The 57,500-nt window shown below is 33.0% G+C and overlaps 2 protein-coding genes across 2 annotated transcripts; both read left to right on the top strand.

The window, feature by feature from the left end:
• Nucleotides 1-4,519: 4,519 nt before the first annotated feature.
• Nucleotides 4,520-19,420, top strand: LOC137639720 (uncharacterized). The gene is given in 6 exon segments (XM_068371966.1): nucleotides 4,520-4,924; nucleotides 4,926-5,746; nucleotides 5,906-6,639; nucleotides 6,806-6,916; nucleotides 7,050-7,249; nucleotides 19,324-19,420. Coding segments are annotated over 6 exon segments (2,238 nt in total). The 5' UTR covers nucleotides 4,520-4,649.
• Nucleotides 19,421-27,082: 7,662 nt separating this feature from the next.
• LOC137639721 (uncharacterized) lies at nucleotides 27,083-27,652 on the top strand. Its single transcript, XM_068371967.1, has one exon. It carries the CDS (start codon nucleotides 27,083-27,085, stop codon nucleotides 27,650-27,652), a length of 570 nt encoding a protein of 189 aa, XP_068228068.1.
• The last annotated feature ends 29,848 nt before the right edge of the window (nucleotides 27,653-57,500 follow it).

Genomic DNA, 57,500 nt, shown 5'->3' on the forward strand with positions numbered 1-57,500 from the left:
ATATATATATATATATATATATATATATATATATATATATATATAGATATAGATATATATATATAAATATATGTGTATATATATATATATATATATATATATATATATATATATATATATATATATATATATACACACACATAATATACGTGCATTTGTATGTATATAGTTTTATTCAGCAATTCTCGCATCTGAGTCATAATATAATATTTACACTGGAGAATATACAGCATATGAGAAAAATAAGAGAAAATCTGACGGTGAGACAACGCAAAACGTCGTAAATCCTCAACTGAGTGAAAATAATTTGAGGCTCCATAAAAAAGTTACTGCCTTCAAGAACTGAAATCATTACCCATAGAATACAGATATCCCTCTCATCCAAATACTTATGACTGCATAAATTACAGACATTTTCATTCCTAATTCCCGAGAAAAAAACAAAAAATTCGCCTCAGGTAAAGATCCTCCTCCCTTGCCCTTCCAGTTTGGATACTGAGTTTCCAATCCCGTTTTATACACCCGTCTGGTTCCACCCTCTTAGGCCCGTTTATCAGCCATTATAGCTACAATCTTCTTAGCAGAAGCATCAACAGAAGAGGCAAGCGGTAATGGAAGCAACAGAGGAAATTGCAAAGCTAGTAAAATAATGGACAGAACCATGGCCTGTTACAGTGGCATGGGTTGCTCGGCTTCTCGGCTATTTCAGGGTACGTTGTACTGCTCACGCTGCTATTACTGCACTCTCATCTTCATTCTATAGGGGACAATGAGTCGATACTATGCCTAAATAAAATGCCCTTTCGGCTTATGTCTTCAGAAAGAGGGTTGTGGATTCTAGTGCAATCCGACTGCTTAGAGTAAAAGAATATGTAAAAATTTCATATTCTTGCAAATAAAAATGAAATCACTTACATAAAACCCGATTATATTCAGATAAAGTAATGACCATAATTAAGTTTTCAGTTGCCTGAAATCACTTGTTTTTCGTTAATTTTCACTAAATTCTTGTATTATAGCGTATAATTTAAATTTTCCTTAGTTTTTTTTTTAATGGGAACTAAACCAAAGAGTTTGGGTAATAATTTTGCAATTTATGTTGAACTGAAATTAACAGAACATGTTGCATTCTAACTTTGTTTAGTTTCTAGATTTTTATGTTCAATTGAGCCCATTGCATGTGGGGAAATAAGATTGGTATATTTTACATCCCAAAACCTATACTTCAACGATTTTATAAGTCAAAGTTTCAAGGAATTAAAGATGGACAGTCCTGTTTCTAACAGAAACCTTAGAATAACTGCTGGTTTATCATCAAATCAATAACAAGTTAAATAAGATTTGGCATCATTGGTATTTACCTCTTAAAAATAATGGGAATGAGTTGCCCAATGTCAACAAATATGTTATGACCAGGCAGATATAATTTTGGTATTTGATCTCGGAAATCTGGATATTATTCAGAGGATGACCATTTTAGCGACTTTTTAACAAGTAACCTATGTGGAACAACCATTTTCTTATATTTTATATAATTCCTATGGTCGAACAAACCGGAATCGTTTCCTTTTCTAAGACTACTAAATTTCATTGGTATGGTATTGTATTACTTTCATTTTGGTTGTTGTTATTTTTATTAGCCTTTTCTATGTCCTGATAATGGAAAAAAAACAATTTCTTTCGAAACGAAACTGATATTAGGCATAAAATGAAGACATAGTTTCCACAAATACTTGAGTTCGTCGTTCATTCACCAAGACCCAATATATCACGTAATTTAGAATACCTACGTTTGATACAACAAAGCATCTAGATGATGGGTACAGAGCAACATTAGCAATTGAATGTAGGAATATATCTGCTGTCTTAGAGACTTAATATGTAGAAGAGCAGACAATTAATGAAGAATGATGAGATATATAAGTCAGTTGGTAGTGAAGAACATGCAGTTAAAAAGAGAAAACCATGGATATAAAATGATATTTGGGACAGAAATAAAATGTTGAAAATTTATGAGGAAGTAATGAAAATTACACGGTAGATCAGGCTAAGTATTCCAGTACTGATAAGGTGAAAAGAACATTCAGGAATGAGTGGAGAGAATAATTAGACAGGAAAGCAGATGAGGCTGACAAAGCTATGGATTCAGGAAGTGGCTATGGTGTAAGGATTGTTCATAGAATTATCAATGAAATCTCTACGGGAGCAAAGAAGCATATACTCATCAAAAAGAGAGTTGATCTGGTATAACAACAGAAGATGAAGAAAGGCAACGTTAGATGGAACACTTTAGTGAGGTCAGGAATAGGTGATATCAAGGGAATAATTGGATTGATATACCTGAAGCTGAAGAACACCTTGATGTGCCCTGAATGAATTCAGTGTTTATAGTTAAAGCTATCATTAAAAACCTCAAGATATTGGAAGCCCCTGGATAAAGTGGAATAACTAATGAAATTATAATGACCGAAAATGAAGTGACTCCCAGATTACGTAGATTATTTTGTAGAATGTGGCGTGAAGAGACAAAGCGTGCTGAATGAGAGCTGAGCTGGGAGTATTAGTGAAAATGGACATGAATCGTGATATAACAATGAAACCATATCCAACAGATTTTGTATATTTGAGAACAAAACCCTCTCAAGAATATTGGAAGTTAAATGGTAGGACTAGATTAGAAATGAAACAATAAGAGAGATTACCCGAGGGCCATATATGGATAAAATCATGGTGAAGGGTATATGGATATATTTTGGGCATGCTCTTTACACTCATCAGGAGAGATTAGTTTGCCAAACTTTCAATTGGGCTCTACGAGGCAATTAAGCAAATAAAGCACATTACATTTTGAAAATAGCTTCATTTTGTAGACAATGGTCAGTACATTTCAATACATTTCTACGGTTGGCAGTTTTACTAATAAACCCGATGTCCAATAAGATAATGTTTGTCTAAATATATTAAGAAAAATAATTTTGCTATAGACTTTTAAAACTTTAAACTGAATATTGCTTTAGCATTCAAACCTTTTCATCATAATAACATCGTAATTTTCAAGTCGAAGATAAATGGATATCATCATCATCTCCTCCTACACCTATTAACGCAAAGGGCCTCGGTTATATTCCGCCAATCGTCTCTATCTTCAGCTCTTATTTCACTATTTCTCCATTCATCATCTACTTTGGGCTTCATAATCCTCAGCCATGTAAGTCTGGGTCTTCAAACTCTTCTAGTGCCTTGTGGAGCACAGCTGAACATTTGGTGAGCTAATCTCTCTTGGGAAGTGCAAAGAGCATGCCCAAACCATCTCGATCAACACTTCTTCATGACCTCATCCACATGGCACTCGAGTAATCTCTCTTATAGTTTCATTTCTAATTCTGTCCTGCCATTCAACTCCCAATATCCTTCTGAGGGCTTTGTTCTCGAATCTACTAAATCTAATGGAGACTGTTTCATTGTCATACCATAACTCATGTCAATAGAATAACACCGACCTCAATAAACTGATATATAGTCTGATTTTTAGGGGGGGGGGTAAGGGGCCCAATGGTGACGCAGGGCCCAATGGTGACGCAAAAAAAACAAAAAAACGATAATTTTTATACTAGTAATCGTAGGAACATTCTCTAGGTCAGAAAATAAAGGCTGGAGCATGTTCTTTTCACTCTGAAAATTGTATGAAAATATATCTACAACTTTTTTTTCGAGGACCGAAAATGTACAGTTTTGACCTTTTCTGTTGTTTTTCTTAGCTAAACGTAAGGATTTTACTTTCTACATTTGCTTGCATCAAGACCATGTGTGGTAATTTTTGTTAACATTTGTTATTTCAGGGTACTCTAAGGTGGTTGGAGATGATGTCCAGAGAATATTAAGACCAATGAGTGATTAGTCTGGGTGTGGCTGAGGGAAAACTAAGTGCGTCACCATAGGGCCACCAAATCGTGGTGGCCTAGTGGTGACGCACATTTTCAAAACAGCTGTACGAAGGTCTAATACACACCAACATGAAGAACAATATTAGACCTTTCAAACATAGGACAGAAAGCTCAGAATCACTTACCATAGATGAGCAATCAATCCTTGAACATGGGACATTTGGGGCCCTATGGTGACGCAGTGAGCTGGCCATATGGTGACGCGCGTCACCACTAGGCCATGCGCACTGCGTCACCATAGGGCACCACTTTAGAAATGATTATTTCATGTCTAGTTTTCTTTACAGATTATAAATTAAGTGTTAACAGGAACAAAAAGTAAATATTATTAAAAGGAAATTACCCAAGTTCAGTTAAAATGGATAAAAATACTGTTAAAAGTCGGCTCTTCCCAAGAAGCCAATATACTCAGAAAGACATAGATGATGCTTTGGAAGAAATTAACACGTGGGTAAAATATGAAAACTATTGTATTTTTTCCTTATAATGAAATTTGCATGTTGAAAATAATGAAAAAAATTACCTAGCATAACTCCTCTCTCTCTCTCTCTCTCTCTCTCTCTCTCTCTCTCTCTCTCTCTCTCTCCTAATCTTTACAATTGTTTCAGGTATGGGCTGTCAATAAGGGCTACTGCAAAGAAATATAATATCCCAGAGGCCACACTTCGGCACAAACATACTGGCCGGACTCCTGTCAGCAAGAAAATGGGGCCTAAATCTCTATTGACAGAAGCTGAAGAGGCAGTGCTAATGGCTTACATCAAAGGATCTTTAAGGAGAGCACAACCCGTCACTAGACAAAATGTTCTTGATCCGGTAACTAGCATTCTGGAGAATGAGGAGGAAGAAGGAACGCACAGGAGAAGGCCTTCCTCATTTGATGCTGCTCCAAAGAGGAAATGGTGGCGGCTTTTCCGGAAGAGACACCCTGAAGTTGCCATCCGCACCCCTGAAACCTTGACCACCTCTCGCCATAACATGTGAGACAGTGATCAGGCAATGGTTTGCTGAAGCAAATACTTATTTTTCTGAGGAAGAGTTATTAGAAGCATTACATGATCCTTCACGCAATTTTAATATTGATGAATCAGGGTTTTCCCTGTCACCAAAACATGGGAAAGTTTTGGCTATCAAGGGGGAAAAAAATGTTTTCGAAGTTAGTGGTCCTAATTACAAGGCCAACATATCTGTGCTAGCAACTGTAAGTGCAGATGGGAGAGTTCCGCCTCCCATGATAATTTATCCAAGAAAACGGATAAGTTATCAAATGGCGGAACAGTTTCCAGAAGACCTGCTATGTGCTGTGGGGAAGAGCGAAAAGGGGTACATAAACTTTGAAAACTTGTATGAATATCTGTGCAACACGTTCAATGATTGGCTAACTGAAAATGATGTCCAACGGCCAGTCATTGTGTGGACGGATTGGCATGAAACCCGAAACAATTTCTATTTGGCCTCTTCCCTAAAGAGTATGAACATTATCCTGTACGGACTACCACCTAATACCACCCACATCATGCAACCCTTGGATGTGGCTGTGTTTGGCCCACTTAAAAAGAACTGGACCAAAGGGGCCAAGGAGTTCGAAAGGAAAAACCCAGATGACATGATAACGCAAGTGAATTTTGCTAAAGTGTTTCTGCCCATCTACTATGACTCTGTATCAGCAGCAAATATAAAGTCAGGCTTTTCAAAGTGTGGACTAGTTCCCTTTGATGCAGATAAACCTGACTACAGCAAACTTCGTAGTGCAGCTGCTGTGCATGAGGAACCTTCAACATTATTTGAAGCCATAGACCTCGGTAAGCATATAGCCCATTAAGTATTGCACATTCAAAATTTATTGTTTTTTTTTATCACAAAATTATAGGGTATTGCTTTTACATAATATAGGCCTACTTAATTTCCCATTTTTATTGCACTGCTATTTATCTAATATAATTTTCTGTACTCAATTACAGGTGGATTCACAGAGCAGTCATGTCAGACTGATTTTCATATGACAACACATCGAGGTGCCCAAACTTCAGGTCGCATGTTTGAGACTGCATGCATCAGCTACCTCATACAGTGTGGATACTCTATTCTGCCACCTGAAAGCACTACATCACAGATGGAGAAACTAAAAGGTCCCAAGAAATCTTGGGATGATCTCGTGCTTGATCAACATCCTGCACGAGAGTTCATTGCTTCAAGATCCATACCCAGCCCAAATCCTTCTGTTTCGAGGTCATCATCTCGAGGGTCATCCAGGACAAACACACCATTGCCATTCTTGTCTTGTCCACCATCAACTTCATATGCTACACCTGAACCGCAAGTGACACCTGTGCTTCAAAGGGCCCCAACAAAAACTACCCCATCAACATTGAGTAGTGCCTTTAAGACATTTAATTTTTATCCTGAGAGGAGGCAGGGCCAAGGTCCAAAGAGACCCCGCAATGAAATGGACAGGACTTTTGCCATTACATCTGATAAAGCCATTCGAGCTCTCAAAATGCAGATGGAGGAGAGAAAAGCAAAAATTCAAAAGAAAGGCTTCAGAGGAAGGAGAACTGGTAGGATTAAGAAGGTGCCTCCTAAACCTGCATCATCCTCAGACAGTGAGAACTCGGATGTCCCTCTGCCACTACCAGTAGATTCATCAGATGATGATATTGATTTGAAACAAGACCCACACAGCCTTTGTATAAAGGTGAGCTTAAATCTATTACTGTACTTCTAAGTGCTTCTCAATAGAACTCTGTGATTATCATATATCATTACTAATAAAGAAACAAAACTAACTAGGCCAGGCAAATGTAACTTTCTTTTTTCAAATAGCCTATCACTGACAGAACCGTAACTATTTCTTTTTTCAGGTACCAATGACAGTACCGGAAGTGGATTCATGGGTTGGTGTCAAGGTGGAGAAGGTAGCTACCAGCACAAAAGGGAGGAAGCACAAGCCTTTTGAAATTTATATTGGAAAAGTAAGTAATCACATAAATTTGACCTAAGTCTTCACTTTGATTTTGAGTCTAACCTAGGTTACTTTGAAAACTAGACACATAGCCTAGCCTATTTAGGGTGAAAATAACTAAAGAATGACAAATTTATCCTTAGGTGAAAGATGTCCAGGAGCAGGGCCTTGCAGTTACGTTCCTCAAGGAGGTATCCCCAGGGTTTTATGTCTACCCTGACATAGAGGATATCTCTTTCCCTGTGCATAGAAGGGAGGTCGTGGAGCTTCAGGAGCCACAGGCAGCGACAATCCAAAGAAAATATGGGTTCAAGTTCAACAGTAGCATCAAATCGGCAATAGTGTCAGTCCTCAATAGATAGAATAGGCTAATTTTGCTCACATACACTCAGGGAAGTAGCTAATAAGCATTATTTCTTCAAGTTTAATGGTTTAACATATGTCTAATTAATTTCGATGTTAGTAGTCAATCATGTGCTTCATTTCATCGAGTAATGTATGAAAATATTCAAATTTTTTGGTTGTGTTAATGATGTAACTTAATTTTTAGTTAATTTGCTGATTTAGTAATATTTTTTGTATTTGATTTACTTATTAAATGTTATTCTTTCATTCTATGTGCCTCATTTCTTCCTTATTTAATACAGGTGCAATGTACATGCAATTGAAAAAATTGCGTCACCATTGGGCCAAGTGCGTCAGCATAGGAACATGTGCATAATAGTGACGCACCGACTTCGGCCGCCAATAACTCAAAAACTATAAATGATAAATCAAATTTGATTAAAACACATGAAAATATAATCATCTGTGAATAAAACAAGACCCAGAACTTGAAAAAATATGAAAAAGCAAGAGAGCTGTAAGCGATGGAATGAAAAAATCCAGGGAAAATGCGTCACCATTGGGCCCCTTACCTATATAATTTCAGGTGATTTGATTTCACAATTCAACTTAGCCTAGCCATTGTCTGATTTGCTTTGTTCAATCTTTCACTAAACTCCAATTTTAAAGACCCTGTATTGGAGATCAGGTGATTTGATTTCACAATTCAACTTAGCCTAGCCATTGTCTGATTTGCTTTGTTCAATCTTTCACTAAACTCCAATTTTAAAGACCCTGTATTGGAGATCATAGTTCCTAAATACTGGAATGATTCTACCTCATTAATCCTTTTTCCTTCCAATGATATTTCATCTTCCATTGCATACTCCGTTCTCATCATGTTTTCCTTCTATTTATCTTCAGCCCAACCTCGCGTGATATTTCACGCATTCTGGTAAGCAAACAATGCAAATCCTGGGGTGTTCTGCTAACAAGGACAGCATTATTAGCATATTCTAGGTCTACTGAATTCCTATCACCAAGAGAGTCTAATCCTTCTACACCATCTCTGAATGTTCTTCGCATTACAAAATCCATAAGGAGGATAAACAACATAGGTGACAACACATTACCTTGGAGTACTCCTCTGTTCACTGGAAATTCATATGATAAGACTCCATTAACATCAACTTTGCACTTGCTATGCTCATAAACAGACTTAATCAAATTTACATATTTAAGAAGAATTCCACAATAACGCAGGACTCTCCACAAAATTGGCCGGCGCACACTATCAAAGGCTTTTTCATAGTCCATAAATGCCATCAAAAGCGGATTTCTATATTCTACGCATTAGTGTACATGTCTCAAAATGAAAATTTGTTCAGTGCAACTTGTACATTTTCTAAATCCTGCTTGTTCATCTTTCAGCTTTTCATCAAACTTTCTCTACAGTCTCTTTGTAATAAGAACACTATATTTTCATAACCTCATAGTCTGTACAACAGTTTTCCACTGTCTTGGGTTAGAGTTCTCTTGCTTGAGGGTACACTTGGGAATACTCTTTCTATCTTGTTTCTCTTCTGCTTGTTTTTTTTTTGTGAAGTTTTCATAACAAAAATAAAAATAAAAATAATAATAATCCCAATAATAATAATAATAATAATAATAATACTCAAGTCTTTTACGGAACCTTAATACCTTATGTTGAAAATAGGAACATGAAAAATATACACATTTAGTTAAATTAAACGAATTTTACAAAAAAAAAAAAAAAAAAAAAAAAAAAAAAAAAAAAAAAAAAGAAGAAAAAGAAGAAGAAGAAAAAGAAGAAGAAGAAGAAGAGAGAAGTAAAAGAAGGGCGTGTGCACATCAATCAACTCATTGGCTCTAGTCCTTACTAAAAAGTAAGTAAAATTGCTCTCCCATGAAATCTATCGACGTAAATCTCTTATTTTCCAATGGAGTTACCATGCTAAAATATTCTTCACCTTTATGACCTCAGCATTGATGAATCTGATGATTATGTATGACGATCGCCCAAAACACGATGGAATAAGTTGCCGGATATCTCTCACCCCTGAGGGTGACATTTATTGTGGCTTTCCCATTAACTAATGAGTTAAAACTCGAGCAATGGCTTCTTTTCGGTGGATCCCTCACACGTGGTATCTTTTACTTACTTCTTCTTTTATATGTATCTTAGAGAGTCCTTCAATAAAACATAGTGCTTTCGGATGAATAAGCATTGCACATCATCTGCATTAATATCAAACCAAATCCATGTTCTTATTCATTTCCGTCTTTAATTATTCTCAACATGAACATCGTCATGATCTCCATCGCCGTTTCTTTTTAACAGGTATAAGTGATCTAGTTACCTCCGCCAACCAAGTTGAAAGGAGGTTATGTTTTATTCCTTGTTTGTGTGTTTGTTTGTTTGTTTGAGAACACCTTCCTAGCCAATATTTTAATCGTTAAGTTATGAAACTTGCAGGGATTAACTGTTATATAGAAAGCTGGAAGTGATTAAATTTTGGAGGGTCAAGGTCACGGTCAAGCTAAATGTCCAATTCACGTAATCAGCCATAAGTTTGGACATCGTTATCAAAAAGACTTCAAACTTGGTTCATATTTGAGTATGTAAATCCACGCTAATTAATACATGTTAAGGTCGAAGGTCAATGTCAAACAATAGTCCAAATTCCGGTCAGCAACCATACACCCAAAACTTTAATTGTAAAGTAATGAAATTTTTCAAACTATTATGTAAAGACCGGGGAATGAACAAATTTTGGAAGTTCAAAAATCAAGGTCACGAAGGAGCAAAACGAATAAAATCAGTCCAAAAGGTCGAGAAATAACCTACCCTGGTGGAGGTCTGCTCTCTACAGAGTTCCCCTCTTGTTCGCTAATGAAAACAACACGTGCTTCAGGCCAGAGTGAAAAAAAAAACGCTCATAAAACATTCACATCTCAGACACCATTACTGCATCAACATATTTCTTCAGTTGTCAGAAAGAATAAACAAAAAAAGGAAAAAAAAATCTATACTTCCATGATGTATTGATAATTCGGTATATTCTGGGCTTTAGGAATGATGTATAGGCATATACTAAAAGTATTCCTGCCTTATTCCTCTTGCGTTAAGGACTTGAATAGGACTACATTTTTACTGCAGTAATTTCAGTAATAGAATTCATTCACAATCGCTTTTATCTAAATAAAAATCAGGATAGTTAGAATTTTAAGTTGGTTAAATAAACATTTTAGCCCTTTTAAAAAGATTTAATAACAAATCTAAGCTCAAGATAATTCAATCTCCCTATTTTTCGAATGATTTTATTAACCCTGGAGAGAGCATAATGAAAATTCAGTCTTTATGAAATATTTGTGGGCACTGTTAGAGATTCATATATATATATATATATATATATATATATATATATATATATATATATATATATATATATATATATATATACATATGCAGTATATAAGTTCTCATTTTGCCCGTTGGCAGTAATTTCAGTGCCAGTTCCCCATATTTTCATGTAGAAACTGTATATACAACATACATACATTACATATATATATATATATATAAATATATATATTTATATATGTATATATATATAATATATATATTATATATATAATACTGTATATATATATAATATATATATAATATATATATATAATGTATATATATATATATATATATATATATATATGTGTGTAGCAAAAAGAAAAAAAGATAATGTTAAGTAATAGCAAAGGCAAAGGATTATGTGATCATTACAATATGGGTGGTTGTATATATCAAGAACCAAATTCATATTACAGTTGAATTAACACTGAGTAATTATACATGGAAACTTGCCATATGAATCAACACACTCTGAACTAGCGAAATCAGACTTGAAAGGCTTCAAGGGGATTAGGTTCTATTTAGGAGTTTGATGGTGTTCGTGTTGGTTGCTTAATTATTGAAAACCATTCACTTTAAAATGGCAAAAAAATTCTGTTACTAAGCTTATTCATGTAAGTATCGTTCAACGCATGGATATGAGAGAGAGAGAGAGAGAGAGAGAGAGAGAGAGAGAGAGAGAGAGAGAGAGAGAGAGAGAGTGAGAGTGTGTGTGTGTCAGCAAGGAAGATATGTACAAGGGTAAGAAGAGCGTTTTGAGAAGAACGACTGTTGGTAGAATGAAAATACAGGTTGAAAAGAATTATTCTATTTGATTTAGATGAAAGTGCATAACAAATGATGTCATACAAAGGTATACTGTGGATAAGGCAGCCAAGTGGAGAGTTAGGAGAAAAATGACAGATAACCATCAAAACTTAAAGGAAAATAAGAAACATCAATTTACTCCAAATAGAGAGTTCTTCGTTAGGAAAGTAATTGTAAAGAAATTGGACTGAGAGCAATTACGTCAAGAACAAAAATACAAGTCAGTCTAAAGAAAATGTGTTTTTGATCGATGGATCCAGATGATGAAGTTAGCGTAATCTTAAAAATGTTTGCGTGAGTGGTCATTAATGCTGTAAAAATTAACAATTTGAAAAAATGGAACAACGCCAGGGGTTGAAGGAATTAAAAACTAAAGTTCGAGGTGCATTATCAAAGGTATTATTGAGCACACGACCGGGGTTTTTAAGGAAAATACGGGAATTTTTCTTAGACATAGTAATGAGGATAATCTACACCTCTGTTTAAAGATAAGCGTGACAGACGCGTCTGTAAGAATTATGGAGGCACAATGTGACTTAGTAAGTCAGGAAAAGTTCATGGGAGGATTCTCAACGAATGGCAAGGGGTGTGATCTAATTTTTTCATTGGTCATCTATTTGAAAAGCTTTAATAAAGGAAAAAAAAAAAAAAGAGCTCTTGGGGACACAACAACCTAAGATAGGCTAATGATGAAACCAATAACAACTGGAGACAGGGGCTTAATGATGGTAATGATTGATGTTAAAAGATCTTTTATAAAAGGCAAACCTTGCTTTAGAGTATCTAAACGCGAGAGGCTAAATGGATGGAGTACGAGGAATGGTTATTTCTGAAATACGTCCATCAATGCAATATTCCATATACTCTGTGCAAACACAATTTATTTTACCTAAGCAAGCTAATATAAATTCTTCTTTGAACAATTTTCTCTTACAAAATATGAAAATATACAAATATATTTCTCCGAGATTCGTCATTCTGTCACCACAATAGAAAAGATGGGTATTTGGGTAGGGACTCCGCCATCATTACATTGGCTCATAGCCTGAATCTAAAATATTACGGAGCCTCCTAATTATATATATATATATATATATATATATATATATATATATATATATATATATATATATATGTATATATATATTTATTTATATATATACTATATATATACACTATATATATACACTATATATATATATATATATATATATATATATATATATATATACTGTATGTGTGCCTGTACACGAAAATTAGTTTATCTTGCAATGATAATGCATAAAAAACAACAAACCTGAGAAATCGTGACGGAAATCTCAAAGAATAGATTTTATCTAGAACATTCTCTTGTGATCCCTCCGGAAAGGAATGCTACTAAAAGGCAGTTTAATACAGTAAATAAATTATAAATGGTAAAAGAATTAAAACACCCTCTCAATATATAACAGCACACACAAAAGAACTAAAGATTAAAGGAGAAACATCGTAAGATCTTTATTATTTGTATGTAATCTCCTTGAAATTAAATTCTAAGAGTAAATCATAAAGAAATAAAAAAGCGTAATATTTTCTAAATATTTTGAAAGCAGACAATTCAACGGAAAAGTATTTTTCTAGCATTAGGGTTCAAAAGCATTATAAGATCAAGAAAAGAAAAACTACTGGAACTTGTATATGGTCTCTCTTAATGGCGCAGAATTTTGTCTGAATTTTATTGGGTTTCTTTACTACTTCTTCTTATATGAGATTACGGTTGTTTACCGGAAAGCATTGGGCACAACAATTACAGTAAATTGGATTTACATATTAATAAAATTTACAAGTAATGCTTACAAATATCAATATTATGTAAATTATGTCCATATATTCACGTTTTAATTGCACTACCAGGGAGAAAGAATTATTAATACCTAACTAGAAAAAATATTTTCTCTACATATAAATATCAGAAGCATGCATGTGAATTAGTTGGTATTAAAGAGTAAAAATGCTGTTCATAAATCATAAAAATCTTGCTACACCTCTTATCGTTTAAGATGATTTTCCTTTCTCGAAAGCAAATATATACAAATGTATATATGCATGAATATTCAGTATATGTATATGTACATACAGGAATATAAATGTATATATACGTACATGAATATATATGAATATATAAATATACAAGCACATTTACAGATACATATACACTGATGTGCTTGTGCATAAATAAACGCTATTGTGAGTGTTAGTTTAATTCACAGGGGAAAACCCATGATATATATGGAAATAGCAGTTTAGTGAAGGTATATGACCCATATTTGACATGTGTAATACATGTTCGTCAAAAACGCTTCCTAATTATTTTTATGGAGTCCAAATGGTTATAGGTTTGTAAATGTAATTCTCTCTCTCTCTCTCTCTCTCTCTCTCTCTCTCTCTCTCTCTCTCTCTCTCTCTCTCTCTCTCTCTCTCTCTCACAGAATGGTTGAACTTTACTATATATTCAATAAAAGTATATATGATGATGCAGTGCTTCTGCGAAACAGGGTGTTTTCTCTTTTTATTCTTTTTTCTTTGAACGAAGTTTATTCAGATAAAAAAAAGAATATTAATAATATTTTAGAGGATTTCTGATTGCGTCCAGCACTAGTATTGAGTTCTATCCTCAAGTAAGAGAATGTTATTTATCCTTACTGGCACGCAGAAAGCAACTATTATATGAACATACAAAGATAAAACCTTACAATACTAGAATGGACCCATCATTTTTGTCTAATAAACTGATATGATAATCGACTGATTGGTTAAGAAAGATATACATCTCATTCGTGTAATTATAAAATGCATCAACAGAAATATATATCACTGGACAAAAAGAAATAAAATATTTACAAAAAATTATAATCCACCCATTTAGATCTGATGACTAATTATTATGATTCTTTTTCTGCGATGCTTTGTTACTTTTACTTCAAAATAACAACTTGCTAGGTCCCAAAGATTACAAATGATTACTATCTCTTTACCGAAGCATTTATTTAACATTTTAAAAGCTGGAAAAACATATGTGCAATGAAACTCGTTTACATTAGAAACTAATACTTAAACTCCCATTGATAAGAAGAATCGGCAATCTTTCATATCCGGTATGTTTAAAAAGTGAAAAGAAATTACAATAAACTTCATAAAACCAAAGAACAAGAAACACTAGAATTCCTGTAAAGCATCAAAAGAGAAACTTGATTTGACGGTAATTTCTCGTACAAAATTTATTCTGGAGAAAAAAAAAAAAAAAAAAAACAATGTCCCTTACGCCTTTAGGTAACTTCTATCAGAGTATATTTGTGCGTGTTTCTAATAAATTTAATTCCTGAATGATTTCTATAACTAATAGAATCTTACTTCAAACAGACATCTAAATAACTATTGCAACAAATAACTACCAATAATGAACAAATATTAATACATGCTACACATATCTTACTTTCTTTTATGGAAATATGGGTGCTCTTTATCTTTAGTCCCATACTTAGTATGGCTCTCACACTAAACAGTGGCATCTTGGAGGATTAGACGTTCCCGTAGATTTTTCATTCGCCTTAGTGTGATTGATTGACCTAGAGAAGCGTAGTGGCGTCTGAAGCCTTTCCCTGACGTGTATCACAGTCATTGGGCTTTTGTTTAACCAACCCATTGTGTCTAGCCTTTAGGGGACAATATAAAGCAATAAACCATAGAATGAGGCCAGAGGCCTCCTCCGTTCTCACTAGTGCTAACACTGCCAAGGTAATAACGGAAGGGTTCTCCCACTGGATAATTATTACTTCGGTGGAAGGGGCGTCTTACGCCTTTTCTTGAGGGTGCTTTTACTTTCCTCTTCACCTTTTCTTTCTCTGCATTTTTTCCCTTATGTTGGTTCAGATTATTTAAAATCTTTCTCGGCCAAATCTTAATATTATATCATTGGTTTACACTAGGCCGTATGTGCTTTAGTATACTTTTTGAACATTGAAATTTATTCTGATTCACCATTCTATTACGAATGTTACGTGTGCACCTATTACGATATCAAAATCCTTATTTTTTCCGCATCAGTGTCATTTTAATACTTGGATGGGATAAAGGCAATTGAATAAATGTAATAAATGTACAGTAATATTTGTCATACAAAATCATAGATTACCTATGTAAAATACTTTTACCCATTTACTGATTTGTAAGTCGGGTTTTGCAAGACCTCATAAAAGAAACTACCAAGGAGCGATTTCAAGTATCTAATTGACAATAAATGGAAACCTTACTTTATGGAAACTAGCTACACAAGGATATGGGTTTCATGTGTTATTTATAGGCAAGTTCCAGCTGTACTGAAATTTTTAGTGATCGGATTAAAATGGTATATTAAGAAATTCTGATAAAAAAATACTTGATGTTACGTAATCTAATTTATTTGTGTCTATTATATGGCTGAGGACTATGAAGCGTGAAGTAGATGATGAATGGAGAAATATTGATTCAAAAGCTCATGATAGGGACGACTGGCCAAATCTAACCGAGGCTCTTTGCGTCAATAGGCGTAGGAGGAGATGATGATGAGGGTTGTAACACATAACACAACAAAAAGAAAATACTGTAAAAATTTGTAAATTAGGTTTATATGTTTTCAAGTATTATTATTATTATTATTATTATTATTATTATTATTATTATTATTATTATTTTTATTCATAATTCCTGTGATTCTTTGACTTGATTATTGGTTGTTTAACTGTTATTTCATTTTTTTTTTTTTGATAAAACTTTAAAATTGCTGGTTAGTTCTCTTAGATTCTATACTTTCTTTTGACTTGTTCTTTTGTTTTTTATTCAGTTTGTTGTCAGGCAGTTGTCCTTCAATGTAGGATATTATACACTGTAATATGTTGTTGAAAAAGCAATCATTTCTCATATCTTTAAAAATCATTCATCACTGTAAGATTGTTATCTGTTACTGGTGATCACATATTTTGCTAATGGATGTACTTATATGCGTCGAAAATCTAACTGAACAGATCTTTGTATTACCGAACGAACGGGTTGACCTTTCGTCAAAATGACTTTTAGTCGCTAGATCCATCGTCAAGTTGTTAATTCATATTATAACCAAACCCTTTTAGATCATTTAATGGTGTAATTATAATTAAATAACCTTGATAAGTAACGGCACAATTACAAGCTAATGATAAACCAACCAGTCTTCGGCTAGTTAAGAACAGGCACTATCTTCAGTTGTTAATTTATTTATAGGTAAGATAAGTGGACACGTATTTTTGGACTTTACTGAAATTTGGATTTTTTAAAATTCAGAGGCATGAATTTATATTTGCAGAGATACTGTACATGTCCATTCACTCATTCTAATCTTTTAAACTTCGAAAATCATTGCCAGGATTTCAGTGGTCTATATTGTTAGGATTACTTAATCCCCATCTATCAGTCTCTACTAAATGCATCCACTGTATTTTCTCCACTGATAAAAAACACTATAGTAATGAATTACTGAAGAGAAGTAACCAATAGAAGGTAGGTTAGAAGCTCAGCATCTCCATTTTCAATAATCACCAGTTATAAACAACAAATAAGCGACAACCAGCGTCCGTCCTATCTGTGAGCATGAAATCGGGACGTTTAATTGTTACACACTATCGCTCTTCCACCGAAGCGTAGCCGGATGATGGTCATGATATTCTCTCATAACAGAACATTCGTGTCTGCCGTCAAACGATGCACATATCTCGCGTTGATACTATTTGGTGGGTCATGCGCTAGAGTAAACTACAAGCAGACTTCAGTATTGTGAATGCTACTGTATAAGCAAAAATAAGTGGCAGAGAACATTGGAATATCATCATTTATTTTTCTTCCAATGAGTTCCAACGCTTACACGTTCATAAATACATGTTTTATGTTTGAGTCTATTTCAAATTACTTTCGAATCCTTTAAATCCTTTCGTAATAAATGTATTGAGAATTGTTTGATATCTCGGTACAATTATTTCCTTCGGTGATGAATCTTTTTCATTTGTTGGAAATACAAGAAATATATAAATTACTTCTTCACTGGAAAATGTTGATTGAAATTTATAGAAAACTATTTGGTATCATAATGTATGGTATATGATAAACAATGGCGAATACAAAATTAAAATAAAAGTACTTTATAGAACTAATTTAAACAATCCATTAAAAACAGGATGGGGTAAAATGTTTAAATGCAATAGCTAGAGAACAAATCTAATAATAGTTCGTTCGCATATAAACATTCAACAGCCATTCTACGTACAGAAAACTAAAATATAAGTAGCATGATTTACACAGACAAAATTCTAAGAAAACATTTTACAAAAAGAGATAAAAATATGAACTAAACAATGTGTCTGCTGGTTATATCTTTCCCACCAACACTTATGTAAGTTGCAAAAAGAAGAATTAGTTCTAAACATAGCGACCCAAGAGTTCTAATTAAAAATTGAGAAAACCCAATCTTGAATAAAATCACATACAGCATGGCTCTTTGGCACTAGACCCTGGTTATTACAGGAAAAAAAAAGAATTCGTTTCACACATTACCATTGGCACAAATATAATGGGGGGGGGGTGTTGATAGTGACGGACGCAAAATGCCATAAAAGAAAATTATTGACACATGAATTCTTGTGAGGAAATGAGAATTTGAGTTATATTGTTTTAATGTCATATATGGTTTGTTATAAATTCAGTCGTTGCCATATTTATCTTGCTTTCATATGATGACATTAATACGTCAACATTATGGCTGACATGCAAATTCGTGAACAATGCTACATATCATCATGCATCAAGAGAATACAGATAAATTTGGCTCATGATATACTTATGATGCATCCATAAAATATATCAAAATAATTTAAGTGGGCGGAAACGGGGAGCAGTTGGAAGAATATCCAAAACGAATGACGGACCTTATGAAACCATTACCGTAACGCTATGGGAATAATTGCGCACATTGCCAAATTTTGCATGCATAGAATGTACCTAAACCATAACTATAAGTTTAAAATATGACGTCGCATTTATGGGATTAGTATGTGTTATAATCCCACGAGTATGTATTCATATACGTAGATGTGATGAGTTATCATAGCTTTGAAAGTCATTATATTTTTTATAAACAATGGTTTAATTCTAACATGAAACTGAACGTTGTGTAATAAATGCCACAATATATCCTTATAATTTGCTTCAAAATGAAAGTACTATTTTAGGGGAAATTCATAACAATGCAAGCTTATAATTTATAGGATCTATAAAGGATCTGCATGGGACAAGGGCAGTTAAAACGTTTCTAAGTGAATTTAGTAAACATTTACTGTAATAGTATAATTTTATATTGTATAATAGTTACTGTCACAAATTGAAGACATGACTAAATTATTTTTTTGACTTCACATTTTTTCATGTTAACCCCTTCAATTGTAGTTTCCTTTCTCTTTCGTTATTTAAGAAATTTTTCTTTATCGCCTTTGATGAAAAGAAACATGCTCTCCATTTCCATTTGCCTTATGTAACCGAACAGATACTCTACTTATCTTTATTTAACGTTTGCGTCATAAAGCAATTTGCATTAAAGACATAAAACCATATTAGAAAGACTTATAACTGACTTGCCAGAAAGAATTAGGCCTTTTTGAAAACTGTACAGGCACCTTGTCTTCTGTGATTTTACTTTTGAAAAAGTCATTACCTTTATGGCCATTTCCCAAGTATTTATCTGAAAATCTTTATCAACCCCAAAACTATTTCTTGCTGGTATATAGCCATACTTGTTTGAATTCCTTATATCAATACAGTCGGTTAAACCGAGATATATTCGGAGGTAGCTTGCCAGTTATTGGATTCCAGCAGACCTCTACTTCACAAATACCTTTAAGCACTTGCACAAGATGACGGTAATAACTGCAAAATACTTGACACGTTGTCTATGCTGTTCATTAACAGATAGATGGAATGCATTAATTTTATAGGACAGCCCATATTCTGTACTAGATTTTGCCACTTTTCACGGATGCTTGTGTCAGATATGAAATCACAGCTTAAGTAAAAGCCTGAATCAATCAAGTTAGTTCCGATTAATTTTATCCAATGGGTGACGTCGGCAAAAGCGTATATCTCCCTGTCAGCACTTGTATTCTTGTATGCCTCTGTCCGACTGACCTTTTTCTATTGGCCTTGAGTATACAGGGCCCTGAACCAGATGGCAGCCATCAAACTAATATGACACTGCTTCTCAACACCCTTCCCTAGGTATTATGCAGTTTGTGGGTAAACAGAGGAAAAAGTGGCCAGGTGCAATCCCGCTTGATCTACATGCCAGAACAGAAGGTTGTTCTCAAATGCCTACACCAATTAACAGTGTCATTAGCGGCGAAATGATGGACTAAGTGGAAATAATGCTGTACCTGAAAATCAATAGTTCAAGTAACTGTGCAAAGGTCACCATGCCGATGACTCCCTCAACATATACAACGTTGCCAGAAACTATTCATTAAGAAGTCAGACATAATCAGCAGTAAATGCAACTGTGATTAAATAAATAATATCTACAAGAGGAGTGGAATGGTAAAATAGTTAACCGACTTCTTGTCTTATTGATTTCTGTAATGTTCATCAATGAACATGGAATTACAATTATTTAAATGACACTAATTTAATTCCTTACAACTGGCAATACCAGATTTAAAATCTACGTACCAGTCAGATTTATTGTATACTGCATACCTCAAAGAAATAAAAGAAATCTAAATTGTCATATCTTCAAAAATCAAAATAAATAACAAACGAATTAAATTCTCAAATTATATAGAACGGCGTTACTTTATTACATTATTGAATTGGTTTGGTCTTTTGGTAAGATAGGTAAACTTCGACGTATGCATTCCATTGTCCAGCAAAATCAGCTGTTAGGCTATCAAAGACTGTAGCAGTACTTGGAAGAAAAAAAAAATGTATTTTTACATGTGGTCAATACTGGACTGATAAAAAATCAATGTTGTAAAAATTCCCTAAAATCCAAAAAGTCCCACTTAATGTTCATTTCAGAGGACAAATTACGTAGCTTGTGAATAATAATTCTACTTCTACTATACAGATTTTATACTTTTAATATGCAAAAACCTTCACCACATAGAGGTGGTAATTTATATGCAGCTTTAATGAATATATAAATTTTCTTATCTAAAGCTACCCATAAAACCCAACGAATATTGTGTCTGTATATGTATATTTATATGTATATGTACACATATAGTATATATAATATATATATACTGTATATATATATATATATATATATATATATATATATATATATATATATATATATATATATATATATATATACTATTTGTTTTAATATCGTTACTGTTTTTAAATATTTTTTCCCTGTTGGGGCCACTGGGCTTAATCCTGCTTTTCCATCGAGGGTTGTATCTTAGCAGGTACAGATATATATATATATATATATATATATATATATATATATATATATATATATATATATATATATATATTATATATAATATATATATATATGTGTGTGTGTGTCAGAGTCTCTCAAATTGAAATTCAAAGTACGTATGCCATAGCCAATTGTGTCCGGTATCTGACGCTTATTAACTTAGCTTATTTGGTGAAATGACCAACATGATGACATACAGCTAGAACCGTTGTTATTATATTATATATTATATTATATACATATATATACATATACACACACAGACATATATACATGTTGATACATATACACATATACAGTATATACTTTCGAGTACTTCACAAGTACCCTTTAATATCGATTTCGCTCTGTCCAAGAATCACAGACCCATTCGAAAAAATAATAAGAGAAAATTATCTGGGTTTCAAATACCACCAGGGTGTTTTAAATATCCCTTGAACGAAGCAAACATTTTTCCCTAAAAATTAGTATAGATGTAGTTATTATCAAAAGTAAAATTAATTGAATTTTTTTTTTTTTTTTTTTAGTTACGAGTCGTTACCATTTCAGTATCTAATAAATTTGGGTTTGATGGCCTGGGATGCCATTCAGCACCAAGTCACAAGTCAATGAAACCCCTTCGGATAAAACCCGCTGGAAAAAAATTGTAATGAATACAGTGAGAATATAAGTGAAGGAAATGGTCAAAATATGGGTACAGCTAGGGCCCGATGGCATGCTGCTACTATCCTCTTGTAATGCTTACAATACAAGTGGCTAATAAGGATACTTAGACCACAGACTTGATCGACAAACAATGGGCTTTTACTTGTTCCACGAGAAACAATAAGATAATTTTTAAAAATCCTATTTCCGATGACATATCTATCAGCAAAGTGATAAACTTTATTTTCTTCCCCTCGACCATCAGAAAAGTTCTGGTTGTTGATATATTCACATATAACATATTTAATATGTCTATCTTTTGACACTTGAAAATTTTGGATACTGGAAAGCATAAAAAAGATGCTCTAATTTAGATGAAATTTTCCCAAACCCAAACGTGAACACAATATTCTTAAAGCTTTTCTCTATTCTATGAAGTATATTTTGATTAAATGCATTATCTAATGAATAGACTATAGGTCTTGGATGCCTAACGCCCTTAGTTATTACAGATCCTATTGAGAACTAAATATTCTTATTGTTTGTACTCTAGTATCAAGTTTCTAACTATCGCAGTATAATAAACGCTATTACAGTAACAATTTCTGAACGCGTCTCTGCTAAATTTGGTAAATTAAATGCTGGTCAAAGAAAAAAATTCACGATTAGTTAGAGCATTTCTATTTGCAATTCAGAGTTTTTACACCACACTTGTTCACTCGATATTGTGTGTCGTATATAGAATACTTATTTGGAGACATACAAAGACCGTATGGTAATATTTTTCTTCTTCCATTTCCGGATGCAATGGCATTCATTGTTTTTCCTGCTCCTAAATTCATAAAATTCTGTGAAAATATCAACAACGGAAAATGTTCCAATAATCTTTTAATTAATTCGGTTATCTAATAATAATTGAATATATACAGTACAACCAATATAAGTTATACTTAATTTTGTGCTTGAACAAAATACAATCCTAAAGAAAAACTTCAACCTTGAAAAATCTTCATATATCTACCCGTAATATATAACAAAATTTGAAGCGGCATATAGCTTTTTTTCTATTTATGATGGCCCCTATTCACCAGGCTGTAAAGCCATAATTTTTTCATGATTATCTTTCCATGCTTCATGCATGCTTTCCGCACTCCCCAAGAAAGATTAGTTTACCAAACGTTTAGCTGGGCTCCATAAGGCACTAGAAGAGTTGGTACATCCAAGACTACATGACTGAGGACTATGAAGCGCGAAGTAGGAGATGATGAACGGAGAAGTATTGAATTAAAAGCCGAGATGAGACGACTGGCGAAATCTAACCGAGGCCCTTTGCGTCAATACGCGTAGGAGATGATGATGAAGATCATCTCTCCATTTCCAGCTGGTCTATATGCAATCATCGTTGCAGTATATACTAGGAAAGATGATCACAGAATTGTTGGTGGTAAAAAAAATTATATATATATATATGTTTATATATATATATATATATATATATATATATATATATATATATATATATATATATATATATATATACACACACACACGATGGAATAACTGCCGAGATAATACTAGCCGGAAATGGAGTGACTCCTAGACTAATTACAAGATTATTTTGTAGAGCGTGGGCATGAAGAAGCAAAACCTGATAAATGGCAGTTAGAAGTGTTGGTGAAAATGGCAAAAAGAGACCTAACTGACTGCAATGATTATAGACACACCACCCTTACGTCCGTTATGAAAATATATAGTATATTTATTCTAAAGAGACTGGAGAGAAAGATTAATGCAAGATTTAGAAAAGGTATAAGTTGCACTGACCACATTTTCATTTTGAGACATGTTGTACAGGAATGCGTAAAATATAGAAATCCACTTTTGATGGCATTTGTGGACTAAAGAAAAGCCTTTGATAGAGTAAACCAGCCAATTTTGTTGGGAGTCGTTATTATGGAATTCCTCTTAAATATATAAATTTGATAAGTCTGTACATGAGCATTATAGAAAATATGTATTTCATTCTTTTAATTTTACTAGTTATTAAAAAAATATGCATTATCACTACGGCATCAGTATTAAAATACTTTACCTATGTAATTACTTAATTAGTCAATTTTAAAATTAACGTAATTTTTATAAATAGCTTTTCTCGTCTAATCCTTTTAAATGGTTATTGCCATAAACAAACCACCAATTTTAATGCAGAAAATGTTTTCTTGGTTTACTGAGTGACGAAGAACCGGGAGTACCTGTCAAGAACTTAACAACAGCAGTCTTCAGTAGAAGTTCCATTCATACTTACCGTGGATTAAACTTTGAAGTGATTTAGTGACATGGATCTTATCATTTGCATCGCGGTCATGTGTTACGCAAATATGGAATAATTCTATCAAATTACCATTGGACCCGGACCTGCCAAAGGGGAACCCACTTACCTATCTCCTAAATCACACTATAAACAAGGTAAGAGAAAAGCTATTTTTTCTTTGTTTTTTAATCCATCCAGATCTTGACTTTTATTCCTGCAGCTTTAATCGATGCTTATGTGATAAGTATTTAATTACCTATACTTACCCAAAATATACGTACCTCACCTATACTTCCCTTACATACTTATTCATACTTCTAGTTATTTTGTTTGTTTGTATTTCATTAGTCAGTTTACTATTTAATTGCATTGAATTCTGTTTGTTTTTATTATTATTTTGACGTTTTGTTTACTGGGATAGAAATATACTTAACATTTCACTTGTTTATTTTTAGGCTGTTATTTCATTGGGGTAGTTGCGTCAGATTCCGTTCATACATGAAATCTTAAGACTTCCTCTTGTTCACTATTTCAGATGTGTCTATACTTTCGGATTAATTTCATTGTTCTCCGGATGATGCAGCCCAAGTACTCACTTTCTATCCTTATGGTTCAGGTCAAGTGTTTGTTTGTCGTTCAGAAGTTTATTTTTGTGGTTCGATTATATACATTACAATAATATTCATTGTAACTTATACTTTATTATTTAATATATCCTATATTAACTTATAAATTTTAATGAGTTACCTTATCATTAAAATCTGTAAAACCCTCATTTTTATACATGGCGACCGTGACAGGATCTGGAAGTTGAGTGGGTGGCTGTTTTTCCCGGAGGTAGATTTAGGGTCCATGGTGATAATTTGCACAAAAATCACTTTTAAAGTTACTTTTTGTGATTACTGTTTATACACTTCTGCTTATATTAGTACTGCATTTTATTGTTTTACTGTGGTCTATTGTTACTTATATATTAGTCAAGATGACTGAACTGAAGAGATTAATAATTTCTCGGAAGTTTGTAATTAAGTTTGTTACGGAGTCGTTTGATCGACGTGATCAGTTCATCTTACTTGAAGCTTCAGATAAGCTAGTACTTGAGTCTTAAGTTGACTGACAACATGGCACGTTTGAAGGAATTGGGTCTACAAATACAGGGTATAAAATGGAGTTCTGAAGAAAACGAAAGTGAACTGATGAAACTGTGAAAATTAACAAGACAAATTACGTTCGTCTTTATTTAAGCTCCAATCGCCAGTACCGACTACACCATCACCCCCAACTCCAGCTCTTCCCCTTTTGAAGAGACAAACGGATCCTTTACCTCGATACTCTGGTCAAAAGAACGAAGATCTTACTAAATTTCTATCTCAGTTTGAGGCAGTTATCAACAGGTATGAACACTCTGACTACGAAAAACTTTTACTCCTAAAGCAGCAGATAACTGGAAGAGCCTTGGTTTTGATAGATTCCTTGGAGTCTCATAACCAAGGATATTTGTAAAGCAAAGGAGCTCTTAGAAAAGGCACTTGCTTCTCCAGACGTTCAGAAATTCAGCACCATCAAGCAGCTATCCGAGCTACACTTGGACAAATGTGATGACCCATTTGAATATGTATCCTAAGTTAAAGGTATAATGGAGAATGTCCGTAAGTTTAATGTTACTATTGATTATATTCTGAAATACTTTGTGTGGACAGGTTTGTATGAGAAGTTCAGGGATTTACTGATAAATATTACTAACCATACATGGCCTTCAATTAAAGAGATTGGTGATAACTTCTTCACTGCCTGCACAAGATACAATCACCATAAGAGGAAAGGGAAAATAACAGATCATTATGTGGATATGGCAATGAATGTGAACTTCGCACCAGAGGGAACTAGTGGAGTTACTGCAAAATGTTATCCATGCTCCTTGTGTAGCACAGTCCAAGAAAAGGCTAGCCATAACGTCAGAGATTGTACGAACTATTTCTCCTGTTTCCAAAGTTGAGAAATTAGAGAGTATCGATAAATGTACTAGATGTGGCCTGGAATCACATTCTACTGAAAACTGCAGATACAAATTTAGAGATCGGTGTGTAAATTGCAAAGGTTTTCATTGGAATTACTTGTGCACTCGTCCAGGGGAAAATCAATCCAATGACATTGGTCAAAAGAATCTGGACCTTAACAAGAAAAAGTTCCATGAAAAAAAACAAGGGCAAGAAAGACACAAAGGCTAAAACTCCTGCGGAAAGATCCCAGAATAACATTACTACTATTACAGAGGCTTTGAATAACTCAAGTGAGGGAGATACGATTCTTTCAACCTTCACGTGTAACATAAGTGGATTCGATGTGCGTTGTATGAAAGACAGTGGATGTCAATCCAATTTTATATCTGATGAGTTGGCAAGCAGATTGAATCTACCAGTCATACGAGTGTGTGTTAAACTTACTGTGAATGGTATCAATGTCCCTAGAAGTTATGACATCAAAATTGTTGAGGTGGAAATGAAATTTGACAGGGATTCAAGAGTCATTTATGCATTGTGCCTTCCAAATATAAATATTACTTTGAATTTTCCCAAGTTGAACAGAGTTGTGAATGGATTTCTGTCAAAAGGATATAAATTGGCAGATACAAGACTTTTGGATGGTTCAGAAGATATTTCTGATATTCAGATTACTTTAGGATCAAAATGCAGCTATTTCATACCAGAGACTGAAATTGTATTCGGAGAGAAATCTATATATTCAAGAACTCCTCATGGTGTAGTGTTAAAGGGAGCAACTGAGACTATTTTACATGATCTGCCTTATTTACCATATGCCCCTGAAGTCTCGTCGTCTTCCTACATTTCGATAACTACTAGAACCCCAGACTACCTGCCTTCAAAAGAAGCTAAGTTTTATCAAACCTCTAATATTGATTTTGGTAAAATCGAAAATAGAAATTAATCATTTGTTTTGGAAGGAGAGGATGATTAAGTCGGTGGGTTAGTTGATATTTATAAGCATGTACTTTATTCTGTTTGTGACCAAGCATTACATAGAGACTTCAATGTACTCTGAAACTGTTGAAATCCATACTCAGTTGGTCAATTAAGTTTTAGAGAAAACTACAAGGAATAGTGAAGGGAGGCTGGTGATGCCATTACTCTGGAATCCTCGAGTTTCTCACCTTTTGGGACATAACTTCAATATATCAGAAAAAATACTGTCCAGCTTGCAAAGAAAATTGCAAGGAAATTTAGACGATAAACTGAAGCAGATAAATATGGTATTCAAAGAGCAAGCAGATGCTGGTATAATTGAGAGAATTGAAAATTTTGATCAATTCAAGGAGGAGCATCCAGAGTCCAGTTTCATGCCTTTTATGGGCATTTTTAAGCCTGATCGTGAGACCACAAAATGTAGGGTTGTGTTCCTATCCAATTTGAGTGACAAAGGAAGTATGAATCACAATCAAACTATGCATGCAGGTCCAACATTAAATCAGAAACTCTCCACTTCCATTACCAATCTGAGGTTCGGAAGCAAACTATGTTGCTTTGATATAAAGAAGGCATTCAACAATATAGGTCTTGAGGAAGTCAACCAAAATCGCCTTTGTTTTTTGTGGTTTAGAAATCTTGAAGAGGGAGATTTTACAATTATTGGCTATAAGAATAGTAGACTTCCTTTTGGACTTATGTTCACCTGCATTATTAATGCTTGAATTATACAAGATATTGATACTGGATTCTACGAATTATTCTTTTCCATTGAGAACCATTTATCAGTTGTCTTATATGGACAACTGTGCATTTATGGCAGAAACGTCTGAGTGTTTGTTGTGGATGTATACAATGTTGGAGGATATTTTCAGTCCATATAAGTTTTCACTTCAGCAGTTTTTGTCACATGACATGTCAATTTAATGACAAAATTCAGGAAAGAGACTCCGACAAAAAGTAAACTGCTGGGACTTGAATGGGATCGAATGAGTGATACATTGTCTACAAAGCCCATACAACTGGATATAAATTCATCAACAAAAAGACAAGTTTTATCTAATATAGCTTCACAGTTCAATCTTCTTAATCTCAATGGACCTATATTGAAGAACGAGATTTTTTCTACACAGATTGCAGTGTAGACCAGAACTAGATTGGGATGAAAAGCTTACTGCTCCTTTGATCAATGAATGGAAGAATATCTGCAAGCAGGCCATTTCTGCACCTTCTGTAGAGTTCCCCCGGAATTTTGGTGCTCGTACTGACAAATATAAATTGGTTGGGTTTGCTAATAGTAGTAAGGTTCTGTTTGGCACTGCAGTGTATTTGTATAACATAAATACAAATAAGATCTATTTTATTTTGGCAAGAAATAAACTGGTGAGTAAACAATTGGAGTCAAAATCCATACCAAGCTTGGAATTACAAGCTCTTGCATTGCCCGTTGAAACTGTAAAAGATTTGAAAAATGAACTTTCAGGATTTGGTTGCATTGATCCTATTGAAATAGTTAGATGCGAAGTCTACTCAGACTGTTTAGTGGTACTGACCTGGCTGCAGTCTTACGCCTTGAAACTTTACAAACTATAAAAAAAGCAACCCTTTATACTCGATAGGTTAGAGTATATCAATAAGCTGTGTGAGGATTCTTGTATGAAATTTTCTTTTGTGTCTGGAGAAGATAATCCAGCAGACTGCATCACCAGACCTTTATCCTTTGGGCAGTTGATGAAAACAAACTATATAACTATATAAGTTCATTACAGAGAGCGAAAGCAAAGTGATCTGTAGTGACAGCACATTGTCTTTCATTATACCAAGATTATTTGAACCAAAACGAGTGCATTAAGTGGAGAAAAATTGTGGTAGAGTTTGTTCACCTCCGCATGTGGGCTCAGGACATCTTTTCTCTTTTAATAGGGTTTCTAGATTTGAGAAGGCTGTGAGAGTGCATGCGGTGGTGCTCAGGTATTGCAGCATTTTGAAATCTAAGTTTAAAAGTAAACATCCAGCTCTAGATCATTTTGAAGTTGAAGATGAAGGCTTTACCTTTTATAATGAAGCTTGTAGGCAGATTATAATCAGGGATCAACATATTCACTTCCCAGATGTCTTTGATTATTTTCACTCAAAACAGAAGCAGTTGAAGAATCTGCCTAACATTGTTGCACAGTTGAACTTGTTTCTTGATTCGGATGGCATGGTGAGGGTAGAGTAAATGCTGAAGATTGAAGGAATTCCAACATCTTAACAAATTCAACTATCCTTTACTAATATCGAAGGACAGTATGTTGGTTCCTCTGATTACAAGGGAATTGCACGTGAAGCTCTCGCATGCTGGTTGTTATCCTTTGTTGGCGGAACTTAGAAGAAACTTTTGGATTACCCATGTATACTCGGCTGTGAAGAAAGTTCTGTTAAACTGCATTACTTGTAAGAGAGTAAATGGGAGGGTAATTAAACTACTATGAGATTCAGGGCCTCTGTAACACGGTTTTTTCGCAATAACTTTTTTTCTATGAATTTCATAAATATAACGCTTAATCAGAATGCACATTATATCTACACATAAATTTTGACTATATTCTGCATTACGTAGGTTGAATAAATTTGGTACTTTATTAAGTAAAAGTGACGATTTTTGAAGACGGGCCAACTTACTCAGAGAAAAGGTTTCGAACGCACTGGTTACGTAACTTATGATGGCATTTCTTCTCTCTTTCTCGATCGATGATTGGCTATACGTAACGAAGGCTATACCTCTGATAACAATAACACAAAAGTGTAAATAAAAGCAAAGCAGTACACCTTTATGAACTCTGAAACCTCTCCACTGAGAATTGTCATAATAAACAAACGAACAAAATATGTTAATAAATACAAAAACACTTCGATTATAGGTCTAACTCCCAGAATAAGTTTCCTAAGAAATTACAGTTTACTTTATAGGTCACAATCAGATTGACAAGGTGTATGGATTAGTTGGTAATTTTCAAAAACGTAGTAGACCAGCTTGATTTGATAACTGCTATATCCAATGTCCAGTAATTTTTATTTATTGTCTAGCTACCTACGTATTTACTGTAAAAAAGAAAAAAATAAATAAATAACTGGTACCATATTTTGGCTTTAAACCTTCACCAGTAATTGTCGTCAGAATGATGACTTCACGAGGCTCCACCCACTTTGGCCTCGTTGTAATTCAGGATAACACTGAAGGCTATCATGGGCATTGTTGGATTAGAAAATTTAAATTCTGGCTAAAAAAATAATTTTTCGAGTAGTTGTAAGAAGTGGTAAATGATCCTCAAGGATCCCAGCAGTTGGCCTAAACGTTTAATTCATGTATAGTACTGTAACAGCACTACTGCTACAGTACAGTAGTATTACTACGCCAGCACAAATACCCCACCCACATTTATGTATCGTTCCGCCATTCATAAAGTCTTTGTCATATTCTTTCACTGTGCAATAAACCATGGCCTCCTCGGAAATTAGGTTTAACTTTAGATGATAGGTTATTTCATTAAGCTGACAAATTATGGCAACTGGGTATGTTATTGCCGATGTTGAAGCTAAATATAAAGTATGGTATCATTCCTTCATTGCATTATCATCTTTACTACTATTTGTTTTGCTACATGTAGTAATTATTTTAGAGGATAAATGAATTATGTTCACTTCACTTCTATAAATTACCATTAGATGTACAAATAAAACTCCTAAAACTATTCAGAATTTATTTATAAAATGCAGTCATGCCCAAAACATAGCTAACACGGTTAGTCTGATGGAGATTTTAGCACAAAAATCTTATTTTAACAAAAATAGTTATATAAAGACTGTTTACATACAATCCCTCTCTTTCTCTCTCTTTTGGTGGCATAGTGAATAGTTAATAGAAATGTTCAAAAGCCTGAATGACATTACAAGTATTATAATCCTGTTACGCTAAATACAAATCAGACTATAAACATTGGATTTAAACTAGAAACTGAATAATTACCTATTCAGGCTATAGTAAATATGGCCACGGGCTTTCTCTTGACTGTATAAAGTTGCAAGTCGTAAGACAAATGCAGTTTTGCAACCACGGGGGCAATTCCAAATCCTGTTAGCCATTCTTGACTGTTATGGGTTTCAGAGCCGATGGAAGAAGTTGAATGGGTGTCTGGTGGATGGGCGGGGCAAAATTTTGTCAAAAGGTGTTTACATTGCTTACGTAGTGAATGTTTTCGACTCTTGGCTCGTTATCACTGGCCATGGCGTCGGCTAGATCATTTTTACTTTATAAAAATTAAAACTATTGTGTTTAGGTTATTGATAATGCTGACAAAATTTGTGTGTGGTTGTAAAATATACATATGTCAACTTTCAGCTACATCCGATGCTTTGATAAGGAGCAAAGTCCAAAAAACCGTGTTACAGAGGCCCTGAATCTCATAGTAAATCAGTCATTACCCAGAGTTCAGGATTAATCCTGAAAACATACCGTACAGGCAGATTTTCATTGATCATATGAGTCAATTTAAAATAAAGAATGATCAAGGAAATATCGTCAAGGTGTGGTTGTTACGTATTACGTGTCTGTGGTCTCGGGCTATTAACTTGAAAATTTGTATGGATTTAACGTCAGAGGGATTTATTAGAGCATTTCTACTTCATACATATGAATTTGGCATTCCCTCCTTATGTCTGTCTGATTTGGGATCGCAATTCGTTGCTGTGGTGCAAATCAGATCTCTAGCTTCTTGAGCAATTACGAGACAAATGCATATTTACAGGAACATGGAATTAAATCCTTTAAATTTGAGCAATATTACAAAGGATGTAATCAACTTGGCTCGTTAGTAGAGTCTTGTGTGAAACTGACCAAGCGCTTATCATTTGGAGCAATACGGAATAATGTTCTTCCCTTCGGGATTTTGATTTTATTGTTAAAAAACTAAACATTTGATGAACAGAAGGCCAATTTCATTTAAAGAGTCTCTCAGGGACTCGTCAGGAGAGAGCATTCCAGAAATCATTACCCTGGAGATGTTGATTCATGGCAAAGAATTGGTTTCCATCAATATAATCCCTCAACTACAAGGCTCAACAGATGCCGATCCGGAATTCAATGCAGATCAGATTCCTTCATCAATACTGAAACTACAAAATGTACGACATAATCTCATTAAAATATACAATGAAAAATTTGTTGGGAATCTGATATATCAAGCTATGAATAAAAAAGACCGATACAAGCCCGGTCAACATAAAGAACTTTAAAGTTGGAGATATAGTACATTCGAAGGAACCCTTAGCTAAACCCTGTAATTATCCAATGGGACGCATTAAGGAAATTGTAACAAATATAAACAATGAAGTTATGGCTGCGAAAGTCTTTAAAGGGAAAACTGGAGAAATAATAAAACGGCACTCTAGTTTTATAATTCCTCTTTTGTCAATCCCAGGCGATGCCGAGAAGCAAGGTGTACCAGACACTAAAAATGTTCATATTGTATCATCACGTCCTAAAAGAAAAGCAGCTATACCGGGTGTTGCCAAATTCACCAAATTTTGGCTGAATCTGATTAGAGATTTTTCATTACTGTTAATATTGTTTTATTTGGATTCTTTTGGTTGTTTTTTTATTTTGGATAATTTTCATGTAAATACATTTAAATTATATACTTTTTATTTCATACTAAATCAAAATCTCTCCCCTGTAGTGTAGAAAAATATGTATTTCATTCTTTTAATTTTACTAGTTATTAAAAATAAAAAAAATATGCATTATCACTAGGGCATCAGTATTGAAGTACTTTACCTATGTAATTACTTAATTACTCAATTTTAATCTTATCATAATTTTTATAAATAGCTTTTCTCGTCTAATCCTTTTAAATGGTTATTGCCATAAACAAACCACCAATCTTAATACGGAAAATGTTTTCTTGGTTTACTGAGTGACTGAGAACCGGGAGTACCTGTCAAGAACTTGACAACAGCAGTCTTCAGTAGAAGTTCCAGTCATACTTACCGTGGATTAAACTTTGAAGTGATTTAGTGACATGGATATTATCATTTGCATCGCGGTCATGTGTTACGCAAATATGGAATAATTCTATCAAATTACCATTGGACCCGGACCTGCCAAAGGGGAACCCGCTTACCTATCTCCTAAATCACACTATAAACAAGGTAAGAGAAAAGCTATTCTTTCTTTGTTCTTTAATCCGTCCAATCTTTACTTTTATTCCTGCAGCTTTAAGTGATGCTTATGTGATAAGTGTGTTATTACCTATACTTACCCAAATTATATATACCTTACTTATACTTACCTTACATACTTTTTCATACTTCTAGTAACTTTGTTTATTTGTATTTCATTAGTCAATATTTAATTGTATTGAATTCTGCTTTTTATTATTATTTTGACATTTTCTTTACTGGGATAAAAATATAGTTTACATTTTACTTGTTTATTTTTGGGCTGTTATTTCATTGATGTAGTTGCGTCCAATTGTATTCATACATGAAATCTTAAGATTTCCTCTTGTTCACTATTTCAGATGTGTTTGTATACTTTCGGATTCATTTCATTGGCCTCCGGATGATGCAGCCCAAGTACTCACTTTCTATCCTTATGGTTCACGTCAAGTGTTTGTTTGTCGTTCAGAGGATTATTTTTGTGGTTCGATTATATACATTACAATAAAATTCATTGTAACTTATACTTTATTATTTAATATATCCTATACTAACTTACAAATTTAATGTTACCTTATCATTAAAATCTGTAAAACCCTCATTTTTATACCGCATAGCGAATGCAAAGTTGATGTTAATGGAGTTTTATCAAATTAATTTCTAGTGAACAGAGGAGTACTCCAAGGGAAGGTGTTGTTACCTATGATGTTTGTCCTCCTTATGGATTTGGTAATGAGTGGAACAGTCGGAGATGGTGGGGAAGGATTGGACTGAAATGGTGATGGGAACTTAGCAGACCTAGAGTATGCTGATGATGTTGTCCTTGTTAGCAGAACAACTCAGGATTTGCAATGCTTACTTACCAGAATGCATTAAATATCACAAGAGGAGGGGCTCAAGATAAATAGAAGAAAGACGGAGATGATGAAAACAGAGTAGGCAATGGAAGATGAAACATCATTAGAAGAAGAAAGGATTAATGAGTAGAATCATTTAAATATTTAGGAACTATGATCTCCAAAACAGGGTCTTTAGAATTAGAGTCTAGTGAAAGATTGAACAAAGTAAATCAGACAATGGCTAGGTTAAGTAAAATTTATAAATCAAATAGCCTGAAATTACATATAAGCATCAGGCTATATATCAGTTTAGTGAGATCAATGTTACTTTATGGTCATGATTCATGGTATGACAATGAAACAATCTCCAATAGGTTTAGTAGATTTGAGAAAAAGGCTCACAGAAGAGTATTAGAAATGAAACTATAAGAGAGATGATTCGAGTACCATTTGTATATGAGGTCTTGATTAAGGGTAGATGGAGATTGTTTGGGCATGCTCTTCGCACTTTCCAATAGAGATTAGTTCACCAAAAGTTCACAGCTGGGCTCCTAAAGGTACTAGAAGAGTTGGAAGACTCAGGCCTACTTGGCTGAGGACTATGAAGCACGAAGTAGATGAAGAATGGAGAAGTATTAAATTAAAAGCTCAAGCGAAATCTAACCAAAGCCCTTTGTGTCAATAGGCATAGGAGGAGAGGATCAAGATGATATTGGTTTTAGGTTTTACTGAAATATAACATTGACTTCAATTGTGATTGTTATCCATAATCCTTGTAGTACTTCTGTACTACAAGCTTTCCAAAAATATTTTTAAGTCTCTCTCTCTCTCTCTCTCTCTCTCTCTCTCTCTCTCTCTCTCTCTCTCTCTCTCTCTCTCTCTCTCTCTCTCTCCTACATCAACGCAACGCACAAATATATATTATTCCTCCATTTCAAAAGTTTACAATTGACATGGTAATCAATTTACACTAAGTTCCACGTTATGATATCAATGTGTATTACAAAGAAAGAGTCACTTTTCGTCGATTATTACCTCCGCCAAGGAGGTTATAAAGTAGTCTATTTATTTAATTCTCTGTGTCTTTCTGTCAGCCTGACTGTGGGCAGGATTACGTCAAAACGGCACGACAGATTTTGACAAAATTTTCGCCATTGATAGATCTTAGGCAACGGAACACCCCATAAAATTAAGGAGATCATGATCTGGATCCGGATTAGAGATCCAGATTTGAACCTTGTCGTCATTATAAACATAACGTCAAAACTAATTGACAGATTTTGACAAAATTTCCACTATAGGTAGATCTCAGGCCAAGGCCGACTCCCTTGATGTTTGGAGATTATCCAGATCCAGACTTGCATCTTTTTGGCTGCCTGTGTGTCCGTCTGTGGACAGGATCACGCCAAAATTACTAGTGTTTTTGACGAAATTTTCTCCACAGATAGATCCTAGATCTTGGACGACTCCATTAAATTTTGGAGGTGATCCGGAACCGCATTGGCATTTTTCGCCATTTTCGTCATTTTGCACAATTCTAAGGTTACATCAAAATTGAACGATGGTTGTTTAAAAATATGTCAATTCTTAATCCATGGATGACTTTTGTGAGCATATTTTCAACGTACTCTGGATCAGGAGCAAAAGCCTGAATCAGATGCTTATCGAATGTCTTTCTTTTTATGTTAACATCACCCTTTACCTGAGGTCAGAAGTCTCTGATTGTTGTTAATTTTCCTTCTGAACTTCGTAAGGGTATTATTTCCAGCTATTTGTCTCTCATTGATTATAAAGTTAAAAATATGTGGCTCCATATTATCCAGTCACCTTTTACATTAAAGGTGATGCAGCCATAAGAAGCAATGACTCAGAGTCGTATGAAGAGAAAAGGAAAAAAAAGGGTTTGTACATAACGTCTAATGATGGATAGGGAAGTAATGTAGCGTATTTGACGTGCATGATACTTATCAATTATTAAATATATAAAATATTTTACTACTCAAAATTTCCTGGCTTATTAGATTATGTGTATACACATCTATAAATGTATGTTGATATACAGTATATATACAGTATATACACACACAACTATTGCCTGCCTACTCAAAGAAATAGGGGTATATTGTAATAAAAAAAAAATTACTGGATGTTGTTTCTGTGTTTATGATGGTAATATTTAAACGGGATTTTTTACTTTCGAGCGTAAGTGCATTTATTTGTAGTAAATATGTTATAACATAGCATTCTTTTGTTATTTGCTACAATAAGTCATTTAATTCTAATTTTCAATTATCAGCATTTTCATATCTTTCAGTATCGAAAAATACATAATATGATCTGTTTATCAAATACGATAAGATTCCACAGATTAACCCCAAAATAGCAATAGCTATGAAACCTTTGTTGGTTTATCTCTCTATTATTTCCTGCTAAAAATATCTTTTTATCATAATAATTGGGTGCCTTTCGTGCCCGGATCCTACATGGATATAGTAATTATAAGTCCTAAACCCGCAAGACAGGTAGTTTTTTTGGGAATAAGAAATGCAACAAAACTTTGTTGTGGCTTCTACTGAATTGGATGCAATTCACCAAGTCGCTAAAATGGACAATAACCAAGCCAGTGGAATTTTAATTGCTCACTTTATTGGCTTTCAATTTTGAGTTTTCTATAAAATAGACCTAAGCTGTATAGGAAAAGAAAGTTCCATGCACTTAGTTTCTCATTGGCTTTTTAATCCAATTGGCATTGGCAAGATTAAAAGAGAGAGTTGATAAACTTACTTCTTACTTTTTAATTTATTGTTTGCCAAGGAGAACAGGAGGGAATCAATCACAAGACGAAATGATGTGGTAAAAACTTATAATGAACTATTTTGGTATTTAAACACAGAACAGATTTCCATTTCAGTAAACCAATGGGGATCTTCCTTTGTAATTGATTGCAGGGAAGGGGCCAAATTTGTTTAATAAAACAGCTAATTAGCCTAAACAAAAATTTTCTGTTAGTATAGCTACACTTGTAATTGCTTGTATACCAAAAGGTATAAAAGGACGTTGAACAATGTAGCCTTATAAGGTTATGATTTCTATTGCTTATAGAAGTAGGCTATGTTAATTCAGGTAGTGGAATTCAAAATTGCACTCACTTGATTACTTATCCAATTAACTCGTGTTAACTGACAATCTGACTGTTCTAGTTAGTGAGCAGAGGTGATATTGTCTTATGCAAAGCGTACAAGAAAAATGTCTTGAGCAAAGCGTAAGATAATATATAAAAAATAAAATGTATTCCATAGTATTTGTATAAAATATAACTGTATTCAAAGTTAGATTAAATAATTTCCTATTTAAAAGTTTTTCATTCAATTAAGTAAAAATATTGTTTAGTGTCTAACACAATAGGTTAAGGGATGGGCCTTATAATTCAGAGATTTGCAGTTTCAGTATAAACCCTGTCAATCGGTTTAACGATAAAAAAGAGACTTCATCCAGAATAGCGCGTTTTACACCTGCTAAAACAAGGGATCCTCTATTTTACTAAACAGTTTCTTGTCGATTAGTATGTTCGCTGGCTCTCTGCTTTCATTCAAGCAAATATAAGGTAGAATTAGAGACAGAACACCATACTTATTGTAATGTTTAGATAAGACGCAACCGATCAGTATTCATTCATACATATTGTCTCTTTTCTTTCATTGCAGGACTATCCATTGATGTGAGCTTATTTGCGTCTGTGAGAGTTCGTACGCAAGTGTAAATTTATGCAATTGAATAAGCGTGGTTTACATGTCTTTGAGATCCTTCGTATTCAATTTACATTCCAACCGATTACAGGTAATTGCCCTCCGTTCCCAAATGCTCCTCACAGACCATGATTTGTCATGCATTCGTTTATCAAAGTTTCTCTTTTGGGAAAGGCAATTATAATTTTTCATGGGAAGGCACACAGCTTTGGCTTTAATTAGATCTCAAAGTGGATCCATAAGTAATTGAAGAGAATTTGGGTGAGGAAAATTAGCCTTTCCATCTTCTCTTGGCTTGATGAGGAAAGTTTACTTCTAGTTAACCACCTGGCCACTATGAAACCAGGAAAAGTAATAATAGTCTTTGCATCAGAAATCTTGATTTTTAAGACACTAGTTTATGAGAAGTTCAATGGAAAAAAATATCAAAAACACATTTTTCGTCTTATCGCTCAAGTTTTTTCAGTATTATGATGACTTATTAGGCTCTCCGTAATATCAGATATATCATAAGTCTCTTTATTGTTATATTTGAGATATATTTATACAATAGCAATTACTCCAAAAGATAACTTTTTCCTTTATACACAACATCACTTACTTAATAAGGTATTAAACTCATTCCTATGTCCTCCAAACGCACAGACAAAAAATTATCATGGTTAAAGAATAGGTATTAAATTAAAAATAAATTACCGTATATCATGTTTAAGCTAGCTTATATAATTGAATGGTACTATCATAACATTGAAAATTTTTAGCAGAACATTAAAACAGTTATTGGCATAAGTATATATATATATATATATATATATATATATATATATATATATATATATATATATATATATATGTGTGTGTGTGTGTGTGTCTTCAAACCCATACCTTTGGTTGCAAAATTCCTTTAACATCACTGAGACAAAATCAAATAATTGATTTCAATATAAATAATAAGTTAACTGTGATAAGGCTTCTGATGAGAGCTTTTTTCTAGTTTGTCATAATTCGTAGTTAAATGGAATACATAACCACCAAAACGTTTATAAGCAGTGCTGTTATTCAAATCAAGAAAATTATGAATGAGTCAAAACCTCGATGTAAGTGTTTGTCGTCGATAATAAAGCAAAGCTGGAAATACTAGCGATAAAACAATGAGTGTACATAAAGGTTTATTTAAATATTGTTTTAAAATATTATGCAATAATGGTAAAAGAAAAGATGAAGATGATATCTCTTCAAAATATTCTGGAGATATCTCTTCAAAATATTCTGGAAAAAAAAAAGACTTCTGGATCAAACATTCGGGTGCTTGAAAAAATAGTTGAGCAAATCAACATTTAATGTATATATATATATATATATATATATATATATATATATATATATATATATATATATATATATATATATATATATTAAAAAAAATTATATCAATATTTCGTGGGCTAAATAACATGAATTTGACCATGAATAATGTATATACCCAAATTAGATATGAAAGTTAGTATGCCCACGAATATTGGCTTTAGATGCAATAAACAAGTGCTAAATATGTTTGATTACTTGTAAGCATACTGAAGTCTAGAATTCATATTGATCGATGAATTGTGTAATTGCGAATACAAAACTATGGCACATGAGAAAAAGGCCTAGGTCATAAAGTGTGTGATATGATTTTAAAATCATGTTCTAATATCTAGTAGTGTTAAATTACTATGTTGGTACAATCCATCCATGGCAAACAACGGGCATACGTTCTTATATTTCTTGGCCTTTTCGCCAAATGATCAGTATATTTTGAGTAATTCCCTTTAGGATAAAACACTTTATGCTTTAAACGATTGTATGCAGTTGTAAAACTAAACAATACGAATATTCCTATTATTTTCTATCACTCTTTACGACTCGGTAAACTTGTTCATTGCAATTTCTTTCTACATTGAAAACCACGTTGTCCACGCAAACATGTTTATTTGTTTTTTTTTTTTTCCGATGACAGGCAGCCTTCCGAAATAAAATTTGTGCAATCTACGTTTTTACTTTGTTTTCGTATTCTAATTGTTCTATTCTCCCTTATAAACATAAAATGTTATTCTTTTGAAAGTGAAATTTTGTTACATGAAAATTTAAAAAGATGTTCAAGTTAAACTTCAATAATATTTCGTGAGAAGTACTTTACAGAAGAGTAGACCGTGATGAATGTTGTAACAGAATCATTATTTTGCAGAAGAGGAGACCGTGATGAATGTTTCAACAGAATCAGTTACCATTGTTGACTATACCTATAAATCATCCAACCATTAGAAAATTAAAATACCAGAAGCCAAGCGATTATTTCTGAAACCAACTAACATGTAAGATAATTGCACTCCAAAAAGATATTTCATTACGATAATAGGGTAAATTGAATCTCGGGATGCCAATGGGAAACTAATTTTTTTTTCTTCGCTTTTTATATATTCACAAAAAAGTTTTATTGGATCTGTTATAGGCCTTGATTTATGGGCTACCTGTGAATAATGATTTCGATTTGTAAGGTATGTCGGCTACATTGCTAAATTGCAAAGTTTGTTGCATTCAATGTTTCCTTTTTTTTTGTTATTTGAGTAAAGATATCTATAATTAAAGAGCCTCATATTTCCACCTTGCATTACAGAACAAAAAAACAATACTAATAGATATGTACGGAGTAGCTAATTTTCTTATACATATGAATGTTCACTCTATCAAGAGATTTAACGATATTCACCTAATAAAACTCGTTAAAACAGAACACACGGGATATAAATGTCATTTTGAAGCCTAATTTTCCGGCATTGATTTTCTAATGCTTAGCTACTTTGTGTTTCACACACAAAAATATATGCTACACATGACGATGGTCTAAACTACTCGCAGCTAGAGCTAAGGAGAGAAAATTTCTACGTAAAGTCTATATTTTAATAAGGTTTAGTTTCGTTTCTTCAACTAATTATCACAAATATTCTCACATAAGAATTATTGCATGACTTACTATAGCATTATGCAACTCAACCCACTAGCTTTGATGTTATTAGTTTATTTGTACTAAATATATATCGGGTAAAAATGATTCATTGATAATAGCAGCCATTTACATTTTTTGCTAGTTAGCGGGTGTTAGAATATTACTTTGTCTGATTAACTCATTAGATCATTCATTGAATTAACTTCTCCATTAGAAATCTATTAAAATAATTAACGAGTAGATATAAATTTCCTAAATAGTAACCAAACAATAAAAAATAAAGGACAGATTTTCTTTTTACTTGTTACACTAAGAACTATTTTAATTAGTATGCTGAATTTTAACACACATACACACACAATATATATATATATATATATATATATATATATATATATATATATATATTATATATATATATATATATATATATATATATATATATATCTTTCAGATGTTTTTGTGTACTTTATAGACTAAGTTAGAAACTCCCAACTTGTGAAGCTGTTAAAGAGATTAAATACTGACGGCAATGACATTCCTCTAATTATCAACCTTTCTTGGAGTCAGGAAGCTACAGTTAACATCGAGAATAATTTAACACCATGGATAGAAATAAAACGAGGAGTAAGACAAGGATGCGTAATGTCACTAGACCGCTTCTCTATAGATGGAGAAATCATAACGCGATGTATATCAGGAACAGGAGGAATAAGAGTTGGAGGAAAAATTATAAATAATATTAAATTTGCAGATGAGACTCTGATAATAGCTGATTCGGAAGAGAAACTGCGAACACTTATTGGCACGATAAAAAGCGAGTGAGAAAGTGGGACTAAAAATCTACATCTACATAAAGAAAACAGAAGTAGTAGGTGGCCAGGGCACCAGCCACCCGTTGAGATACTACCACTTGAGAGTCTAGGGGTTCTTTGACTGGCCAGACAGTACTTCATTGGATCCTTCTCTAGTTACGGTTCACTTTCCCTTTGCCTACACATACACAGAATAGTCTGGTCTATTCTTTACAGATTCTCCTCTGTCCTCATACACCTGACAACACTGAGATTACCAAACAATTCTTCTTTACCCAAGAGGTTACCTCCTGCACTGTAATTGTTCAGTGGCCACTTTCCTCTAGGTAAGGGTAGAAGAGACTCTTTAGCTATGGTAAGCTGCTCTTCTAGGAGGACACTCCAAATCAAACCATTGTTCTCTAACCTTGAGTAGTGTCAGAGCCTCTGTATCATGGTCTTGCACTGTCTTGGGTTAGCGTTCCCGTGCTTGAGGGTACACTCGGGCACACTATTCTAACTAATTTCTCTTCTTGATTTGTTTAAGTTTTTATAGTTTACATAGGAGATATTTATTTAATGTTACTGTTTTTAAAATATCTAATTTTCCTTGTTTCCTTTTCTCACTAGGCTATTTTCCCTGTTGGAGCCCTTTGGCTTATAGCATACTGCTTTTCCAACTAGGGTTGTAGATTAGCAAGTAGTAAAAATAATAATAATAATATTAATAATAATAATAATAATAATGGCATAAAAAAGACCTGGAACCTCCAAATTACATCATAATGGCCTTTGTACAGTATATCTAGGCAGTATGATAACACATGATGCAATATGTAATAAAGAAATAGAAAAAAAAAAAAACTAATAGGAAGAAAGGCTTTGAACAATCTGGAAACCCTATTGACAAACAACAGGATGGAGATCTAGAAAAGAGTTAAGAGCAGTGAAAGCCAATATATGGTCCACACTTACTCATGGCTCCGAGACATGGACATTAAACAAGAACTTGAAAAATAAAACAAATGCAGTTGAATTATAGTTGAATGTTGAAGATTTCATGGAATGAGAGTGAAAATTGAGGATGCATTCAGAAAGAGTGGATTAAGTGGTATCACTTCTAAATGTGATAAGGAAGTGGCAGAGGGAATTTCTGGGATGTATTACTAAATAACATGCCACAGTTCACGTGTGTCTCATACTTCCTTAGTAGCAAAATCACTGTTATTCCTTAATCTATCAAGCTTGTCAGCCTATCAAAATCTATCCAACTACCATGGCACTTCCCCTTATTTTGGGGAGTACGACATAAAAAAAAGACAATGGGGATTTTTTTTTCTCAACGTTCCTCCAGAACTGAAGAGGGATTCAGCATAGTTTGGTTGGTAGTGCTACATTGCCACAGCCCACGCTACCCCGTTATCCGACACTATGAAGCTTAATATACGGAATCCACTACTGCCCCTACCTCAATGGTCACCAAGGCGACTGGAGGAAGCAACGGAGCTTTCATAACTGAGTCACTATGGCTCACAATTCATTCCTATTTCTAGCATGGTCTTTTGCCTCTCACATCTACTCTACTATCACACTCAGCTTTCTTCCCTCCATACATCCACGCAATCCTTGCCCTTCCTGGTATACTTCTCCTATCAACTCTTACATCCATTTTTCATTCTCTCTACAAGCCCAAACAACCTCAACACATTCATATCTATTTTAGCTGTTAATTCATTTTTTGCAACCATTCTCACCCTCGCTACTTCGTTCCTAACCTTATCTAATCATGTTACACCATCTATACTCCATAGACACCTTTATCTCGAACACATTCAATTTCTATCTCTCTGTCACTTTCATCCGCCACAACTACATTCCGTACATCACTGTTGGTACAATCACTTTCTCACACAAAACTCACTCTCCTTCATTCCTAACCGTCTTTTCTTCACCAGTTCCTTCACTGCCCTCAACATTATATATCTTTCATTCACTCTCTGATGTACGTACATCTGCTTCAACTTCCAGTCCACCATTCTCTGCAACAACAGACCCCAAGTACTTACTGAAATACTTCCGAAAATAACTCTCCATTCAACATGACATTCAATCTAGCACCACCCTCCCTTCTCGTTTATCTCATAACCTTACTCTTACCCACATTAACTCTCATTCTGTCTCACACCCTTCCAAACTCTCACTAATCGACCTAGCTTTTCCTCCGAGTCTACACCGATACAGCATCATCAACAAACAACTGATTCACCTCCCAATCACGGTAACTCTCATCTATCATTTTCAAACCTCTACCAAGCACTCAACATTCACCTCTCTCATAACTCAATTAACAAACAAATGGAATAACCATGGAAACCCCTCCAACATACCTGTCTCAGCACCATTGTCACTTCCTATCCTCACACATGCTTTACTTCCAATTCCATATAAAATCATCAAATTCCACATCGCTCCCCTATCAACTCTATTATATGCTTTCTCCAGATCCATAAATGAAACATACTTCTCTTTACCTGTTGCTAAGTCTTTCTCGCAAATCTACCTAACTGTAAAAACCTAATCCATGCATCCCCTACCTCTCCTAAGACCATCCTGCACTTCTAAGATTGCATTCTATGTTTTATCCTTAATCCTATCAATTACCACTCTACTATACTTTTCCGAACACACAAAAAAAAACTAATACTCCTAGAATTACAACACTCATGCAGGTCTCCCTTACTTTTGTATAACGGAACAATACACGCGCACACACAGTCCACTGGTAACATTGATAACATAAGACAGATATTAAACAATCTCACCAACCATTCAGGTATAGTCATACCCCCTCCCTTTCATTAGCATATCGGCCCTCACACCATTAATACCAAGTACTTTCCCTGTTCTCGTTTCTACTAGTGCTCTATTTGCTTCCTCTCTTGTAATCTCTCTCTCATTTCCATCTCCTATCACTGGCACTTCAACACCTCCCTATTTTACTCAACATTCAGCAACCTTCCAAATTTTCATCCCACCTCTTCCTTGCCTCATCTCCTTTCAATAACCTTCCATTTTCTTCTTTCACTCTCTTCACTTCTTTCCAAACCTTCTTATTCTCTTCATACAAAAGACCCAATCCCTGACCATAACTTCAAGTCAGCAGCAGTCTTTGCCTCAGCTACCTTGCATTTACTTCCATATTTTCCTCCCTATATCTTTCATACTTCTCTAGACCATTACTCTCAAGACATTCTTTAAATACCCTCTTTACCTCTTCCACCATTCACTAACCTTCTTCATGCTACCTCCAACAATACTCCTGCTACACACATCACTTGCAATCCAAACGAGATTTTCTTTTACTAATATTCACTCCTCTACATCAGCAATTTCTTTCATTTTTCACTCTGGCATAGGCCAGTTCCAGTCTTTCTTGATATTCCATTACTACCCGTTTTTTTTTTTTCTTCAAAGCTTCAACCTTCACTACTCCCTTTTACATCGACCATTTTATTTCCCCACTCTTTTGCTTCAACTAATTTTCATTCAGTCAAAAAATTATCAGACATACCGTTAGCCACACCCCTAAACACATGCATCAATTATTAAAAAAAGAACGATGAACCCTATTGTAATAAGTCATACATAATTTAGAATATTTTAGGCAGAAGTCTACCTTATAGAATAATATTAGCTTACAATAAGGAAAAGTGAGCCTTGCTATTCACAAAGCATAAAATATATATCATTTTAAATATAATAACGTTACTTTTCAACTATCAACAAATATTTTTTTTAATATAATTCAACATTTAATTCCGTTACGATCATATTACCCGAGGTCATTCAAATAAATCTCGTCGAGCATTCATTTCCAACTCCAATTAATCACTCTTTTAATTCACTTTGTTGTCGTCCGTCTATGAAGGCATTTAGGATTTTCAGCCACATATACATTGCCACTATTTTACAAAAGGACTTAGTAAATGTCGATATTGTTCAATCATAGATGAATCTCTGTAAATGTTATCGTATCGATAATAAGAAGAGAAATATTATGAGGCACATTTCTTTTTAGATCATTGATATATTTATATATATATATATATATATATATATATATATATATATATATATATATATATATATATATATATATATATATATATATACATACACTAGTGTAGGGAACCCGTCATGCATTATTATTATTATTATTATTATTATTATTATTACTAGCCAAGCTACAACCATAGTTGGAAAAGCAAGATCCTATAAGCCCAAGGGCTCCAATAGGGAAAAATAGCCCAGTGAGGAGAGGAAATAAGGAAATAAATAAATGATGAGAACACGATAACAATAAATCATTCTAAAACGGCAACAACGTCAAAACAGATATGTCCTATATAAACTATTAACAACGTCAAAAACAGATATGTCATATATAAACTATAAAAAGACTAATGTCAGCCTGGTCAACACAAAAACATTTGCTCCAACTTTGAACTTTTGAAGTTCTACTGATTCAACTACCCGATTAGGAAGATCATTCCACATCTTGGTAACAGCTGGAATAAAACTTCTAGAATACTGTGTAGTATTGAGCATCATGATGGAGAAGGCCTGGCTATTAGAAGTAACTGCCTGCCTAATATTACACAGGATAGACTTGTCCAGGGAGATCTGAATGTAAAGGATGATTAGAGTTATGAAAAATATTATACAACATGTATAATGAACTAATTGAACAACGATGCCAAAAATTAATATCTAGATCAGGAATAAGAAATTTAATAGACCGTAAGTTTCTGTCCAACAAATTAAGATAAGAATCAGCAGCTGAACACCATACAGAACAATACTCAAAACAAGGTAGAATGAAAGAATTAAAACACTTCCTCAGAATAGATTGATCACCGAAAATCTTAAAAGACTTTCTTAATAAGCCATTTTTTTTTCGTTTTTTTTTTTTGTGCAATATAAGAAGACACAGACCTAATGTGTTTCTCAAAAGTAAATCTGCTGTCGAGAATCACACCTAAAATTTTAAGAGTCATACAAATCCGGATGTTCAGGAGCCACCGTCCTTGACCTACTTACAATCATACTTTCAGTTTTGTTAGGATTCAACTTCATACCCAATAATTTGCACCATGCACTAATTTTAGCTATATCTCTATTAAGGGGTTCACCAACCCCAGATCGACATTCAGGGGATGGAATTGATGCAGAGTAGCATCATCTGCATATGCAACAAGCTTGTTTTCTAGGCCAAACCACATGTCATGTGTATATGACATCTAAATACTAAATATTTAGATAAATAGGCATAAACACGCATACAGATTCTACCTCCCTTCCCCCTCCCACAAACTGAGGTACTATCAAGTTACTGTATATGTCTAGCAATGTCGTTAGGCGTGAACGTAAATTTTATAAACTTACATATATACATACATATATATATATATATATACACACACATATATACATAATATATATATATATATATATATATATATATATATATATATATATATACTGTATAGATATTGTATTTCATATAACCAAAGATGCCAGATCCCAATCCATTAACATAAAATACATAAGATAACGGTTAAAAATATTTGCATGGTTGTCATTTTATTTCAAGGGAATAAACATTCATATTCACGTTTACCTATTCTTAATCATAAAAAATAATAAACTATGAATGTGGATTGAAGCCACTGTACCTTAAAACATATCTTCCATATAATAAAATATATTTAACATAATTTTTGGTTAATACTTTATATTTCCTATCTTCGGCTTTCAGTGTGTTTCTATTCGGGCGTTTTTTATACGAAGGAGCCGAAACTTGTATAGATTAGGTAACTGTTTGCTTTAGGTTCTTCTTTGGAAGGAAATACAGGAGCAAATTTGCCTACTTTGTTTGTGGTATCATCAGAAATTGGCAGCTTCTAAAGTCAACAGTTTATCTGTGTTTACTCATTTGATGAGAGCATAGTAAACGAAAGATCAGGTTGCTTAGATTTTCATATGATACTGAGTTCAAGAATGCTTAGAAAATTATTTAATTTCAATATAACTTCTCTTCAGATTTTGTTTATGGTGTTTTTTTAAGTGTTCGTAATTTGTTTATGGGGTTTTTCTTTTTTAAGATGGAAAAAAAAATTCCCACATTTCAGAGCAACAAATATGTTTTTGTACTTTCAAAGTTTTTATATAATGATATGGTGATTTCATTTTTTACTCAACATTAATTACTATTTGTAAAACAAGTAGCTCTAACATTAAATATATATCTCAGCAAAAAAGAGAAAAAAAAGAGCACAGTTCTTCCTGGAAGACAACCTATTTATCTTCAAACGAAGCATTTATCATATATAAATTCAATGTTTTCCATTATTGTCAAGAAAAACGGCGATGTTCATCAATCAAAGGTTGATCTTTTCTCGTTCAAAGGAAACCCTCTATTCAGCGGAATAAAGCTTTTATTCTTATGAAATACGTTACTGTTAGTAACATTATTTTTAAATCTTTCTTTTATCGCCTATTCAAGAAGGCGTTTTAAAAAATTTTGTAAACTCATTGCTTCAGAAAATTACGACAAACAACAAGGCACTTTACAGGATTCGGTTTGATTATTGTTTTGGCCAAAAAAGTAAAAATGAAGAAAAAATTTTTTTAACGTAATCAAAATTTGTTCAATGACATTATCAATTATGCCAATATTCTATGTACACCCTGGTGTGGCTTTTCTTGAGATTTAATCTTAAGTGTTCGTGTTTGTAAAGCCCCTCCAGGTAAAATCCAATTTATGGCGGATGTGTGACAATTACTTCGATAAACCAAGCTACTCCTGATTTAAGCTTCATGAAACGCAATAGCCTGAGTTATGAATTCAATAATCATAAACGCATGTCTTTATGCAAGACAAAGAAACAAAACTTGTGCTAATAATTGCAATAATATTTAGGCTTCATTTAAGCACTGGAATGCTAATCTTACAAAGAAAAATTATAACACTTAGTTCAGCTTAAAAAACCTATTTAAACTTACAGTTGAATTCATACTTTAGTTTTAGTGGCTTAGCTAATTTTGGATAAAATCAGATAAACTCAGCCCATGAACTTCAATTCATATATTCCTGAATTCCAGAGGTCGTGTTTGTACTGTATTCTGCTGATATATATATATATATATATATATATATATATATATATATATATACATAAATATATATACTGTATATACATATATATATATATATATATATATATATATATATATATATATATATATATATATATATATATATATAGGGATATCTCAATGAAGTGAAAGGGTTTGCACATCGTCACGATCAGAAAAGCTGTACTAGTCAAGGCCACCGATACTAGGATGGTTTGCTATGAGCAATCAGACCAAAAATCTACCACCATAACCAATCGGCAGTGGGTAGCGTGGAGATAACTGGCCAAAACCGAGACATTGATAAAACAACACCGTCTCGTCCCCCACTGGAACAACTGCCCAGGATAGCAACCAGTTACATCCCACTGCAGGGTGTATTAAAAATCTCAACTAGAAAAGGCCATCTTTGGAAACTGAACCTCGAAAAATATAACGACCGGACCATGTCTAGTGAAGATCTTGCTGTTACTAAGTGCTGAAAAAAAAAAAATTACGATATAATGCAATTGAGTCAAATTAGGAGAACTGGGGAATCCTATAAAGAGTTGAAAGAGGACCATACATCTTGCATCAGAAGACATGAAAGAAAAAAAGAAACGGGAGTTTTTCTTTTTAATAAAAATCTTGCAGGTACCATGAAAAATGTTATACTAGTGATAGAATTGCAAGATTAATTATCAAACTGAATAAGATTCGAAAACTGAAAATCATTAAAACGGATGCCCCAGCAACATCCCTTACAAAGAAAGAGCTTACATTTAATGAAGATCTGGAGATAGCTATGAAAAAACAGGACTCAATTTACTTCTCTTTTGTGTGATTTCAAAGCAAAAGTAGGTCAAAAGGTGAGGGGAGAGTAACCAATAAGATACATGTTTGTAGAATTTGCTGAAAGAAACCATCTTAAAATCATGAACACCTTTTTTCATAAAAAGTAACATCCCAATGAAAAATTTGTTTAGATCTAAGGAACGAAAGAGGAAAAACTAATTTTAAGAAAATAAATAAAATACTTTTATAAAAGAAAAATCTGATGAAATTAGTTCAACAATACAAAATAGGCAGCTAGATGATGAAATGGAAGCAATGAAAAATAAACAGCAATGAAAAAAAATGTGTATTGGAAAAGTTCCTAAACAAGATCAAGAAAAACTATGAAAGACCAAAAACCCAATAAAGAAAAGATTGGAAATGAGTGTAAATCCAAGATATGAAATGGAATTGCTGGAGCTATCCAAAACGATAAACTAAAAACTCAAGTCATCTGTCAACACAATCAGGCCAAAATAAAATAAACACTAAAGAAGGGGAGAAGCATTAAATTCATGAAAAGAAGAATTGGAACAGGATGTTTGGTTCCAAGGACGTAAATGGAAATATCAACAATAAAGATGGAGTGATAAAAAATCGAGGATTTCTATACCATGCTATACAATAGTAATATAAGAAATAATGAAACACCTGAACCGATACAAAGAGTGAGCGCAAAACCAGCAAAGAAAACATTAAAAGGGTATGAAATGAGACAAAGCAGCCAGAGACGATGTCTTAATTGATTTAATAATAGATGGAGGAGGTTTCATCGTAGTAAAACTAACTGAACTTTACGCTAAATATCTGCAAGGATGTATCCAGTTCATGTTCTGTGGATTTCTTAAGGCTTCACGTTTCCGATGCAAAAGTTAATACTGATAGGGCGTTCTGATTAAATACTTTTCTTTTTAGATGATTTATTATATATTTCTATGACTTATAAATTCGGCGTCTACGATATATTCATAATTTCTGTTCATTTGTTTTATTTTGTTAAATGTTCCTTGCTTTATATTTTCAATATATTGCTTCAACGAAATATAGTCATGAAGTAGATATATTTGATTTTATCTATCTATTCATATAGCCATTTATTTATTAATATATTCTTGTATTCATTTTTTCAGTTATCTACTCATTCACTCATTCTTTAATTGAATGAGTAAGATTTTTTTCTATGCTTCCTTGAATTAGATTCTGAACAAAGTAGTAGTTTGTGGGATGTCTAGATAATATATCATCAGGTGAAGCAGATCACAATTTAGCCTAGTAATTCATTCTATATTGAAATCTATTTATATCGAAACATTAAAAATATTTATTAATGACAGTTACATAACATTTTATATAATTTTTTTTTTTTTTATTCGGTTAGACATTCCCATCAACATTAAGTAGTTTAATGTTGAGATCCCCAAAAATATTGTAAACCGTAAAGAATCAATTGCGTTTTATATCGTAAGATTTTTTAGTAACCAACATGTATTTAAATATGCATTCGATTGGAATTACAACGAATCAACTTACAATATATACTTCTCTCATAAAAACTATATTCAAAAGAGTGCATACGTATCACAATGACTTTGGCATTTGATATGTCTTATTGTTGATAATTGCATACTTTGTTCCCTACATTTACAACATATATTTCATTGAGCGATTTATTTCATGGAACTCCTTTTTGTTAGAAGATGAATTACAAAAAAGCTCCACAGTCCCTTTAGTGACTAGAACAAAATGGAACAAAGACATATTTTGTATTTCATACTTTATTGTATCAAAAGCACTAAATAGGAGAATTCTCAAAATTATTTCACCATTTATCTATTCATTACTTTATATTAGTAACTTTATTACGCATTTATTAATGAATGATTTTACATTTTTATTTATAGAATATTCTACTTTTTTATCTATTCATCTATCTACTTTTTAATTTATCTGCTTGCTCATTAATCTTGTAATTTGAATGAATATTTTCAATTCATTCTTCCTAGAATTGGATTCTAAACAAAACAGTAGTCAAATTTCTGGATAATCGAGCATCACATGATGCAAAGTGACATACAGCCTAGTATTGTATTCTTGCAGTCATATCTATCTAAAAATCTATCATTATTTCTAAACCTATAAGTAATATCTATCTAAAAGTCTATTATTATCTATAAACCTTAATATGTTAACATATACTTGTTATATAGATATCTTTTGCTCTGTTAGAAATCCATTTCCACATTAAATGGTTTGACTAATGAAACAAAATCTAATAAAAAAAAAGCATAGTACTTAGAAAATAAACTTTATATCAATATGCTATAATCTTCTGTAAAAATGTAGTCAAACGTGAAGGGGCATTTACCATATATTGTTAAAAGCTTCCAACAATAATTCTAACCTACAATACATGGCAATTCATTGCATTCTATTTAATAACACTATTTAGGGAACGATATGAAAACAGGCATTCAGTCTGAATTACAGTGAATTTTCAACAGATTTTTTTCTCCTAAAGAGTAAATATATATGTATAAAGTGCAACAGTATCGCAATGGCTTTAGCTGTTACAATATGTTATTAAGTATATTTTTGCATATTTTGTGTTGCATACGTACAGAAAAGATTCATTTATGCAATTCCCGTTTGTTAGAAGATGGATTTATAAAATATTTCCTGACCAATTTCATGGACTAGAAATAATACAACAATTTCCAATTTTGCAATGAACTTCAGTTACCTTAAATGCATATGTAAATATTATGAGAATTCTCAGAAATGTTTCCTTTTTTTCTTTCATTATTCAAACATTTGTAAAAACAATAATCGTGTCAAAATATAATTCTGTGATTTCATCGATATCAATATAAAAATCTAAATTACATTTTTTCATATACATGGTTCATACAATTAAATTCTGAACAAAATCAGAGTTTGTTAAAGGTATTGATAAGCAAACACCGTGTGATGAGTACCTTTTCTCCTACTAAGGTATTCTCACAATCAGATTTATCCATCTCAAAATTTGAAATTGTTGCAAAATTCGATGTCAATATTAAATATTTTAATTATCTAAATAACAAATGTGCCATAAAAGCATCAGTATTACTAATGTCCGATTTGCTATGAAAATGTAAAAAACTGGGTATTTAAACATTGAGTGCATTACCCGTAGAGTATATGAGACACAAATAATCTTTAGTAAGATTATTTCGTGAATGATATCGAACCATACAATTCGTCGAAATTACATCAAATTTTCTCAATAGGTTTTTTTCTCATAGAGAGCATAGATTTAATGCTAAGAGTGCAAAGAATTCACGATAGCTTTAGCAGTTGTAATACCAGTATTTGTTTTAGTTAATATTTATACAATTTGTGCTGCATTTGCGCATACATATAAATTAACGATTGTTTGTATGCAACTAACTTTGCAAGGAGGTGGATTTTGAAAAAAAAAAAATTCAATGACCCCTTTTATTTTCTTCACTTAATGGGCTAACTAGTGCACTGTAATTGTTCAGTGGGTAATTCCACTTGGCATGGGTAGAAAAAACTTCAGCTAGGGTAAGCAGTTCTTCTAGGAGTACAACACCAAAGTCAAACCAATGTTCCCTAGTCATAGAAAGTACCATAACCACTGTACCATGATTAGGTTAGTTCTCTTGCCATAGGGTACACTCTGGCACACATTTTATTTAACGAGTATTTGTATTCTCTCAATGTTCTTATGAGAGATTGTCGAAAATGTTAATAAACTCATTTATGGGCTTGAACTAATGAAGCAATTTCATATTAGGCGTTCCATTCTGGATCCGTTTTATATATTAAAACTACGAAGTAAGAGACCTGTAAAGATTAATTCCTTTATCTAATCATTCATTTATTCATATATCTAGTAGCTTATATGCCACTTCATTAACATATAATTGTATATATTAATTTTTCATTCTTTCGTTCGTATATCTAGTAGTTTATGTACTTATTCATTAATATAATTATACATAATTCATATTAAGATCTATTTGTAATGATTAATCTCTATATTCTTTCATCTATTTGCTTATTATTTTCTAATTAAATCAATAATTAAATTTTTTTTTCAATATGTCCTAGAATTAGATTATAAACAAACCCAGATCTTATGGAACATAGATTGTCAAATATCGTGTGAAACATAGTACCATTTAGCCTAGTAATGTAACTCAATCATTTCTATCTATATCGAATGTTATCATATTTCAAAAATTGAGTTATAATAGTTTTATAGCCTTAAATAAAAGTTGCTTGTTTGGTTCCAAACTGATTAAATAGTTAAATAGGGTAAATAAATAATTTACGTAATGACACATCATATCTGGAAAATATATTTTATAATATTAAGATTTATTTTAAAAATTTAAGGTAGTTAAAGGTGTTGGGCTTCATATTGTCCGATATTCACATAATTACAAACTATAATGCTTGATCCCGTATTAATTTTATTTATTAAGATTATTTAAGTAATAGTGATATAACACGTATTTAGTAAGAAACAGTAAGAAAAATAAATAGCAATACTTTTCTCATATTGAGTATAGAATTATCGAAATGGCTTTGCAGTTGCAATATGTTTAGTTGATATTTGTATAATTTGTGTTGCATTCGGAAAGACATTTTATTTAGTTTGTGTTTATACAATAATGTATGCAACTCAATTTTATTAGGAAGTGAATTGTAGATAAATTTCCGGCCCCTTTTGTGAACTGGAAATAATAGAGTAACTTACTACATTGCATTTCATTCATGATACTTTGTATGAGAATTCTCGAAATTATTTCATTTATTCATTCATTCACATAATCAGCAATTCATGTATTTATTTCTTAACGTCTGAAACTCTGATGCTATTTCATTATTTACATAATAATCATTCAATCATTTATTTATTCACTCATCTATCTTCTAATTGAGTTTTCCTCCTTCATACTTCCCAGAATTAGATTCTGAACAAACACATAATTTGTGATATTTCAAAATAATCAAGAAGTATATAAAATATTCTAGATTCCTGAAAAAAAGGCTTATATAGAAAACTTTATGAATCAAAATAAGGATAGAAACCTGGGCTTATATACAGTGTATATATATATATATATATATATATATATATATATATATATATATATATATATATATATATATATATATTACATAAATTCCCGAGCTGCCAAACTCACCTTCTTCATATTACATAAACTGATACACAAGAGAAAAACACCGAGCTCTAAAAATAATACGCAACTCCCAGATGGTAATATATACGAATAATGAATATCTAAGAGGTCTCTTTACTTTACACTAAAAAAAAAAAATAGGTGACTACTTTACTTTTACCGTGAACTATTCTTAAATCAACCTCTTACTTCGGTTCTTAGTCAGGGGATACGAGCAAAGCACTGAGAAAAGTATTGGTGATCAAAATAATACAAACCTTACAAAAACAAATATATTCTTTAGAAATTAACAATTAAAAATTAACACCAAAATGAAATCACTCGAAATATTAAATCTGAACTAAACCTTAGACTAAGAATGAAGAAAGACACTTAATACACTTACATATAATTAACAGTTAGTCTTATGTCCTTAAGCTCACACAAGGTTACCAAACAGTTAAGCAAAATAATTACACTTCACTGTTTAACCTAATTACACAGAACTTGTCACAAAAACCAATCAATTTTTAAAATATACTGGTACTCACAAATACACAGCACTTCTATTAACTTAAACCACAGAAATTTCAATGTTTGAAGAACCACTATTAACATTTGAGAGAAAACACTATGCACGTTGGAGAGGAAAACGCTATGCATGTTGGAGAGGAGATACGTAGTGGCTGAATAGATGCTGGCGAGGACTGTCAGACGATGGCTCTTCTGAGGGTTAGGCTGGATCTGTCTACGATGCATTACTAGGTCCTTATATATTAATTTAATCCATTCTAGTAACTTCTAGTAAATCATTCTCGTAGTGTTGGGGCATGGCGCTGGCAGCGTAAGGTTGCCAACTTAGTAATTTGAAGAAGGGGTACTATCATTGCTTGCAAGGCAACTCTCTCTCACTTAACTCTGCCCACCTCCTCTCAAAACCTTAAAAAAAAATTTTTTTAGTCTAGAATTTTCATGACTCTTCCAACCATGTAGAACCATGATGCACTCCCTAGCATGTGTGTCATACACCATACATTTTAACAAGACTACATAAGACTTCATAACAAAACTGCGTGAAATAAAAATTTAATTCTTTAAAATAACGTCAATTTACATAAACGGAACTGAATGAAAATACAACTAAAGTAACGACGAATGTCTTATGTAATTTACATACATTAATTAATCCTACGTGAGTGGAACTCATCTTACGAGCTGGCTATAATTCTCTTAAATACACAAATAAAATATGAATAAAATATTCTACTTTCATGTAGACCATCTTCGTAAGAATATATGAGTCTGAATGTATATATATATATATATATATATATATATATATATATATATATATTATATATATATATATATTATATATATATATATATATAAAATCAACCATTTCTGATCCACTCCAAAACAAAGGCCTTAGCCATGTCCTTCCTCTTGCATCTGTTCATGGTCTTTCTGTGCCAGTCCAAGCCGAAAACTTCCTTATTTTGTCGATTCATCCTCTTCTCTTCTTTTCTCTGCTTCTTTTACAATCCGTAGGGACCTATTCTGCAATTCCTAATGTCTATTATCTGTCACTCCCATAATATGGTGCCCATGTCCATTTCCTTTGCTAACAGGTTGTTAGAATATCCTCTGCTTTCGTTTGTTCTCCTATTCATGTTGCTCTTTTTATGTCTCTTAGTGTTATTACCATCATTATTTTTTTATAGCCCTTCGAGTTATTACTAGCTTTTGTTCTAAGGCTTTAGTGAGGCCCCAGGTTTCTGATGCAAAAATTAATACTGATAGGACTATCTCATTAAATACTTTTCTTCTTAAAGAAAGTGGCATTTTACCTTGCTTAATCCCCTTTTGCTTACCAAATGCTCAAAATCCCATAGCTATCCTACTTTTAATTTCAGTCTCTTGTCCTAGGGAAACACTTACTTCCCCCTAAGTACGTATATTCATTAACAATTTCGAGAGGCTACACCATAACTCTTATTGGTTGTCTGTATTTTCATTGAACATTACCTTAGTTTTACTCATATTCATTTCCAGTCTTATATATATGCTCTCTTCAAATCTTCTACCATATTTTGTAATTACTCCTATGATTCACTAAAGTCAACTATACCATCAGCAAATCTTAAGTTGTTCAGGTACTCCACTTTAATATAATTCCTACATTTTCCAAATCTAAATTCTTAAAAACTTCTTTGACACCTGAATAATTTAGGGGAGATGGGATCTCCCAGTCTAACTTACTATCTTTATGTAGTTTCAGGACTGCTGTACTTCCAGTATAGATATCTTCCTTGTTTTTGAAGGGCTTTCATTACTGCTGTTTTTACAATACCAAAAGCTCTCTCATAGTCTAAATGCTATACACATGGTGAGCAACGTATGTATGGTATTCATGCATTCAACAGAAGAAAAGTGTACAGTACAATAGACATATATGGAGTACAATTTAAAGGAAAATACGTTCTTTTATAAAAGAAAAGAGCAAAATCTAGTTACAACTAAAAGAGCTTTGGTAAGACTAGTGATGTTAATAACACTACAAGACAGGGAAACAGCAACATGAATACTATAGTAAACTAACGTAGAGGATATTCAAACACGTAAGAAAAATAAATGGACATTATGAGAATGAAACTCAATAGATGTCATACTAATACCAGAATGGGTCACTAGAGACATCAAAGGAAGCAGGGGAAGGAAGAGAAGATGATGGATTGATGAGCTAAGAAAATTTACGGGTATAGACTGGCATAAAAAGACCTCAAGCAAACGGGATGAAGGGCA

The sequence above is a fragment of the Palaemon carinicauda genome, chromosome 4 (genome assembly GCF_036898095.1).
Source record: "Palaemon carinicauda isolate YSFRI2023 chromosome 4, ASM3689809v2, whole genome shotgun sequence".
NCBI lineage: Eukaryota > Metazoa > Arthropoda > Malacostraca > Decapoda > Palaemonidae > Palaemon > Palaemon carinicauda.

Excerpts from the sequence above, each read along its gene's own strand:
- LOC137639721 (XM_068371967.1), top strand. The coding sequence starts at position 27,083 with ATGCCATTACTCTGGAATCCTCGAGTTTCTCACCTTTTGGGACATAAC.